General features: G+C 49.1%; 6 protein-coding genes across 6 annotated transcripts in view; 1 reads left to right on the top strand and 5 right to left on the bottom strand.

Moving 5' to 3' along the window:
* Positions 1-303, top strand: part of LOC144611610 (parvalbumin beta-like) — a 5,846-nt gene extending 5,543 nt beyond the window's left edge. Inside the window, exon 4 of the mRNA XM_078430817.1 lies at positions 278-303. Coding sequence (XP_078286943.1) covers positions 278-303 — 26 coding nt within the window. The remainder of the gene's footprint in view (positions 1-277) is intronic.
* Positions 304-4,122: 3,819 nt separating this feature from the next.
* LOC144611571 (E3 ubiquitin-protein ligase TRIM56-like) lies at positions 4,123-6,096 on the bottom strand. The gene has a single exon (XM_078430733.1). It carries the CDS (start codon positions 6,094-6,096, stop codon positions 4,123-4,125), a length of 1,974 nt encoding a protein of 657 aa, XP_078286859.1.
* A 13,257-nt stretch (positions 6,097-19,353) lies between these two features.
* LOC144611520 (E3 ubiquitin-protein ligase TRIM56-like) lies at positions 19,354-28,531 on the bottom strand. Its single transcript, XM_078430657.1, has 2 exons — positions 28,472-28,531; positions 19,354-23,538 (listed from the first exon to the last, which is right to left on the bottom strand). The coding sequence occupies exon 2, from the start codon at positions 23,522-23,524 to the stop codon at positions 21,545-21,547; it is 1,980 nt and encodes a 659-aa protein (XP_078286783.1). The 5' UTR covers positions 23,525-23,538; positions 28,472-28,531; the 3' UTR covers positions 19,354-21,544.
* A 4,753-nt stretch (positions 28,532-33,284) lies between these two features.
* LOC144611495 (E3 ubiquitin-protein ligase TRIM56-like) lies at positions 33,285-43,332 on the bottom strand. Its single transcript, XM_078430628.1, has 2 exons — positions 43,297-43,332; positions 33,285-37,863 (listed from the first exon to the last, which is right to left on the bottom strand). Exon 2 carries the CDS (start codon positions 37,847-37,849, stop codon positions 35,870-35,872), a length of 1,980 nt encoding a protein of 659 aa, XP_078286754.1. The 5' UTR covers positions 37,850-37,863; positions 43,297-43,332; the 3' UTR covers positions 33,285-35,869.
* A 4,777-nt stretch (positions 43,333-48,109) lies between these two features.
* Positions 48,110-57,931, bottom strand: LOC144611494 (E3 ubiquitin-protein ligase TRIM56-like). Its single transcript, XM_078430627.1, has 2 exons — positions 57,857-57,931; positions 48,110-52,232 (listed from the first exon to the last, which is right to left on the bottom strand). The coding sequence occupies exon 2, from the start codon at positions 52,216-52,218 to the stop codon at positions 50,239-50,241; it is 1,980 nt and encodes a 659-aa protein (XP_078286753.1). The 5' UTR covers positions 52,219-52,232; positions 57,857-57,931; the 3' UTR covers positions 48,110-50,238.
* Positions 57,932-65,256: 7,325 nt separating this feature from the next.
* Positions 65,257-66,315, bottom strand: LOC144611392 (urotensin-2 receptor-like). The gene has a single exon (XM_078430463.1). It carries the CDS (start codon positions 66,313-66,315, stop codon positions 65,257-65,259), a length of 1,059 nt encoding a protein of 352 aa, XP_078286589.1.
* Between the last annotated feature and the right edge of the window lie 4,704 nt (positions 66,316-71,019).

The following is a 71,019-nucleotide window of genomic DNA, read 5'->3' as shown; positions in this document are numbered from 1 at the left end:
TCTAAGTAGTCATAGTCATAGAATCTAGGAGTCTGTGTGGAAACAGGCCCTCATGTCGCATCTACACTAGTTCCACCTGTCTGCATTTGGCCCATATCCCTCTAAACCTGTACCTGTCTGTTTCTTAAACATTGCGATAGTACCTGCCTCAACTACATCCTCGGGCAGCTCATTCCATACACCCACCACCCTTTGCGTGAAAAGGTTACCAGCAGATTGTTTGTGCAGGATAGAAAGTAACCTCAAAATGCTGACCTCAGCTGTTCTGAACCTGCAGAATTCCTGAGTCTGATAAGTACGTAAGGATCAATTGGATGAAGATTCCCTTCAAGTTATCGCTCCCAAACCCACCTCTGGAAACAATGGAAAATACCTGGAATTCTTCAAATCGATCAGCGCTCGAGTTGAGTTATCACTGCATTCCAGATGCTGGATTCAGTCAAGAAACAGCAATAAAATCTCTTTGTGAACCACTGTCTGCTTTTGTTTCAGAACATAAAACAGTATTCCACTCCTTCCTTAAAGGAAGTTCTTTTAGGAAGGAAATGAGAACTTCACTTCCTGAATTGCACGTAGTACTCCTAATGTGGTCCTGACTTTGGTCCTTAAGAATAAGGGGTGGGATGTCTTTGGCTGCTTGCAATGATAGTCAGAGTGATAGTGTGGAAACAGGCCCTTTGGCCCAACTTGCCCACACCGGTCAACATGTCCCCGCTACACTGATCCCTCCTGCTTGCATTTGGTCCATATCCTTCCAAACATGTCCTATCCATATACCTGTTTCTTAAACTTTGAGATAGTCCCTGCCTCAACTACCTCCTCCGGTAGCTCGTTCCATATACCCACCACCCTTTGTGTGAAAAAGTTACCCCTCAGATTCCTATTAAATCATTTCCCCTTCACTTTAAATCTATGTCCCTTGGTCCTTGATTTCCCCCTACTCTGGGCAAGATACCCTGTGCATCTATTCCTCTCATGATTTTATACATCTCCATAAGATCCTCATCCTCCTGCGATTCAGGGAATAAAGTCCTCTTCCTGTAGCTCAGGCACCTTGAGTCCTGGCAACATCTTCGTAAATCTTCTCAGGACCCTTTCCAACTGAACGATTTTGCAGAGATGCTGCCTGACCTAGAGATCAGCTATTCAGAATGTCCTCCAGAAATGTTGTCTGAAGAGTAAAGATTCTGCCCATTGTTACTTGAAGATGCTTTTTGACCAAATGTCGCAGCCTGAAGCAGATGGACACAGCCAGTGTGGATATGTCACCACTCTATACAAACTCACAGGAGAAACTCAGGGCTGTTAAAGAACTACATCAAAGTTTATTAATTTTCTAATTACAGCAGTGAAAGAGCACATTGAGACAACCGAGAGATTGGACAGAATGGAATGATTAGTTATTTATTTAGCTTGTACGAAAATGACATTTTGATAAGCTCTTATTTTCACACTATAAACATAAATCACAAATATCACTAGATCAATTGGTGACTGTCATGCTTGAGAGAGCTAATCAAAGATCAAAGAGAGACACAAAAAGCTGGAGTAACTCAACAGGTCAGACAGTATCTCTGGAGAAAATTGGTGACTTTTCATTGATGACCCATACACTAATTCTATCCTACCCACACTTGGGACAATTTACAGAAGCCTGCAAACCCGCAGGTCTTTGGAGTGTGGGAGGAAACTGGAGCAGCTGGAGAAAACCCACGCAGGTCACGGGGAGAACGTACAAACTCCGTACAAACAGCTCCCGAGGTCAGGATTGAACCCTGGTCTCTGGCACTGTGGGGCAGTAACTCTACCGTTGCGCCACCATGCCGCCCCATTTGTCATGTGCTGCAATCACGATGAAGAAGGTGGTGGCCCGTCGTAGACGACTATAGCATGGTTGTGCAGTCTCATGGGATAGAGTGTGGCTTACAGGTGAAAAGATAGACACTAGAGTATGTACCCTACACATTTCCCTTGACTTCCAAGCCTGAGTCTCCCTTTGAGTTTTGAGATACAAGAAGCTTCTGATGGTGGAACCTTAAGAAAAACCTTTTAAAAAAAAGTGCTGGAGTAACTCAGTGGCAGGCAGCATCTGTGGAGGGATTGGAGATGACTTTCTGGGTCAGGGTCCTTCTGAATGATGATAGTACGTAATCGTGGGTAGACACAAAATGTTGGAGTAACTCAGTGGGACAGGCAGCAAGACTGAAGAGAAGGATTGGGTGACGTTTCGGGTCGAGACCCTTCTTCAAATTGATGTCAGGGGAGTGGGCGGGACAGAGAAAAAATGTAGCCACAGACAGTAAGACTGGTAGGAGAACTGGGAAGGGGGAGGAGATGGAGAGTGAGGGAAAGCGAGGGCTACTTGAAGTTGGAGAAGTCAACGTTCATACCGCTGGGGTGCAAGCTACACAAGCGAAATATGAGGTGCTGTTCCTCCAATTTGGGCTGGGCCTCAGACAATGTAGGAGGCCCAGGACAGAAAGGTCATGGGTCTTGCAAATATACAGGAGTCCACACCTGGAACAGCAGATACAGTAATGAGGTTGGAGAAGGTGCAAGGGAACCTCTGCCTCACCTGCAAAGACTGTCGGGGTTCTTGGACAGAGTCGAGGGGGAGGTATAGTACGTAATCCATCCACTTTGATGGAAGGGGAAGCACTTAATCCTGACATCCACTCTAAAGGTAGTCCCAATGTGAAACGTTGTCCATTCCCTCCACAGATGCTGCCTGACCCTCCAGCACCTTTGTTCCCTCTCAAAATTAACAGGTCACCCAAACCTCACAAGAAATTTCCACAAGCTAATTTTTTTTTAGGTCTTTCACCTGTTTAGTTTAGCGATACAGCGCGGAAATAGGCCCTTCAGCCCATCAAGTACACGCTGACCACCAATCACTCATCCACTAGAGTTCAATGTTATCCCAGTTTCGCATCCAACTGGATGCAATTCACAAAAGCCAATTAAGCAACAAACCTGCACGTCTTTGGAATGTGGGAGGAAACCGGAGCACCCGGAGAAAACCCATGCAGTCACAGAGAAAGTGCAAACTCCGCACAGGCGGCACCCGTCATTGGGATCGAACCCGGCTCTCTGGCGCTGCGAGGCAGCTGCTCTACCGCTGTGCCACCCTGCTGTTCTCTATAAGTAGCATCTCCTTGCAAAGCTTATTAAATGCTATTTGATTTCATAATCAAAAGTTTTCCCTATATCCTCAATGATCCTTACTGAAGTAAACTTGGATTGTATTAGTGCATTTGTTTACATCTTTTAACCATCTCATCATCATTGTTAGTAGTGTTGGTCCTCAGGAATCCTAAATGGATGAATAATATCTATGAATGATCTCTCCAGTAATCCCATGGTGAACAAACTACCTGCGGTGAACCCTCAGCTCTTTAATACAATGATGGGAGAGTGAAGAGTTAACAGACAGCCACCGCCATTAAAAACACAGGAGGAATGCAGTTTTAAGCTGATTTTAAACTAATGGCTAAATTACAAAAACTGGAACGCTGGAATGTTTAGAGTTTAGAGATTCAGCATGGAAACAGTTCCCTCATCCCACTGAGACCACGTCGACATCGAACGACCCGTTCTTTGGTCAGAGGGTGGTGAATCTGTGGAATTCATTGCCACAGAAGGCAGGGTTGATGGCCAAAATATATGATGCCAAAATATATTAATCTAATCAACCTGTACATGGTCCATATCCCTCAATTTCCTCCATATCCACATGCCTGTCCATGTCACTTAAAGCACTGAGTCCATGCTGACTATCGATTACTTATTCACACGTTATCCCAAATACTCATCCACTCCCTCCACACTAGGGGCAATTTACAGAGGGCCGATTAACCTACAAACCTGCACGTCTTTGGGATGTGGGAAGAAATCCTCGCGGTCGCATGGAGAACGTGCAAACTCCATACCCGCTGTACCATAGAAGGCTGTGGAGGCCACGTCAATGGGTTTTATCAAGGCAGAGATAGAAAGATTCCTGATTAGTCAGGGGTGATGGGGAGAAGGCAGAATAGGGTTGGAAGGAATAAGATCAGCCGTGATTGAATGGCGGAGTGGACTCAATGGGCCGAGTGGCCTAGTTCTGCTCCTGTTACCGATGCACTAAGAGAGGTCCAGCTGGTACACAGTGATGTAGCCGTTGCCTTGGGTGACGACGAGGTTGTTGCAATTGTCGATGGTGATGACGCGCGGTTTTTGAAGGCCTTCGGCGGTGGTCAGAAGCTCCTCCCGGAAGTCCCCGCCGGGCCAAAACAAGAGGATCCGGTTCCGCTCGGTGACCAGAATGTTGTCGTCTTGATCCGTGCAGACACTGTAGGGGCTGATCGCCCGGCTCACCCCGTTCACGGTGACCTGGTCGCAGGTGGTGAAGACGCAGCCATCCCTGTCGAAGATCAGGATGCACTTCTTGCCGCAGTCGGCCACGATGAAGCGCTCATCACTGGTGATAGCAAGGAAGAGGAAGCGCCCACCCTCGTAGCCGCACGGCTTCACCCTGCCGACCACCTGCCCATTGATGTCGTAGAGGGAGAGGGAGCACAGGGACCCCTCGCTCACCGCCACGTATTCATCCCGGTAGGCGGCGAGGGGGTAGACAGTCTCGGAGCCGCGGAGCAAGAGCTTCTTCAGCATGGTCCCGTCCATGTCCAGCAGGTACAGCTGGTACCCAGCTGAGCAGGCGATGGTGTCGTCAAAGATGGCAACGCTGTACGGATCGGCATCATTGTCCGGCAGTGAGATGGTGGTGGTGAGGTGCCCGCAGCTGATGTAGCATTTCAGGAGGGAATTAACCTGGTCCACCACCACGATGGTGCCGTCGCTGGAGACGCTGACGCCCGTCAGCTTCGGGTCGCACTCGTCGCCACCCAGCTCAGTCTCGAAGCAACGTAGATTCCACACCCTCTGCATGGGTTGGGGAGGGGGCACGAAGGCCGACGGGCTCTTCGCTGGGCTCTTGCACGGTTCGCTTTTCCCCGGAGTGGCCAGGGCCTTGGCGGCCAAGTCTTCGCCAAAGGTGACTCTGAAAAGTTTGGAGTGGGACAGCATGCTCTTGAGGGACTCGTTGACCGTCAGGCTGGGGCGGGTCTTCTTGTCATCCGGGACCCTCGGCACTTGGAGTCCATCGATCTGGTCTTCCACGACGGACCGCAGGCAGACTATTTCCCTCGTTTTACCGGAATCCAGGACCCCCTGGGAAAATTCCCTGGTGTCCTTCGCTTTCTTGATCTTGAGCTGCAGATCCTCCCGCGCGACACTGTACAACTCTTCCTGCTCTCTGATGTAATTGGAGATAGTGCCCTTGATGGTGTCGCCCTGTTTCACCAAGTTGTTTATGACCTCGGCCAGGGTGCACTCTACCACAGACATCAGAGAGCTTTCCGTCACCTTCATCCTGTCCATTGCCTGGACGATGTCATCTTCTTTTTGAACCAGCGACTGGGTGTCAGTCTTCAGTCTCTCCATGAGATTCATCAGCGTGGGTCTCACGGTGGGCCCTGCATTGGCCAGTGACACCTTCAAGTGCCTGGCGTGGGTGTGCGAGGAACAACTCCTGCAGATCATGCTGTTGCAGGTGTTGCAGACATAGTCCACCAGGGTTCCTGGGTGGTCCTGGCAGTAGATCGTCTTCTGCATCCTCGTCTCGGCCTCGCTAGGGCCATTGCCGTGACCGGGCAGATCCTCCAGTGCGTGGCGTGGATTGGCTGCCCCGTGGCTGAGCTTGCAAGGTGGGCAGAGGCAATCGAGGCAGGTTTTACACCGAGCCACGGCGGCAATCTCGCGGCGACCAGCTGCCGCGCACCGACTGCAGACCACCTTTTTCGTGCTCTTGAAAATATCCATCAGACTGTTGATGTGAAAGTTGGTCTTGAGTTTGCTGACGCCACCTCTCACGTCAAACTCTTCCCTGCACTCCGGGCACTGCACCTTGTGGTCCGACCTAACCATCCTCTCCAGGCACCCCTGGCAGTAGGTGTGGGCACAAGGCAGCATCTTGGGTTGCATGAAGCTACTGAGGCAAATCTTGCAGTTTAAAAGATCGTTTTGTATCTGATCCGTAATATCCCCCGACATGGCCATGATGTGGACACAACCTGCAACAGATCAGAGGACAGAATGAGGTAGTTGAGGCTGGGACTATCCCAACGTTTTAAGAAACAGTTGGACACGTACATGAATAGGACAGGTTTGGAGGGATATGGACCAAGCGCAGGCAGGTGGGACTAGTGTAGCTGGGACTTGTTGGCTGGTGTGGGCAAGTTGTCCCGAAGGGCCTATTTCCACACTGACTCTGTGAGACGTTTGGTCATGGAAAGTTTGGGTTTTAAAATACAGGTCCGAGAATCAAGAGTGTTTTAGTGTCATTTGTCCAAGATAGAACAACGAGGTTCTTACTTGCAGCAGCACAATAGAGTATGTGAACATAGGGGGGCGTGTCCAATTCTTGGCTGAGTAGACATAACTTTTCAGCACTCCCGAAAACAAAGCCCTAAACTGCTAAAAAAAGACGAGCTAAAGGAAATCAAGTACTTTAAATTAAATCAGAAAGTATACAGAAAGTATACAGAATGTACGGATGCCTTCCAAGAAAGAAAAAAGAGGAGTACAACGGCCACAGAAGCAAGGAAATCCAACAAAGGAATCAAGAAAAAAAATCGAAGGTAGGCCCACAGCTCTGATGGAGCAGGGGACTGGATTTGGTGACCCCTCGGCAGGCGGTGAGTCTGGGGAGGGCTCCGGTACGAAGCTGGAGTCGGCTACTCCCAGCAAGCGCTCTTTGACTCGGGGCAAAATACGAGGGGGTCACCGTGAGTTACCAAAAAGGCCCACTGTTTGCCGAGAGGCTGCTGAAGTCGAGTCTGGACTTTCGGACACGAGTGATGATGAGGTAACGGGAGACCCCACAAGCAGTGGAAGTGGAAATGAGGAAGAAGAAAATCAAGAAGATACAGAGGCTAATATGAAAACGATGTTTCAAGAAATTATTAACAGGCTTAAGAAAATTGAAGGAGATAACAAATTAATGAGGAGAGATAACAAGAAATTGCATAAGACTGAAAAAAATGGAGGAGAATTTTCAAACAGTGACAAATAAAGTGGATTATACAAATGGAAAATGAAATGTTAAAATCTAGAGTGGAAAAAAATGAAGACAGTATTACTGCTGCAGCAATTGAAAGCAAAAAGACGGCGGAGAAGTTGGATGCCTTGGAAAACTATAGCAGGAAAAATAATGTTAAAATTGTTGGTTTGCCAGAGGGAGTGGAGGGGGAAGGCCCAATTAACTTTTTTCAAGATTAGATAGTGACTACTCTGGGAATAGACAAACAAGGTCGGATGGAAATAGAAAGAGCACATAGGGCTCTAAGACCGAAACCCTCGGCTAATCAAAAGCCAAGATCTATGTTGATTAAATTTTTAAGATACCAAGATCGAGAATTGGTTTTCAAAACAGTCGGGAATAATATAAGAGAGTGAAAACCAATAGAACATGAAGGTACTAAAATAATCTTTTACCCAGACATCAGTAATGTCTTGTTGAGCAGAAGAAAAGAATTTAATAAGGCAAAAAATATTCTATGGAAGAAGGGCTATAGGTTTATTTTACTGCATCCGGCTACTTTGAAGATTATGATCAACACTGGAGAAAATAAATTTTTAAAAGATTTTGTCAAAGCAGAAGAGTATGCGGAAGAATTGCCACCGAGAAATGCTTAAGAAGACTCATGAATGATTATTAATAAGATCTGTATACTATAGAGGGGATTAATTGTATTAAGGATTGTTAATTTTTAGAAGTACTTGATACATCGGGGGGGGGGGGGGGTTGGAGAATGTGGATGCTCCACCATAATCATGGGCACAAGTGTGGTGCGGACCACACCTCGTATAATAGAGGGGGGTAATGTTGCTAATCTATTTATTAGCAACATTACAGGGAGGGTTTATTTCTCTATCTCTCTTTTTCCTTTTCTGTTTTTATGCCTGGACTATGGAGGGGAGCACACTGAAATACGGCACAATGTAAATACCGGAAGAGGTATCACGGTAAGGAAAAAGGGAAAAAAAAAAGGAATGAATGGATAACAAATTAAATTTTTTAAGCTATAATGTGAATGGGTTAAATGGACCGATAAAAAGGAAGAGAATTTTAACACAGATGAAAAAATTGGAAGTAGATATAGCTTTCTTGCAAGAAACACATCTAACGGAAAAAGAACATCAAAAGTTAAAGAGAGATTGGGTAGGAAGTATGGTCGCATCTTCTTTTAACTCAAAAGCAAGAGGGGTTGCTATCCTATTTAAGAAAACGTTACCAATTAAGATACAAAATATTGTAAGTGACCCAGTAGGTAGATTTGTAATGGTACATTGTCAAATTTTCTCAGAATTGTGGACCTTAATGAATATATATGCACCAAATATAGATGATGAGAAGTTTGTGCAGGGTACCTTTTTAAATCTGGCGGAAGCACATGAAAATATATTGATAGGGGGAGATTTCAATTTTTGTTTAGATCCAGTAATGGATAGATCAACAAGGACAACAACAAGGACAAGAGCAGCGAAGACAACGTTGAATTTAATGGATATTTTAAATGTAATAGATGTTTGGAGGAAAAGCCATCCCAGGGAAAGAGACTACTCCTTTTATTCCAATAGACATGATACATATTCAAGAATAGATCTATTTTTGATTTCAGCTCAATTAAGGGGTAGAATAATACAAATAGATTACAAGGCTAGATTGCTATCGGATCACTCACCATTACTAATGAAAATTACGATGCCAGATAAAGAACAGTCAGTGTATAGATGGAGACTCAACTCTTTACTTTTGAAAAGGCAAGACTTTTGTGATTTTATTCGAGGACAAATTGGATTATTTTTGGAAACAAATTTAAATTCAGTTGATGATAAATTTATTGTATGGGATGCAATGAAGGCTTATTTGAGAGGCCAAATTATAAGCTACTCATCTAAGATAAAGAAAGATTATAGGAAGGAATCTGAAAGATTAGAAAAAGAAATCACCGTATTAGAAAAAGACTTACAGAAAGCTTCTTCAGATACGAAAAAAATACAACTTGCAAATAAAAAATTTCAATACAATACTTTACATACTTACAGAACAGAAAAACTAATATTACGAACTAACCAAAGATATTATGAATTAGGAGAAAGAGCGCACAAGGTATTGGCATGGCAACTGAAAGAACAAATATTAAGAACAATAAATTCAATTAGAACAGATCAAAACATTATTACTTATAAACCTAGAGAAATCAATGAGGTATTTAAGCAATTCTACACTAATCTGTACCATTCTGAATCTGAAAAAGATGAAATTAAGGTAAATAATTTTTTATCCAAGATACAATTACCAACAATCTCTAATGAGGAGCAGATGGGACTAAATGCCTCCTTTACTTTGAGAGAAGTGGAGGAAGTATTATATTCTTTACCAAGTAATAAATCTCCAGGGGAAGATGGTTTCCCGCCCGAGTTCTATAAAAAATTTAAAGATTTGTTGTTACCAGTATTTATGGAAGTGATACATCAAGCGGAAAAAACTTCTACATTACCAGAATCCTTCTCAATGGCAATTATAACCGTAATTCAAAAAAAAGGGAAAGACCCTTCAAATGCATCTTCTTATAGACCAATATCATTGTTGAATGCAGATTATAAACTAGTTGCTAAGCTTTTGGCAAGGAGATTGGCAGAATATTTACCGAAGCTGGTTAAAGAGGACCAAACTGGATTTGTCAAAAAAAGGAAAATATCTGATAATGTAGCAAGATTTATGTATTTTACATTTAGCACAGAAAAGAAAGGAATTGAGCGTAGCAGTTGCTTTAGATGCTGAAAAGGAGTTTGACAGGTTAGAATGGGATTTTTTATTTAAAGTATTAGAGAAGTACGGATTGGGAAATGGTTTCATTAACTGGGTAAAAGCTCTTTATAAACAACCTAAAGCCAAAGTGGTGACAAATGGCCAATCTTCTCAATAATTTAATTTGGAAAGATCTAGTAGACAGGGATGTCCCTTGTCACCGGCTTTATTTGTATTGGCCATTGAACCTCTGGCAGAGCTAATAAGATCAGATTTAGACATTGAAGGATTTAAAGTTAATCAGGAAAATCACAAAATTACTTTATTTGCAGATGATGTTTTAATTTGTCTTACTAGACCATTGGAATCCTTAAGAAAATTATATTTCAGACTGGAAGAATATGGGAAAGTATCAGGATACAAAATTAATAAAGATAAAACTGAAATAATGCCTCTTTTTGAAGGTAATTATGATCAATGTAAAAGAGTCAGTTTAAATGGCAAAAAGAAGGCATGAAGTACCTAGGGGTTAAAGTAGATAATAAGTTAAATAATCTGTATAAACTAAATTATAAACCACTAATTAAAAAAATAGATGAGGACTTGAAGAAATGGATGAATCTTCCAATTACATTGCTAGGGAGAGTGAACTGTATTAAGATGAATATTTTTCCGAGGATACAGTATTTATTCCAAACACTGCCTATACCTTTACTGCCTATACCTTTACCTTCAGTGTGTGTTTTTTACACATGTTCGCAAATACACACATATATATATATAGATCATACTAGACGATCCGTGGATCCCTTGGGTGTAAACCTCTCCTGCATTGGTCTATCACCCTCCCCTGTCCCTCTCCAAAAGTGCACAGCAAGATCCCAAGGTTGTGGCGGCCGGGAGTCTCCCCCGGAGCCAGGCGAGGGGGGAGAGGAAACGGGAGAGGGAGCCAGTCACCCAGGCCCCGGGCAGCCATTATGGCAGCCAACAGTAGGAGAGCGGCCGCAAGGCACTGCCCCACGTTCGTCCTGCCAGCAGCCATCTTCTTTGACCTCTCTGCCGCTGTGCTGCACCACGCGAGGAAGGTCAGGCAGGCGCAGGGCACAACGAGATGGGCACCGCCGGGGTTGCCGGCGCCCCACCGACGGGCCTGGCAACCCTCCCCCGTTGTGACGCCGTATTAAATCAAAATGGCGATCTCAAATATGACCCGTTGGGTTCCCATTGTGACGCCGAAGTAGTAGATCAAAATGACATGTCCCATTCACGGTGTAAAGTTTATCAAAGTTTATAAAGTGAATTACTTTTAAAATATAATGAAACTTGACACTGCACACCGCAAGATGGAGAATTTTACTAATATATAGATATTACAAATGTAATTATAGAGCCCTTGCACGGCAGGTGAGGCCACAACCCCTGAACCGTACTGTTGCCACGCCACGCCTTCTGGGGGACAAGCAGTGTACTGCAGGCAAGCACTTACTATGGCTGCCAGGACAGCGGGGCCGTCTTCGGTCCCAGCAGCCATTGAATTGCCGCAGTTTTTTGCCAGAATTCTGCCAGAAACTCTGAAGCCAAAATCGCCAGTAAACTTGCAACACCTCAGTCCCAATCAAAAATCTTTATGAATGGCACCACATAATGACAGTGCTTAATCACATCATGCTGCTTAACTTCATCCCAATAAACTTAGTACAGCTGCAAACCACATGCTACATACCACAACATAAAAACGAAATAAAGGCCAAAACACTGTTTGACATACAGCATGTAAATTTTCTATGTTTTATGCATCAGCACTCTTGTAACTCTTTACAGTGATATTTAGCAGAATGTTAACATTCTTCTAAATAAATCTGTTTTTGTTTTAATTCTTCGTATCAAAGTAAATAATTCATTTCATAGCTGAAAATACACAGTATATATTCCTCGATATTTCTCTCCTTGTGAAACAGACCTTTTTTAATTCAATTTTTCTATTTTGTTTCCACCTTTCCGGAAATGACTTATGGAATATGGTTCTCTCTGCTCTGCCTCTGAGCTCTGGTATTTTCTCCATAACCCCCAGCAACTTCTTTCCTACATTCTCCCTACCCTTACTCATTGATTGGGTGGACCAATTTGTCCTTGTGTAATTTTGTGCCATTTGTCCTAGCGTTCTTTGGGACCTCATTCTATGATGAAGATGGTATTTAAGTTTAGGATGCTCTTTTGATGACAGATGATAAGCCAGATACCAGCTGCAGAACTTGCAAATCACTGTTCCTTGGGACTTGTAATAACAAGGAACTGCAGATGTTGGTTTATACCAGAGAAAGTCACGTATGCCAGAATAATTCAGCAGGTCAGGTAGCATCCCTGAAGAACGTGGATAGGCGACGTTTCGGGTTGGAACCCTTCTTCATCTGAAGAAGGATCCCGGCTCAAAACATCACCTGTCCATGTTCTCCTGGGTTGCTGCCTGACCTGCTGAGTTACTCCAGTTACTTTGTGTCTTTCCTTGGGGCTTAATGAAAAAGGGCTTACTTATATTTTACAGTTCCTTTTTCTTGCTTTGGTACATAGGAGACCAAGTTGCAATCTTAATCTAGTTGTTCTTGTACAATGACAATAAAGATATATTATTATTATTATTAATTGCAGTGACACTGATTTGATTTCAAAAGATATTCCTGCAAAGCCTTTAAGGTTATGGATATCAGTGGTCAGCTCACTTAAATGCTGGAATTGGAAGACAAAGGAAATGGGGAGTGTAGCCCAGGCTGGATGACGTTAAGGAGAAAAGGATGGCCAAGGGTTTGGCCTGACAAAATAATACAGTAGAATCACAGAGGGGCAGCAGTGAGAGAGGATGTTGCTGAACTCTCGTCGGAGAGAGGAGAACTTCTTCAAGGTAGACAGACATACATAGAGGAGATTTTGCAGTAAAACGGACAAAATGTGCAGGAACGAAGTGCAGATGCTGATTCAAATCGAAGGTAGACAAAATGCTGGAGTAGCTCAGCGGGACAGGCAGCACAAAAACCTACCATTTTGACGGTATTTTCCAGGTAAGAACATACATGTATGCCGGAGGCTTGCTTGTCCCTCAGAAGGCTTGAGCGACTCCGTGCATCACGCCATTTGGCCTTATGTGCAGGGGCTCTATTTCCAGACTCCCCCTCCCACAGAATCATTCAGACGCCCCCCCCCCCCCCACCCCTGCATTGCACAGCAAGATCCCAGCTTAAACTTAAATAACCCCTGCATTTCCCTCCGTCCCCTCATCTCCCTCCCTCCCTTCATCTCCCACCCTCACCTCCTCTCCCTCCCTCATTCCCTTGCATTTCCCTCCCTCCCCTCCCTCCCTCATTCCCTTGCATTTCCCTCCCTCACCTCATTCCCTTCATCTCCCTCCCTCATCCTTCATCTCCCTCCCTCACCTCCAGTCCCTCCCTCATTCCCTTCATCTCCCACCGTCACCTCCTCTCCCTCCCTCATTCCCTTCATCTCCCTCCCTCATCCTTCATCTCCCTCCCTCACCTCCAGTCCCTCCCTCATTCCCTTCATCTCCCACCGTCACCTCCTCTCCCTCCCTCATTCCCTTCATCTCCCACCGTCACCTCCTCTCCCTCCCTCATTCCCTTCATCTCCCTCCCTCATCCTTCATCTCCCTCCCTCACCTCCAGTCCCTCCCTCATTCCCTTCATCTCCCTCCGTCCCCTCATCTCCCTCCCTCCCTTCATCTCCCACCGTCACCTCCTCTCCCTCCCTCATTCCCTTGCATTTCCCTCCCTCATTCCCTTCATCTCCCTCCCTCATTCCTCATTTCCCTCCCTCTTCCTCCCCTCATTTCCCTCCCTCATTCCTCATTTCCCTCTCACTCCCTCCCCTCATGTCCCCTCATTCAGCGGCGGCGGCGGCGAGGAGGCAGAGGCTCACCTCATTCCACTCTCTCTCTCTCCTCATTCCCCTCCCATCCGCCCCTCATGTCCCCTCCCTCTTATTTCCCTCCAGCCCCTCATGTCCCCTCACCCTCTCTCACCTCTTTCGCTCACTCTCTCTCTCTCCCTTCATTCGGCGGCTGCAGCGGCTCGATAACGACTGTCCCCTCCCCTCATGCAGCAGCGGCGGAGACCATCTTCTCCCCTCATTCAATGGCGGCGACCGTCCTCTCCCCTCATTCAGCGGCGGCGAGGAGGATGCGGCGGCAACGACCGTTGCTTTGAGCGGGAAGAGCCGGCGACCAATCAGAGCGGCGGCGACGGCCTCCCCCCCCACCCCCACCCATGTGGGACCCGGAACAGCGACCAATCGATCGTTGAGCCCGAGGTCGGAGCCAATCAGAGCTCGTTGGACCCCACGTGGGGGGGAGAGACCCGCGGCCAATTAGAGCGGAGACGGTTGTCGATACCACGTGGGGGAGAGCGGCAGGAGCCAATCAGGACGCGCCGGACCCCACGTGAGGGGGAGGGAAGGGGTGGAGCCAATCAGAGCGCAGACGTCGCTCCCGCAGCGAGAGGTCGGAGGACAACCACCCTCCCTCACTATCCTCCCTCCCTCACTATCCTCTCCTCCCTCCCCCACTATCCTCTCCTCCCTCCCCCACTATCCTCTCCTCCCTCCCCCACTATCCTCTCCTCCCTCCCTCACTATCCTCTCCTCCCTCCCTCACTATCCTTTCCCCCCTCCTTCACTATCCTCCCCTCCCTCACTATCCTCTCCTCCCCCCCCTCATTATCCTCTCCTCCTTTCAACCACTCCACAACTCTCTGTTCGACGTGTGGGTGGTGTGTGTTGGGGGTTAAATCGGGCGTCGAGCCGGAGGACCAGCGGCCCGACGTGGACGGCGCTGAGACCCCACGACGGTGCCGGGGAGCTGAAGGGGAGAGAGGGTCGATCAATCAGAGAGCGGGCTGGTGGTCGTCGAGTGGCAGGGGCCAATCATCGTCGAGCCGGAGGTCGGAGCCAATCAGCGATTCGCTGACCCCACGTTGGCGGAGCCAATCAGCGCGGAGAGGCTGGTCCAAGCAGGAGAACCGCGACCAATCGGGCGTCGAGCTGAAGAAACCAACGGCCAATCAGGAAGCAGGTCAGGACGCCGGCGCAGACAACGACCAATCACAGCGCGGGCAGGAGATCCGACAACCAATCAGGAAGCGCTGGGAACCACGTGAGCCACTATTATATTAGTTTTATTGTATTGTATGAGTGCATTTATTAAAGTTTATAAACTGAATTACTTATAAAATATAACAACTTACAACCCAGTGGTATGTATGTTGATTACTTTGAATTCAAGTAACCCCAGCATTCCCTCTCTCTCTCCATCCCCCCCTCACCCAAACATCTTCTCGTTCTCGCCCAACAAACAGCAATAAAATCTCTTTGTGAACCATTGTCTGCTTTTGTTTCAGAACATAGAACCGCATTTCCACTCCTTCCTTAAAGGACGTTCTTTTAGGAAGGAGATGAGGAGAAATTTCTTCAGGAAATGGGCACTTCGCCCCCCCCCCCCCCCCCCAATGTTTGTGCTGAACATGTGCCAATGCTAAAAGCCTCCTGGACACCACTATGGGAACTGCCTCCATCACCACCCCTGGCAATGCATTCTAGGCCCCCACCACTCTGTGTAAAATAAAACTTGCCCAGCACATCTCCATTAAATTCCATCAATTCCCTCTCTCAGCCCTCTAGTGTTAGACATTTCCACCCTGGGGAAAAAAAGGTTCCGACTGTCTACCCTCTCTATGGCCCGTGGTCCTCGATTTCCCCATACTCTGTGTGTCGACCCGATCTATTCCTCTCATGATTTTATACACCTCCATAAGGTCACCCCTCATCCCCCTGCGCTCCAGGGAATAAAGTCCTAGCCTGCCCAACCTCTTCGTGTAACTCAGGCACCTCGAGTCCTGGCAACGTCCTCGTCAATCTTCTCAGCACCCTTTCCACCTGAACAATTTTGCAGAGATGCTGCCTGACCCAGAGATCAGCCATCCATGTCCTCCAGAAATGTTGTCTGAAGAGTAAAGATTCTGCCCAATGTTACTTTAAGATGCTTTTGAGGCAGATGGACACAGCCAGTATGTCACCACTCTATACATATGTCACCACTCTATACAAACTCACAGGAGAAACTCAGGGCTGTTAAAGAACTACATAAAAGTTTATTAATTTTCTAATTGCAGCAGTGAAAGAGGACATTGAGGCAACCGAAAGATTGGATAGAATGGAATGATTAGTTATTTTTTAGCTTGTACGAAAACGACATTTTGATAAGCTCTTATATTCACACTATAAACATAAATCACAAATATCACTAGATTAATCGGTGACTGCCATGCTTGAGAGAGCTAATCAAAGATCAAAGAGAGACAAAAAGCTGGAGTAACTCAGCAGGTCAGACAGTATCTCTGGAGAAAATTGGTGACTTTTCGGGTCGAGACATAATCAAAGTTCAATGTGGACTTTAACCAAGACTTGGTCAGTAATCACTAACATTGCGTTTAGTTTAGAGATACAGCATGGAAACAGGCCCTTCGGCCCAACGGGTCTGTGCTAACCATTGATGACCTGTACACTAGTTCTATCCCACACACACTTGGGACAATTTACAGAAGCCGATTAACCTGCAAACCCGCAGGTCTTTGGAGTGTGGGAGGAAACTGGAGCAACAGGAGCAAAACCCACGCAGGTCACGGGGAGAACGTACACACTCCGTACAGACAGCTCCCGAGGTCAGGATTGAACCATGGTCTCTGGCATTGTGGGGCAATAACTCTACCGCTGCGCCACCGTGCCACCCCATTTGTCATGTGCTGCAATCACGATCAAGAAGGTGGTGGCCCGTCGTAGACGACTATAGCATGGTTGTGCAGTCTCATGGGATAGAGTGTGGCTTACAGGTGGAAAGATAGACACTAGAGTATGTACCCTACACATTTCCCTTGACTTCCAAGTCTGACGGTCTCCCTTTGAGGTTTGAGATACAAGAAGCTTCTGATGCCTGAACCTTGACTAAAATGCAACATGCTGGAGTAACTCAGCGGCAGGCAGCATCTGTGGAGGGATTGGAGATGACTTTCTGGGTCAGGGTCCTTCTGACTGACGATAGTACGTAATCAAAGGTAGACACAAAATGTTGGAGTAACTCAGCGGGACAGGAGAGAAGGATTGGGTGACGTTTTGGGTCGAGATCCTTCTTCAGACTGATGTCAGGGGAGTGGGCGGTACAGAGATAAAATGTAATCGGAGACAGTAACACTGGTCGGAGAATTGGGAAGGGGAGGAGACGGAGAGTGAGGGAAAGCGAGGGCTACTTGAAGTTGGAGAAGTCAATTTTCGTACTGCTGAGGTGCAAGCTACCCAAGTGAAATATGAGGTGCTATTCCTCCAATTTGCGCTGGGCCTCAGACAATGGAGGAGGCCCAGGACAGATAGGTCAATGCGGGAATGGGAGGGGGAGTTAAAGTGTTGAGCAACCGGGAGATCAGGTCGGTTTAGGTGAACCAAGTGAAGCTGTTCAGCGAACCTGTGCTTGGTCTTGCCAATATACAGGAGTCCACACCTGGAACAGCAGATACAGTAATGAGGTTGGAGAAGGTGCAAGTGAACCTCTGCCTCACCTGAAAAGACTGTCGGGTCCTTGGACAGAGTTGAGGGGGTAGGTATAGTACGTAATCCGTCCACATTGATGGAGGAAGGGGAAGCACTTAGTCCTGACATCCACTCAAAGGTTGTCCCAACGTGAAATGTCCACAGATGCTTCCTGACCCGTTGAGTTCTTCCAGCACCTTTGTTGCCTCTCAAAATTAACAGGTCAACCAAATCTCTCAAGAACGTTCCACGAGCTCTTTTAAAAAAATCTTTCACCTGTTTACTTTAGAGATACAGCGCGGAAATAGGCCCTTCAGGCCATCAAGTCCATGCTGACCACCGATCACTCGTCCACTAGAGTTCAATGTTATCCCAGTTTCGCATCCAACACACGAGGCAATTCACAAAAGCCAATTAACCGACAAACCTGCACGTCTTTGGAATGTGGGAGGAAACCGGAGCACCCGGAGAAAACTCACGCAGTCACAGGGAGAAAGTGCAAACTCCGCACAGGCAGCACCCGTCATCGGGATTGAACCCAGGTGTCTGGCGCTGCGAGGCAGCTGCTCTACCGTTGCGCCACCCTGCTGTTCTCTATAAGTAGCATCTCCTTGCAAAACTTATTAAATGCTAACTATTTGATTTAATAATCAAAAGTTTTCCCTATATCCTCAATGATCCTTACTGAAGTAAACTTGGATTGTATTAGTGCATTTATTTACATCTTTTAACCATCTCATCATCATCGTTAGTAGTGTTGGTCCTCAGGAATCCTAAATGGATGAATAATATCTATGAATGATCTCTCCAGTAATCCCATGGTGAACAAACTACCTGCGGTGAACCCTCAGCTCTTTAATACAATGATGAGAGAGTGAAGAGTTAACAGACAGCCACCGCCATCAAAAACACAGGAGGAATGCAGTTTTAAGCTGATTTTAAACTAATGGCTAAATTACAAAAACTGGAACGCTGGAATGTTTAGTGTTTAGAGATTCAGCATGGAAACAGTTCCCTCATCCCACCGAGACCGTGTCGACATCGAACGACCCGTTCACTCTAGATCTATGTCCCACACTCGAGGGGCAATATACAGCAGCCAATTAACCTACAAACCCGTACGCCTTTGGGATGTGGGAGGAAACCGGGGCGCCTGGAGAAAACCCATGCAGTCACTGGGAGAAGGTGCAAACTCCGCTCAGGCGGCACCTGCAGTCGGGATGGAACCTGGGTCTCTGGCGCTGTGAGGCAGCAACTCTACAGTTGCACCACTCTGCCGCCCTTTCAAACAGATGCTGGAATATGAGACAATTAGCATCTAAATGTGGACACCAAAGAAACCCCAAGTCAGATGTACCACGGTAAAAAGGTGAAGCTTGCTCACCTCTAACCAAACCCAGAACCCAAAGAACATCTCCATGTGGTTGGACCTCACCATTTTAGACTTTAGAGATACAGCGCGGAAACAGGCCCTACGGCCATCCGTCCGTGCCGACCAGCGATCACCCCGTACTTCATACACTTCACTTCCAATTTCCATCCTACCCTTAAATACACTTGGACTATCTCTGACATCTCCCTCCCGTTTCTGGACCTCACCATCTCCATCACAGGACACAGACTAGTGACTGACATCTACTATAAACCCACTGACTCGCACAGCTATCTGGACTACACGTCTTCCCACCCTGTTTCCTGCAAAAAGTCTATCCCCCTACTCCCAATTCCTCCGTCTACGCCACATCTGCGCCCAGGATGAGGTGTTTCACACTAGGGCGTCAGAGATGTCCTCATTCATCAGGAAACGGGGCTTCCCCTCTTCCATTATAGATGAGGCTCTCACTAGGGTCTCTTCTACATCCCGCAGCTCCGCTCTTGCTCCCCCTCCCCCCACTCGCAACAAGGACAGAATCCCCCTCGTTCTCACCTTCCACCCCACCAGCCAGCGGATCCAACAAATCATCCGCCAACATTTCCGTTACCTACAACGGGACCCTACCACTGGCCACATCTTCCCATCCCCTCTCCTTTCTGCGTTCCGCAGAGACTGTTCCCTCCGTAACTCCCTGGTCCACTTGTCCCTTCCTACCCAAACCACCCCATCCCTGGGCACTTTCCCCAGCAACCACAGGAGATGCAACACCTGTCCCTTTACCTCCCCCCTCAACTCCATCCAAGGACCCAAACAGTCTTTCCAGGTGAGACAAAGGTTTACCTGCACCTCCTCCAACCTCATCTATTGCATCCGCTGCTCTAGATGTCAACTTCTTTACATCGGCGAAACCAAACGCAGGCTCAGCGATCGTTTCGCTCAACACCTTCGCTCAGTCCGCCTTAACCAACCTAATCTCCCAGTGGCTGAGCACTTCAACTCCCCCTCCCACTCCCAGTCTGACCTTTCTGTCATGGGCCTCCTCCAGTGCCATAGTGAGGCCCACCGGAAATTGGAGGAACAGCACCTCATATTTCGCTTGGGCAGCTTGTAGCCCAGCGGTATGAACATTGACTTCTCCAACTTTAGATAATTACTCTGTCCCTCTCTTCCCCTCCTCCTTCCCAGTTCTCCCTCTATCTTCCTGTCTCCACCTATATCCTTCCTTTGTCCCGCCCCCCTGACATCAGTCTGAAGAAGGGTCTCGACCCGAAACGTCACCCATTCCTTCTCTCCTGAGATGCTGCCTGACCTGCTGAGTTACTCCAGCATTTTGTGAATAAATACCTTTGATTTGTACCAGCATCTGCAGTTATTTTCTTACACCCCGTACACAAGGACTATCCTACACACTAGGGACAATTATTTTCTCCTTGTACGTTTTTGAGTGTGGGAGGAAACCGGAGCGCCTGGAGAAAACCCACGTAGTCACGGGGAGAACTTGTAAACTCCATAGAAAGGATCAAACCTGGGTCTCTGACCTTGTAAGGCAGCACCCCTATTGCTGCACCACTGTGCCGCCCAGCAGTTAATTCCATAACCCATAAGTACTATAATATTTAAAAGACATTTGGAAGGTACATTAGATAGGAACGGTTTATGTGCCAAGGTTGGGCAGGTGGGACTAGAGTAGATGGGGTATCTTGGTCATCACGGGCAAGTTGGGTTGACTGGCCAATTTCCATGCTGTAAGACTCCATGACCCACCACCCCATATCTACTCCATATCTACCAAGAATTACCAATTAAGAGTACCTTTGTCATATTATACCCCTGGCCTTACTACCTGATCTGGGCATTCTCAAACCTATTGCATGGAATGTAGAAATTACTGGATTATGTATATCCTGGCAGGTAATAATGGGGAGAGATGAAAGGAGAAGGGAGCCCAGATCAAGGTTTGTGGGCTCGGTGTGGGTTACAAAGACGCATTGATGAAATGTTGATATTTTGTTTGCAGACGCTCTCTTGGAATGTTCTCACCAAAGGAAGGTGTTGTGGTCTTTTAATAATGTTCATAAGGTATTGGAGCAGAATTAGGTCATTCTGCACATCGAATCTACTCCGCCATGGCTGATCTATCTTTCCCTCTCCGCCTCATTCTCTTGCCTTCTCCCCAAACCCCTGACACCCGTACTAATCGAGAATCTGTCGATCTTAAAATCTGCCGTAAAAGTATCCTGTGCACAGGTAGACCACCGAAGGCAGGGTTGATGGCCAAAATAAACTAATCTAATCGACCTGTACATGGTCCATATCACTCAATTTCCTCCATATCCACATGCCTGTCCATGTCACTTAAAGCACTGAGTCCATGCTGACTATCGATCACCTATTCACACGTTATCCCAAATACTCATCCACTCCCTCCACACTAGGGGCAATTTACAGAGGGCCGATTAACTTACAAACCCGCACGTCTTTGGGATGTGGGAGGAAATCCTCGCGGTCGCAGGGAGAACGTGCAAACTCCATACCCGCTGCTCCACAGAAGGCTATGGAGGCCACGTCAATGGGTTTTATCAAGGCAGAGACAGATAGATATCTGATTAGTCCCGGTGTAAGGGGTGATGGGGAGAAGGCAGGAGAATAGGGTTGGAAGGAATAAGATCAGCCGTGATTGAATGGCGGAGTGGACTCAATGGGCCGAGTGGCCTAGTTCTGCTCCTGTTACCGATGCACTAAGAGAGGTCCAGCTGGTACACAGTGATGAAGCCGTTCACTTGGGTGACGACCAGGTTGTTGCAATCGTCGATGGTGATGACGCGCGGTTTATGAAGGCCTTCGGCGGTGGTCAGCAGCACCTCCCGGAAGTCCCCGCCGGGCCAAAACAAGAGGATCCGGTTCCGCTCGGTGACCAGAATGTTGTTGTCTTGGTCCGTGCAGACGCTGTAGGGGTTAATCGCCCGGCTCACCCCGTTCACGGTGACCTGGTCGCAGGTGGTGAAGACGCAGCCATCCCTGTCGAAGATCAGGATGCACTTCTTGCCGCAGTCGGCCACGATGAAGCGCTCATCGCTGGTGATAGCAAGGAAGAGGAAGCGCACCCCCTCGTAGCCGCACGGCTTCACCCTGTCGACCACCTGCCCATTGATGTCGTAGAGGGAGAGGGAGCACAGGGACCCCTCGCTCACCGCCACATATTCATCCCGGTAGGCGGCGAGGGGATAGGCAGACTCGGAACCGCGGAGCAAGAGCTTCTTCAGCATGGTCCCGTCCATGTCCAGCAGGTACAGCTGGTACCCAGCTGAGCAGGCGATGGTGTCGTCAAAGATGGCAACGCTGCACGGATCATCGTCATCGTCCGGCAGTGAGATGACGGTGGTGAGTTGCCCCCAACTATTGTAGCATTTCAGGAAGGAATTGTCCTGGTCCACCACCACGATGGTGCCGTTGAAGGAGACGCTGACGCCCGTCAGCTTCGGGTCGCACTCCTCGCCGTCCAGCTCCGTGTCGAAGCAACGCAGATTACACGCTCTCTGCCTGGGTTGGGGAGGGGGCACGAAGGCCGGCGGGCTCTTCGCCGGGCTCTTGCGCGGCTCGTGTTTCGCTGGAGCGGCCAGGGCCTTGGGGGTCGAGTCTTCGCCGAAGGTGAAGCTGAAAAGGTTGGAGTGGGACAGCATGCTCTTGAGGGACTCGTTGACCGTCAGGCTGGGGCGGGTCTTCTTGTCGTCCGGGACCCTCGGCGCTTGGAGTCCATCGATCTGGTCTTCCACGACGGACGGCAGGCAGACTAATTCCCTCATTGTACCGGAATCGAGGACCCCCTGGGAAAAATCCCTGGTGTACTTCGCTTTCTTGATCTTGAGCTGCAGATTATCCCGCGCGACACTGTACAACTCTTCCTGCTCTCTGATGTAATTGGAGATAGTGCCCTTGATGGTGTCGCCCTGTTTCACCAAGTTGTTTATGATCTCGGCCAGGGTGCACTCTACCACAGACATCAGAGAGCTTTCCGTCACCTTCATCCTCTCCATTGCCTGGACGATGTCATCTTCTTTTTGAACCAGCGACTGGGTGTCAGTCTTCAGTCTCTCCATGAGATCCATCACCGTGCGTCTCACGGTGGGCCCTGCTTTGGCCAGGGTCAACTTCACGTGCCTGGCGTGGGTGTGCGAGGAACAACAACTGCAGATCATGCTGTTGCAGGTGTTGCAGACATAGTCCACCAGGGTTCCTGGGTGGACCTGGCAGTAGATCATCTTCTGCATCCTCGTCTCGGCCTCGCTAGGGCCATCGCCGTGACCGGGCAGATCCTCTATTGCGTGGCGTGGATTGGCCACCCTATGGCTGAGCTTGCAAGATGGGCAGATGCAATCGAGGCAGGTTTTACACCGAGCCACGGCGGCAATCTGGCCGCGACCAGCTGCCACGCACCAAATGCAGACCACCTTCTTGTTATCCGTGCTCTTGATGATATCCATCAGACTGTTGATGTGAAAGTTGGTCTTGAGTTTGCTGACGCCACCTCTCACGTCAAACTCTTCCCTGCACTCCGGGCACTGCACCTTGCGGTCCGACCTAACCATCCTCTCCAGGCACCCCTGGCAGTAGGTGTGGGCACAAGGCAGCATCTTGGGCTGCATGAACCTACTGAGGCAAATCTTGCAGTTTAAAAGATCGTTTTGTATCTGATCCGTAATATCCCCCGACATGGCCATGATGTGGACACAACCTGCAACAGATCAGAGGACAGAATGAGGTATCCCAACGTTTTAAGAAACAGTTGGACAGGTACATGAATAGGACAGTTTTTGAGGGATATGGACCAAGCGCAGGCAGGTGGGACTAGTGTACCTGGGACATGTTGGCCGGTGTGGGCAAGTTGTGCCTGTTTCCACACTATATCACTCTATGACAGCGTATCTCAACCGGGGTTCCCAGTAACACTAGGGGTCCGAGAGAGGTCGCTAGGGGTTCCGAGAGAAATAGCGATAAATAGGCTAATCATATGTAAATGCATTTTTGAGTCATTTTTGTGTTTAATTTCATATTTGTAATTTTATTATACACGTACGGCATATTCTTGGAAAATTCGTGGGTATTGTAATAAAGTCTTCAACCTGTTATATAACTTTAAAGTGTAATAATCATTTAGCGGGAATATATTTAGCGACGTCTATACGGTGCCAGTGTGAAACGGCCTTTAGTGGTCAGTGGACAGGAGCTGCACCTGACAGATTCGTGTATGAAGTGACTCAGAGTACAGACGCATATACGGTCTCCATCAGTCCTGTCTGTGCTTCCTGGCGTGCAGGTACAGTACCTTATTCACCCATGTTATTTGGTAATTGTTGCCCATCATATAGGGATGTTATATGAATTTAAAAAAATTAAGTATGATTATTTTTGTTAGTTTACGAAAAGTTTGTGTTTATGTATGTTTTTGTTAGTTTATGAAAAGTTTATGTGTGTTGTTCTCTCTCTCTCTTTCTCTCCCTCTCTCTCTCTCCAAGGTTAGTTCTTCTGTTTGCCTTTATTTGCCTTGTGAACTTTAAGTTTATGTAAGAGAAAGAAAGAGATTGATAAAGATGTATAATAATTTTTATGTCGGGCTTTCCTGAGACATGAGAATTATTTCAAGGGTTCCGCAAGGGTAAAAAGGTTGAGACACGCTGCTCTATATGTTTGGTCGCAGAAAGTTTGGGTTTTAAAATACAGGTCCGAGAATCAAGAGTGTTTTATTGTCATATATCCCAGATAGAACAATGATATTCTTACTTGCAGCAGCACAACAGAATATGTAAACGTAGTACGCTGTAAACAATATGATAAATGAGAGGAAAAAAGTTCAGTGTGTGTATATATACACATACTCACAAATACAAATATACCTAGATATATATATATATATGAGAGAGGGAGTGGTCATATATATATATATATATATAAAATAGGTGGTGTACATATGAGAGAGGGAGAGATCACACATATATATATATATATGTGTATGTGTGTGTGTGTGTGTGTGCGCACATGCACACATACATACACACAGAAAACAAACAATAGTCCACCACCTATTTTCCGGCAACTGGTGTTTCAACATCTCCTTTAATCCGGACAAAATGATCAGAGCGCACTTGAAACTTCCTCCCGGAAGTCCCCCCGAAATGAGGGGCCCTGGCTGGGTGAGGCGGCCAATCTCGACCTCATTGGGACTTCCACGGCCGATCGGCGGGTCGAACTTGAGCCCGGTTTTTTCTCGTTAAGAGATGCATTGCTGAAACGAGGCCCTTCGGCCCACCGTGCCGATCGGCGATCCCAGCTATCCTATCCTTTCACACACTAGGGACAATTTACAAATATACCAAGCCAATTAACCGACAAACATGTACGTCTTTGGAGTGTGGGAGGAAACCGGAGTACCCGGAGGAAACCCACGCCGGTCACGGAGAGAACGCACAAACTCCGTACAGACAGTACCCGTGGTCACGATCGAACCCGGGTCTCTGGCACTGTGAGGCAGCAACTCAACCGCTGCGCCACCGTGCTGCCACTTAGTCAGAGCCCAGTCAGAGCCGGCAGACCTGTTCCCATAGATGGCTTCCGAGGCCGACTTTGCTGCCCCCCGGCGGCCTAGGCGGACCGTTCCGGTACCGTTGGACTCCTATTGGAGGCAGAGACCTTTGTTAATCCGGCAAAACGGATAATCCGGCAAGGCTCTGGAACCAAAGGTGTCAGAAAATCGGTGGTGGACCAGTATATGTTTAGATCAGAACCCATTCATTCCACACAACTTTGCAACACGAGCGTAGGGTTGCCAACTGTCCCATATTAGCTGGGACATCCTGTATTTTGGGCTAAATTAGTTTGTCCCGTACTGGACCGCCCTTGTCCCGTATTAGTAAGGTTGCCAACTTCCTCACTCCCAGATAAGGGACAAAGGGTGACATCACCGCCCCGTGCCCCATGTGACCTCGCCCAGCCAGTGGCCACGTGCTCCCACTCCACCAATGGCAGACGCCCGGCCCGGGGGAGAAGAAGCGGAGGAGGAAAGGTCGGGGTTGAGTGAGCTGGGAGAGGAGCAGCGGGATGAACCTGAGCCGAGGTGCCTGGACGTCTGCAGGGGCAGAAGCAGCGAGCGCTGGAGGTCGGCGACCCGCCGGGGCCTAAGGACTATGGGTCCAGGGAGGAAGGACTCGACGGCCTTGGAAGAGGAGTCGGTGGAAGACGAGGAGCGCAGTGTTGAGCCTGAAGTGGAGGAGGAGGCCGTTGAGCAGCAGCGAGAAGCTGGGCCGGGAGCTGGGAGCAGAGGCGGACCAGGCCACGGCTCTGCTCGGCAGCCCCAGCCTCGAAGTGTTGTGCGCCGGCCAAGTGGAAGCGGACTCCGGCTGACGGCAAGGGTGAGTGGGGAGAAGGGCTGGAGGGACAGCAGGAGCGGCGAGGGGCCAAAGAACCGCAGGAAGCGAGGCACGGAGCAGGGGCGCCGAGCCTGGAGGAGCAAGGAGCACAGGAACGGGGAGAGGTGGCGGGACACTCGGAGCGCCGGGAGGGAGTCAGAGACGCGCTGATAATAGACAATAGGTGCAGGAGGAGGCTATTCGGCCCTTCGAGCCAGCACCACCATTGAATGTGATCATGGCTGATCATTCTCAATCAGTACCCCGTTCCTGCCTTCTCCCCATACCCCCTGACTCTGTCTATCCTTAAGAGCTCTATCTAGCTCTCTCTTGAATGCATTCAGAAAATTGGCCTCCACTGCCTTCTGAGGCAGAGAATTCCACAGATTCACAACTCTCTGACTGAAAATGTTTTTCCTCATCTCAGTTCTAAATGGCCTACCCCTTATTCTTAAACTGTGGCCCCTTGTTCTGGACTCCCCCAACATTGGGAACATGTTTCCTGCCTCTAATGTGCCCAACCCCTTAATAATCTTATACGTTTCGATAAGATCTCCTCTCATCCTTCTAAATTCCAGTGTATGCAAGGCTAATCGCTCCAGTCTTTCAACATATGGTAGTCCCGCCATTCCGGGAATTAACCTAGTAAACCTACGCTGCACGCCCTCAATAGCAAGAATATCCTTCCTCAAATTTGGAGACCAAAACTGCACACTGTACTCCAGGTGTGGTCTCACTACTGTACAACTGCAGAAGGACCTCTTTGCTCCTATACTCAACTCCTCTTGTTATGAAGGCCAACATTCCATTGGCTTTCTTCACTGTCTGCTGTACCTGCATGCTTCCTTTCAGTGACTGATGCACTAGGACACCCAGATCTCGTTGTACGTCCCCTTTTCCTAACTTGACACCATTCAGATAATGCTCTGCCTTCCTATTCTTACCACCAAAGTGGATAACCTCACACTTATCCACATTAAACTGCATCTGCCATGCATCCGCCCACTCACACAACCTGTCCAAGTCACCCTGCAACCTCGTAGCATCTTCCTCACAGTTCACACTACCACCCAGCTTTGTATCATCTGCAAATTTGCTAATGGTACTTTTAATGCCTTCATCCAAGTCATTAATGTATATTGTAAATAGCTGCGGTCAAGCAAAGTCCGATCAAGATAGTCCGAGGGTCACCAAAGAGGAAGATAGTAGTTCAGGACTGCTCTCGAGTTGTGGTAGGATGATTCAGTTGCCTGATTACTGCTGGGAAGAAACTGTCCCTGAATTTGGAGGTGTGCGTGAATGAGTGGTCGATCGTCAGCATGGACTCGGTGGGCAGTGTATGTATGTATATCCGTGCTGTATCCCAAAACCAAACTAAACTGCATGAGCTGTGATTCACCCCAGCTGGAAAACGAAACTTCAGAGTGAGAGAGATTCCAGAATCGAAAGTGAAAGTACTCTCAAGGGGAAACATTGTTGGTAAACGGCTCCCTTAAATATACAGTTGTTAAAAACGCTTCCACCAGCGAACAACCGCGGACCAGATGGGAATGGGTGTCATTGCCCGGGGAGGTCCCACTTGGTTCCCAAAGTAAGTAACGCAAAGACCCCGTTTCATTTATGAACCGTGTGTTTTAACTTACTCCCCTACCATCTCCGGTTCTCCCCTCTCTTCTCCCCTCGCCTCCCCTCCTCTCACTTCTTCTCCCCTCCCCTACTATCTCCTCCCCTCCCATCCCTGCTCTCTCCTCTCTTCCCCCTCCTCTCTCTTCTCCCCTCTCCTACCATCTCATCCCCTCCCCTCTCCTGCTCTCCCCTCGCCTCCCCTCCTCTCTTCTCCCCTCCCCTCTCCTGCTCTCCCCTAACATCTCTTGCTCTCCCCTCCCCTACCATGTCCTCCTCTCCCATCCCTTGTTCTCCCCTCGCCTCCCCTCCTCTCTCTTCTCTCCTACCATCTCCTCCCCTCCCTTCTTCTCCCCTCGCCTCCCATCCTCTCTCATCCTCTCTCTTCTCCCCTACCATCTCCTCCCGTCCTCTTCCATCTCCTGTTCTCCTCTCTCTTCTCCTCCCCTCCCATCCCGTCCCGTCCCAACCAGAGACGGGGCAACAACATAGCGCCGTCCGTCCAAGGATCTGAGACGTGCTGGTGAGAAGGTCCACCCGCCTTCCTCGCTCGACTTGTAGTGGAGCGGATGACCCGGCGCCAGGAGATTAAAAAACCCTCTCTCCCTCCCTCTGAGGCCGCCCCGGCAGCATCTCACTCACCTGAGCTAGGGTGGTGGTGAGTGTGGAGGTCCGCGTCTCTGCTGCGAGGTGAGACACTGAACAGGGGAACTGGAGAGACAAGAGGCTGGGCCGCCGGTAACTCCGCCCCGCTGCCCTTTGTATCTTACTTAGTGCATACGTGTACTCAGTGAGAATTCTGCTTGTTTACGCTGGGGAGGAAGGAACTGCAGGTTTCTTGTTTACGCCGAAGATAGACACAAAGTGCTGGAGAAACTCAGCGGGTCAGGCAGCATCTCTGGAGAGCAGTTTCGGGTCGATACCCTTCTTCAGACTGAGTGAGGGTCAGGGGAACATATGTTCATAAGTGATAGGAGCAGAATTAGGCCATTCTGCCCATCAAGTCCACTCCGCCATTCAACCATGGCTGATCTATCTCCCCCTCTTAACCCAATTCTCCTGCCTTCTCCCCATAACCCCTGACACCCGTACTAATCAAATATATATCTATCTGCCTTAAAAATATCCACTGACTTTGCCTCCATAGACCTCTAAGGTAGACACAAAATGCTGGAGTAACTCAGCGGGTCAGGCAGCATCTCTGGAGAGAAGGAATGGGTCGAGACTCTACTTCAGACCCTTCTCTCCAGAGATACTGCCTGACCCGCTGAGTTACTCCAGCATTTTGTGTCTATCTTCGATTTAAACCAGCATCTGCAGTTTTTTCCCCCATCCATAGACCTCTATCTCACTGAATTCCACAGATTCACCACCCTCTGACTAAATAAATTTCTTCTCATTTCCATTCTGAAGGTACGCCCTTTTATTCTGAGGCTGTTACCTCTGGTTCCAGACTCTCCCACCCGTGGAAACATCCTCTCCACATCAACTCTATTATCCAAGCCCTTCACTATTCAGTAAGTTTCAATGAGGTGTCCCCCCCCCCCCCTTCTCCAGTGAGTACAGGCCCAGTGCTGTCAAACGCATATGCATTCTTTACCATCCTATCGACCTGTGAAGGAAAATAATAGAGCACTCTAGGGGTTTGCCGAGAATTGATGGGGTTAGTTTATTTTTTTAAAGTTATCTGCTTGAAAACATGTCTGAATACAAAGGACAGCTTGTGCACTCAAGGTTACAACTGATAAGAACCTAGACAGAACTATAAACAATATCCCTTTCTCTGACACTCTGACTCTCTCTCTATGACCCTGACTCTTTAGTTTTTAGAGATACAGCGCGGAAACAGGCCCTTTCGGCCCACCGGGTCCGCGCCGACCAGCGATCCCCGCACACTAACACCATCCTACACCCACTAGGAATAATTTTTACATTTACCAAGCCAATTAACCTACAAACCTGCACGTCTTTGGAGTGTGGGAGGAAACCGAAGATCTCGGAGGAAACCCACGCAGGTCACGGGGAGAACGTACAAACTCTGTACAGGCAGCGCCCGTAGTCGGGATCGAACCCGGGTCTCTGGCGCTGCATTTGATGTAAGGCAGCAGCTCTACCGCTGCGCCACCGTGCCGCCCTATGTTTCACTATGTCTCTCTCCATGACTCTATCCATGACCCTCTATAACTATTTCTACATCTCTATGACCCTCTCTAGGACTCTCTCCACGACTCTCTCCATGACCATCTGTAACTCTGACTCTGACGTGTTCTATGATTCACGCTATGACTCTCTCCATGACCCTCACTGTGACGCTCTCTATGACCCTCACTGTGAAGCTCTCTATGACTCCATGACTCTCCATGACCCTCACTGTGATGCTCTCTATGACTCTCTGTGACCCTCACTGCGAAGCTCTCTATGACTCTCTATGACCCTCACAGTAACGCTCTCTATAACTCTCTATGACCCTCACTGTGAAGCTATCTATGACAAAATTGGCCAGCTTGCCCAATCAACCACAATGGTGTTAATGCTCCACTTTGGTCCCACGTTATTTTGCAACCTGGATTTTAAAAAAAAAGATGGTTCCATGCATTTGGTCTTTGTTTCAATGCTATTCAGACCACAGGAGGAGAATTAAACCATTCAGTCCATCATTCAATCATGGCTGATCTATTTTTCCATCTCAGTGGGTCAGGCAGCATCTCTGGAGAACACAGATAGGTGATGTTTCAGGTCGGGACCCTCCATCTTTAGGTTTTTATTTTTAGATTTTTTAGATTTTAGAGATACAGCGCGGAAACAGTCCCTTCGGCCCACCGAGTCCGCGCCGCCCAGCGATCCCTGCACATTAACACTATCCTACACACACTAGGGACAATTTATTTTATTTTTTTAATATTTACCCAGTCAATTAACCTACATACCTGTACGTCTTTGGAGTGTGGGAGGAAACCGAATATCTTGGAGAAAACCCACGCAGGTCACGGAGAGAACGTACAAAGTCCGTGCAGACAGCGCCCGTAGTCAGGATCGAACCTGAGTCTCCGGCACTGCACTCGCTGTAAGGCAGCAACTCTACTGCTGCGCCACTGTGCCGCCTCTTCTGACTCGAGTTGAAGAAGGGTCTTGATCCAAACTGTCACCTATTCCTTTTCTCTAGAGATGCTGCCTGACCCGCTGAGTTACTCTAGCTTTCTGTGTCTTGCCCTGCGATCATTGTTATTTTACTCGGCACTGTTATTTTACTTCCCTTTCCCTCTAATTGTGCATCTCCTTTTATAATGTGGGAACCAAAATTGTATGTAGCAACGCGATGCTGTAACCAAGTATTTATAAGCTCATAAGTCATAGGAGCAGAATTCGGCCATTCAGTCCATCGAGAGACTACTCCGCATTTCAATCATGGCTGATCTATCTTTCCCGTTCAGCCCAATTCTTCTGCCTTCCCTCCCATAACCATTGACACCCTTACTAATCAAGAATCTATCAATCTCCGCCTTGAAACTACCCAATGACTTGACCTCCTCAGCCTTTAGAGTTTAGAGATACAGCGCAGAAACAGGCCCTTCGGCCCAACTTGCCAAACACCGACCAACATGCCTCATCTACACTCGTCCCACCTGCCTGCGTTCGGCCCATATCCCTCTAAACCTGTCCTATCCATGTATCTGCCTAAATGTTTTTTAAAGTTTGTGAAAGTACCTACCTCAACTACCTCCTCCAGTAACTCATTCCATGTACCTACCACCCTTTGGTTTCCTATTAAACCTTGTGTAGAAAGGATGCTGCAACTGCAGATGCTGGTTTGTACTAAAGATATACACAAAGTGCTGGAGTAACTCAGCGGGGTCAGGCAGCATCTCTGCCAGTTAAAAAAAAAAATTCATCTCACCTTAAACCTATGTCCTTGGTTATTGATTCCAAGGATGCTGCCTGACCCACTGAGTTACTCCAGCACTTTGTGTCAGGGTTGAATTTGTGATCTATCTGATCCTGGAACTAGGACTGTGCAAGATTCACGTTAAAAACAGACGGATGCTCTTTTGTACAGGAAGGAACTGCAGATAGACACAAAAAGATGGGGTAACTCAGCGGAACAGGCAGCATCTCTGGAGAGAAGGAATGGGTGATTTTTTGGGTCGAGACCCTTCAAACTGAAAGGAAAGGAAAACGGGAGAAATAGACAACGATGTAGAGAGATACAGAACAATGAATGAAAGATATGCAAAAAAGTAATGATGATAAAGAAAACAAGCCATTGTTAGCTGTTTGTTGGGTGAGAACGAGAAACTGGTGCGACTTGGGTGGGGGAGGGATGGAGAGAGAGGGAATGCAGGGGTTACTTGAAGTTAGAGGAATTATTATTCATACCACTGGGTTGTAAGCTGCCCATGTGAAATATGAGATGCTGTTACATCGTCGTCTATATCTCCCATTTCCCTTTCCCGTGACTTTCAGTCTGAAGAAGGGTCTCCCACACAAGGAACTGCAGATGCTGGTTTACACTGAAGTTAGACACAAAAAGCTGGAGTAACTCAGCGGGTCAGGCAGCATCACTAGAAAAGGAATAGGTGATGTTTTGGGTCGGGACCCTCCTTCAGACTGAAAGTCAAGAACGAGGGAGACTAGAGGTATGAAAAGGTACAAAGAACAAATGAATGGAAGGCCAGAGGTGATAGGAGTAGAATTAGGCCATTCGGCCCATCAAGTCATTCAATCATGGCTGATCTATCTCTCCCTCCTAACCCCATTCTCATGCCTTCTCCCCATAACCTCTGACACCTGTACTAATCAAACATCTATCCATCTTAAAAATATCCACTGACTTGGCCTCAACAGCAGTCTGTGGCAAAGAATTCCACAGATTCAGCACCCTCTGACGAAATAAATTTCTCCTCATCTCCTTCCTAAAAGAACATCCTTTCATTTTGAGGCTATGGCCTCTAGTCCTAGACTCTCCCACATCCTCCCCACATCCACTCTATCCAAGCCTTTCACTATTCTGTATGTTTCAATGAGATCCCCCCCCCCCTCATTCTTCTAAACTCCAGCGAGTACAGGTCCAGTGCCGACAAACACTCTGCAAAAGGACAAATCGTAGTTTCTTTGTAAGCCGTGCCAAGTTCCTGTAATGAGGTTAATCATGGCTTAGGACGGAGATTCAGGGCACTGAAGTTACACCTTGCTCTAGCGTGACACAAAATGGCCTGACTGTTATCATTCAGGAGAGCTTGCAGTGATATCTCAGCATTGTGAATGATTGATGTTTGGCCACAGCCAGACATAAAAACTGCTTTTTTCACGAGCAGTGGCTCTGCTCAACAACCAAAAGTCTGCAAACTCCTTTTGCTCTGGTATTTTATTTCATTCTCCAATAAAGCATTATAATTCTTCAATAAAGCATTATAACAGTTCAACAGAGCTTTATTTGTCATTCGGTACCGAGGTACGGAACGAAACTACATAGCAGTCACACAAAAAAGAACACAAGACACATAACCCCAACACAAACGTTCATCACAATGCTTTATTCTTAATTGTTTTACTGTATGTCGTGGTGTTACTTGTGAGCGGAGCACCAAGGCACATTCCTTGTATATATACACACTTGGCTAATAAAATTTATTCAATTCAATTCAATTGATGCCATCTCCAGCACTACATGACCCAGGGAGGGTGAGGCTACATTGCAGGTATTCACTGCTACACTAGATGTCACTCTTTCCATTCGGCTGAGCTGCAAGGAAAACTAGTTGTGCACAGAGCAGTTGCAAACCAGCTCGGACTTTAACGAGTAGCTACAGTACTGGTTTAATTCTGTTTAGTTTAGAGATACAGTGCAGAAACTGGCCATTCAGCCCACCGTGTCCACACCGACCAGCAATCCACGCACACTAACCCTATCCTACACACACTAGGGACAATCTTACATTTATACAATTATACCAAGCCGATCAACCTACACACCTACACGTCTTTGGAGCGTGGGAGGAAACTGAAAATCTCAGAGAAAACCCAGGCAGGTCACGGGGAGAACGTACAAACTCCGTACAGACAGCACCCGTAGTCAGGATCAAACCCTGGTCTCTTGCGCTGTAAAGCAGCAACTCTACCACTATTTTCTCCGGAATTTTCCGGTTTCCTCCCACACTCCAAAGACGGACAGGTTTGTAGATTAATTGGTTTGGTACAGTTGTAAATTGTTCCTAGTGTGTGCGGAATAGTCAAGTCAAGTCAAGTCAATTTTATTTGTATAGCACATTTAAAAACAACCCACGTTGACCAAAGTGCTGCACATCTGATTAGGAAAAAAAAGAAACATACAGTGTGTAGGTGTGTGGGGTTCGCTGGTCGGCACGGACTCGGTGGGCCGAAAGGGCTGTTTCCGAACTGCATCTCTAAACTAAACTAATCCTTCAATAAACACCAAAACCTGGAGTAACTCAGCGGGTCAGGCAGCATCTCTGGAGAAAAGGAATAGGTGACGTTTCGGGTCGAGACCCTTCCTCAGACTGAGAGTGAGGGGAGAGGGAAACGAGAGATAGAGAGCAGCGAGAGAGTGTGTGGCAGAACTCATCGGAGAGAGCAGAACCTCTTCAAAGTAGGTATACCTTGAGGAGATTTCGCAGTGGAGCCATGATTTCCAGTGGAGCCCAAAACTGCTCACAATACTCCGAATATGGACTATTTGTCACGTCACGTATTTGTAGTGTAGCTCGCTTCACTAGCCGTTGGATCTTTGCCATGGGGCCAGGGTTTTGGCATGAGGGTGTAAATGGGAACATCATCTGCACGCTGCTAACCATCGACAGCGTGATAAGCTGCACAAGAAGCTGCCCATTGAGGAATCCCTCATCTTTTAGGACTTGTGTGAAAATTGCAATTAAACCAGCAAATCCAATAAATCTGATGGCTTCCCCCTGAAGTGCTTCCTCCCTCGACATTTCAAGGTACAAGGAGGAATCTCGAATTTACTTGGAAGATTCTCATTCTCTCCACACTTGGCTGCCAGCTCAGGGCATTGTCACTTCTGAACAACGCTGATGTCAGCTTTAGTTTAGAGCTACAGCGAGGAAACAGGCCCATCGGCCCACAAAGTTTTCCCTATATCCTCAATGATCCTTACTGAAGTAAACTTGGATTGTATTAGTGCATTTGTTTACATCTTATAACCACCTCATCATCATCGTTAGTAGTGTTGGTCCTCAGGAATCCTAAATGGATGAATAATATCTATGAATGATCTCTCCAGCAATCCCATGGTGAACAAACTACCTGCGGTGAACCCTCAGCTCTTTAATACAATGATGGGAGAGTGAAGAGTTAACAGACAGCCACTGCCATCAAAAACACAGGAGGAATGCAGTTTTAAGCTGATTTTAAACTAATGGCTAAATTACAAAAACTGGAACGCTGGAATGTTTAGAGTTTAGAGATTCAGCATGGAAACAGATCCCTCATCCCACCGAGACCGCGTCGTCATCGAACGACCCATTCTTTAGTCAGAGGGTGGTGAATCTGTGGAATTCATTGCCACAGAAGGCAGGGCTGATGGCCAAAATATATGATGCCAAAATATATTAATCTAATCGACCTGTACATGGTCCATATCCCTCAATTTCCTCCATATCCACATGCCTGTCCATGTCACTTAAAGCACTGAGTCCATTCTGACTATCGATCACATATTCACACGTTATCCCAAATACTCATCCACTCCCTCCACACAAGGGGGAATTTACAGAGGGCCGATTAACTTACAAACCCGCACATCTTTGGGATGTGGGAGGAAATCCTCGCGGTCGCATGGAGAACGTGCAAACTCCATACCCGCTGCTCCACAGAAGGCTGTGGAGGCCACGTCAATGGGTTTTATCAAGGCAGAAACAGATAGATTCCTGATTAGTACCGGTGTCAGGGGTGATGGGGAGAAGGCAGGAGAATGGGGTTAGGAAGGAATGAGAAATCAGCCGTGATTGAATGGCGGAGTGGACTCAATGGGCCGAGTGGCCTAGTTCTGCTCCTGTTACCGATGCACTAAGAGAGGTCCAGCTGGTACACAGTGATGTAGCCGTTGCCTTGGGTGACGACCAGGTTGTTGTAATTGTCGATGGTGATGACGCGCGGTTTTTGAAGGCCTTCGGCGGTGGTCAGTAGCTCCTCCCGGAAGTCCCCGCCGGGCCAAAACAAGAGGATTCGGTTCTGCTCGGTGACCAGAATGTTGTCGTCTTGATCCGTGCAGACGCTGTAGGGGCTGATCGCCCGGCTCACCCCGTTCACGGTGACCTGGTTGCAGGTGGTGAAGAAGCAGCCATCCCTGTCGAAGATCAGGATGCACTTCTTGCCAGAGTCAGCCACGATGAAGCGCTCATTGCTGGTGATAGCAAGGAAGAGAAAGCGCCCCCCCTCATAGCCGCACGGCTTCACCCTGCCGACCACCTGCCCGTTGATGTCGTAGAGGGAGAGGGAGCACAGGGACCCCTCGCTCACCGCCACGTATTCATCCCGGTAGGCGGCGAGGGGATAGACGGACTCGGAGCCGCGGAGCAAGAGCTTCTTCAGCATGGTCCCGTCCATGTCCAGCAGGTACAGCTGGTACCCAGCTGAGCAGGCGATGGTGTCGTCAAAGATGGCAACGCTGCACGGATCAACGTCATTGTCCGGCAGTGAGATGGTGGTGGTGAGGTGCCCGTAGCTGGTGTAGCATTTCAGGAGGGAATTGTCCTGGTCCACCACCACGATGGTGCCGTGGCTGGAGATGCTGACGCCCGTCAGCTTCGGGTCGCACTCGTCGTCGTCCAGCTCTGTGTCGAAGCAACGCAGATTACGCACCCTCTGGATGGGTTGGGGAGGGGGCACGAAGGCCGGCGGGCTCTTCGCCGGGCTCTTGCGCTTCTTGTGTTTCGCTGGAGTGGCCAGGGCCTTGAGGGCCGAGTCTTCGCCGGATGTGAAGCTGAAAAGGTTGGAGTGGGACAGCATGCTCTTGAGGGACTCGTTGACCGTTAGGCTGGGGCGGGTCTTCTTGTCGTCTGGTACCCTCGGCGCTTGGAGTCCACCGATCTGGTCTTCCACGAAGGACCGCAGGCAGACTAATTCCCTCATTTTACCGGAATCCAGGACCTCCTGGGAAAAATCCCTGGTGTCCTTCGCTTTCTTGATCTTGAGCTGCAGATCATCCCGCGCGACACTGTACAACGCTTCCTGCTCTCTGATGTAATTGGAGATAGTGCCCTTGATGGTGTCGCCCTGTTTCACCAAGTTGTTTATGATCTCGGCCAGGGTGTACTCTACCACAGACATCAGTGAGCTTTCCGTCACCTTCATCCTGTCCATTGCCTGGACGATGTCATCTTCTTTTTGAACCAGCGACTGGGTGTCAGTCTTCAGTCTCTCCATGAGATTCATCACCGTGGGTCTCACGGTGGGCCCTGCTTTGGCCAGGGTCAACTTCACGTGCCTGGCGTGGGTGTGCGAGGAACAACTCCTGCAGATCATGCTGTTGCAGGTGTTGCAGAGATAGTCCACCAGGGTTCCTGGGTGGTCCTGGCAGTAGATCATCTTCTGCATCCTCGTCTCGGCCTCGCTAGGGCCATCGCCGTGACCGGGCAGATCCTCTATTGCGTGGCGTGGATTGGCCACTCTATGGCTGAGCTTGCAAGGTGGGCAGAGGCAATCGAGGCAGGTTTTACACCGAGACACGGCGGCAATCACGCGGCGACCAGCTGCCGCGCACCGACTGCAGACCACCTTCTTGTTCTTCGTGCTCTTGAAAATATCCATCAGACTGTTGATGTGAAAGTTGGTCTTGAGTTTGCTGACGCCACCTCTCACATCAAACTTTTCCCTGCACTCCGGGCACTGCACCTTGCGGTCCGACCTAACCATCCTCTCCAGGCACCCCTGGCAGTAGGTGTGGGCACAAGGCAGCATCTTGGGCTGCATGAACCTACTGAGGCAGATCTTGCAGTTTAAAAGATCGTTTTGTATCTGATCCGTAATATCCCCCGACATGGCCATGATGTGGACACAACCTGCAACAGATCAGAGGACAGAATGAGGTATCCCAACGTTTTAAGAAACAGTTGGACAGGTACATGAATAGGACAGTTTTTGAGGGATATGGACCAAGCGCAGGCAGGTGGGACTAGGTGGGACTAGTGTACCTGGGACATGTTGGCCGGTGTGGGCAAGTTGTGCCTGTTTCCACACTATATCACTCTATGACAGCGTATCTCAACCGGGGTTCCCAGTAACACTAGGGGTCCGCGAGAGGTCGCTAGGGGTTCCGAGAGAAATAGCGATAAATAGGCTAATCATATGTAAATGCGTTTTTGAGGCATTTTTGTGTTTAATTTCATATTCGTAATTTTATTATACACATACGGCATATTCTTGGAAAATTCATGGGTATTGTAATAAAGTCTTCAACCTGTTATATCATTTTAAAATGTAATAATCATTTAGCGGGAATATATTTAGCGACGTCTATTCGGTGCCAGTGTGAAACGGCCTTTAGTGGTCAGTGGACAGGAGCTGCACCTGACAGATTCGTGTATGAAGTGACTCAGAGTACAGACGCATATACGGTCTCCATCAGTCCTGTCTGTGCTTCCTGGCGTGCAGGTACAGTACCTTATTCACCCATGTTATTTAGTCATTGTTGCCCATCATATAGGGATGTTATATGAATTTAAAAAAATTAAGTATGATTATTTTTGTTAGTTTATGAAAAGTTTGTGTTTATGTATGTTTTTGTTAGTTTATGAAAAGTTTATGTGTGTTGTTCTCTCTCTCTCTTTCTCTCCCTCTCTCTCTCTCTCCAAGGTTAGTTCTTCTGTTTGCCTTTATTTGCCTTGTGAACTTTAAGTTTATGTAAGAGAAAGAAAGAGATTGATAAAGATGTATAATAATTTTTATGTCGGGCTTTCCTGAGACATGAGAATTATTTCAAGGGTTCCGCAAGGGTAAAAAGGTTGAGACACCCTGCTCTATATGTTTGGTCGCAGAAAGTTTGGGTTTTAAAATACAGGTCCGAGAATCAAGAGTATTTTATTGTCATATATCCCAGATAGAACAATGATATTCTTACTTGCAGCAGCACAACAGAATATGTAAACGTAGTACGCTGTAAACAATATGATAAATGAGAGGAAAAAAGTTCAGTGTGTGTATATATACACATACTCACAAATACAAATATACCTAGATATATATATATATATGAGAGAGGGAGAGGTCATATATATATATATATATATATAAAATAGGTGGTGTATATATGAGAGAGGGAGAGATCACACATATATATATATATATATATATGTGTGTGTGTGCGCACATGCACACATACATACACACAGAAAACAAACAATAGTCCACCACCTATTTTCCGGCAACTGGTGTTTCAACATCTCCTTTAATCCGGACAAAATGATCAGAGCGCACTTGAAACCTCCTCCCGGAAGTCCCCCCGAAATGAGGGGCCCTGGCTGGGTGAGGCGGCTAATCTCAACCTCATTGGGACTTCCACGGCCGATCAAACTTGAGCCCGGTTTTTTCTCGTTAAGAGATGCATTGCTGAAACGAGGCCCTTCGGCCCACCGTGCCGACCGGCGATCCCAGCTATCCTATCCTTTCACACACTAGGGACAATTTACAAATATACCAAGCCAATTAACCGACAAACATGTACGTCTTTGGAGTGTGGGAGGAAACTGGAGCACCCGGAGGAAACCCACGCCGGTCACGGAGAGAACGTACAAACTCCGTACAGACAGTACCCGTGGTCACGATCGAACCCGGGTCTCTGGCACTGTGAGGCAGCAACTCAACCGCTGCGCCACCGTGCTGCCACTTAGTCAGAGCCCAGTCAGAGCCGGCAGACCCGTTCCCATAGATGGCTTCCGAGGCCGACTTTGCTGCCCCCCAGCGGCCTAGGCGGAACGTTCCGGTACCGTTGGACTCCTATTGGAGGCAGAGACCTCTGTTAATCCGGCAAAACGGATAATCCGGCAAGGCTCTGGAACCAAAGGTGTAATAAATTGGTGGTGGACCAGTATATGTTTAGATCAGAACCCATTCATTCCACACAACTTTGCAACACGGGCGTAGGGTTGCCAACTGTCCCATATTAGCTGGGACATCCTGTATTTTGGGCTAAATTAGTTTGTCCCGTACTGGACCGCCCTTGTCCCGTATTAGTAAGGTTGCCAACTTCCTCACTCCCAAATAAGGGACAAAGGGTGACATCACCGCCCCGCGCCCCATGTGACCTCGCCCAGCCAGTGGCCACGTGCTCCCACTCCACCAATGGCAGACGCCCGGCCCGGGGGAGAGGAAGCGGAGGAGGAAAGGTCGGGGTTGAGTGAGCTGGGAGAGGAGCAGCGGGAAGAACCTGAGCCGAGGTGCCTGGACGTCTGCAGGGGCAGAAGCAGTGAGCGCTGGAGGTCGGCGACCCGCCGGGGCCTAAGGGCTATGGGTCCAGGGAGGAAGGGCTCGACGGCCTTGGAAGAGGAGTCGGTGGAAGACGAGGAGCGCAGTGTTGAGCATGAAGCGGAGGAGGAGGCTGTTGAGCAGCAGCGAGAAGCTGGGCCGGGCGCTGGGAGCAGAGGCGGACCAGGCCACGGCTCTGCTCGGCGGCCCCAGCCTCGAAGTGTTGTGCGCCGGCCAAGTGGAAGCGGACTCCGGCTGACGGCAAGGGTGAGTGGGGAGAAGGGCTGGAGGGACAGCAGGAGCGGCGAGGGGCCGAAGAACCGCAGGAAGCGAGGCGCGGAGCAGGGGCGCCGAGCCTGGAGGAGCAAGGAGCACAGGAACGGGGAGAGGTGGCGGGACACTCGGAGCGCCGGGAGGGAGTCAGAGACGTGCTGATAATAGACAATAGGTGCAGGAGGAGGCTATTCGGCCCTTCGAGCCAGCACCGCCATTGAATGTGATCATGGCTGATCATTCTCAATCAGTACCCCGTTCCTGCCTTCTCCCCATACCCCCTGACTCGTCTATCCTTAAGAGCTCTATCTAGCTCTCTCTTGAATGCATTCAGAGAATTGGCCTCCACTGCCTTCTGAGGCAGAGAATTCCACAGATTCACAACTCTCTGACTGAAAAAGTTTTTCCTCATCTCAGTTCTAAATGGCCTACCCCTTATTCTTAAACTGTGGCCCCTTGTTCAGGACTCCCCCAACATTGGGAACATGTTTCCTGCCTCTAATGTGCCCAAACCCTTAATAATCTTATACGTTTCGATAAGATCTCTCACCCTTCTAAATTCCAGTGTATACAAGGCTAATCGCTCCAGTCTTTCAACATATGATAGTCCCGCCATTCCGGGAATTAACCTAGTAAACCTATGCTGCACGCCCTCAATAGCAAGAATATCCGTCCTCAAATTTGGAGACCAAAACTGCACACTGTACTCCAGGTGCGGTCTCACTAGGGCCCTGTACAACTGCAGAATGACCTCTTTGCTCCTATACTCAACTCCTCTTGTTATGAAGGCCAACATTCCATTGGCTTTCTTCACTGTCTGCTGTACCTGCATGCTTCCTTTCAGTGACTGATGCACTAGGACACCCAGATCTCGTTGTACGTCCCCTTTTCCTAACTTGGCACCATTCAGATAATGCTCTGCCTTCCTATTCTTACCACCAAAGTGGATAACCTCACACTTATCCACATTAAACTGCATCTGCCATGCATCCGCCCACTCACACAACCTGTCCAAGTCACCCTGCAACCTCGTAGCATCTTCCTCACAGTTCACACTACCACCCAGCTTTGTATCATCTGCAAATTTGCTAATGGTACTTTTAATGCCTTCATCCAAGTCATTAATGTATATTGTAAATAGCTGCAGTCCCAGCACCGAGCCTTGCGGTACCCCACTAGTCACTGCCTGCCATTCTGAAAGGGACCCATTTATCCCCACTCTTTGCTTTCTGTCTGTCAACCAATTTTCTATCCATGTCAGTACCCTACCTCCAATACCATGTGCTCTAATTTTGCCCACTAATCTCCTATGGGTGAAGACCAACTGGGCCCGCTGCACTGAAAGCCCTAGTGAGTGTTTGCCTGCCGTACACGGCGTGCCCTCCAGTAGGCATTGTGTGGCAACAGTACAGGTCAGGGGCCGTGCTATTCAGAGGAGTAATTTCTTCAGAGGTTTTCACGTACAAAGGGCGGCACACTGGTGCTGTGCTGTTCTGCCTCACTGCGGCAGGGACCCATGTTCAATCCTGACTATGGGTGCTGTGTATGTGGAGTTTGCACGTGCTTCCTGTGACCGCGTGGGTATCCTCCGGGTGCTCCGGTTTCCTTCCGTATCCCCAAAGATGTGCGGGTTTGTGGGTTAATCGGCCCTCTGTAAAATTGCCCCAGGTGTGTAGGGAGTGGATGAGAAAGTGGGATAACATAGAACTATTGTTCAGTTCAGTTTAGTGTCATGTACAGTAAAAAAGCTTTTATGTGCTAACCAGTCAGCGGAAAGACAATACATGATCACAATGGAGCCATTTACAGTGTATGGATATGTGATAAGGGAATAAATAACGTTTAGTGCAAGGTAAAGCCAGCAAAGTCCGATCAAGATAGTCCGAGGGTCACCAAAGAGGAAGATAGTAGTTCAGGACTGCTCTCGAGTTGTGGTAGGATGATTCAGTTGCTTGATTACTGCTGGGAAGAAATGTCCCTGAATTTGGAGGTGTGCGTGAATGAGTGATCGATCGTCAGCATGGACTCGGTGGGCAGTGTATGTATGTATGTATATCCGTGCTGTATCCCAAAACCAAACTAAACTGCATGAGCTGTGATTCACCCCAGCTGGAAAACGAAACTTCAGAGTGAGAGAGATTCCAGAATCGAAAGTGAAAGTACTCTCAAGGGGAAACATTGTTAGTAAACGGCTCCTGTAAATATACAGTGGTTAAAAACGCTTCCACCAGCGAACAACCGCGGACCAGATGGGAATGGGTGTCATCGCCCGGGGAGGTCACACTTGGTTCCCAAAGTAAGTAACGCAAAGACCCCGTTTCATTTATGAACCGTGTGTTTTAACTTACTCCCCTACCATCTCCGGTTCTCCCCTCTCTTCTCCTCCCCTCGCCTCCCCTCTCCTGCTCTCCCCTACCATCTCTTGCTCTCCCCTCGTCTCTCTTCTTCTCTCCTACCATCTCCTGCTCTCCCCTCGCCTCCCATCCTCTCTCTTCTCCCCTCCCCTACCATCTCCTCCCCTCCTCTTCCATCTCCTGTTCTCCCCTCTCTTCTCCTCCCCTCCCATACCATCCCGTCCCGTCCCAACCAGAGACGGGGCAACAACACAGCGCCGTCCGTCCAAGGATCTGAGACGTTCTGGTGAGAAGGTCCACCCGCCTTCCTCGCTCAACTTGTAGTGGAGCGGGTAACCCGGCGCCAGGAGATTAAAAAACCATCTCTCCCTCCCTCTGAGGCCGCCCCGGCAGCATCTCACTCACCTGAGCTAGGGTGGTGGTGAGTGTGGAGGTCCGCGTCTCTGCTGCGAGGTGAGACACTGAACAAGAGGAACTGGAGAGACAAGAGGCTGGGCCGCCGTTAAACCCGCCCCGCTGCCCTTTGTATCTTACTTAGTGCAAACGTGTACTCAGTGAGAACCTGCTTGTTTACGCTGGGGAGGAAGGAACTGCAGGTTTCTTGTTTACGCCGAAGATAGACACAAAGTGCTGGAGAAACTCAGCGGGTCAGGCAGCATCTCTGGAGAGCAGTTTCGGGTCGAGACCCTTCTTCAGACTGAGTGAGGGTCAAGGGAACATATGTTCATGTTCATAAGTGATAGGAGCAGAATTAGGCCATTCTGCCCATCAAGTCCACTCCGCCATTCAACCATGGCTGATCTATCTCCCCCTCTTAACCCAATTCTCCTGCCTTCTCCCCATAACCCCTGACACCCGTACTAATCAAATATATATCTATCTGCCTTAAAAATATCCACTGACTTTGCCTCCATAGACCTCTAAGGTAGACACAAAATGCTGGAGTAACTCAGCGGGTCAGGCAGCATCTCTGGAGAGAAGGAATGGGTGATGTTTCGGGTCGAGACTCTACTTCAGACCCTTCTCCAGAGATACTGCCTGACCCGCTGAGTTACTCCAGCATTTTGCGTCTATCTTCGATTTAAACCAGCATCTGCAGTTTTTTTCCCTATCCATTGACCTCTATCTCACTGAATTCCACAGATTCACCACCCTCTGACTAAATAAATTTCTTCTCATTTCCATTCTGAAGGTACGCCCTTTTATTCTGAGGCTGTTACCTCTGGTTCCAGACTCTCCCACCCGTGGAAACATCCTCTCCACATCAACTCTATTATCCAAGCCCTTCACTATTCAGTAAGTTTCAATGAGGTGTCCCCCCCCCCCCCTTCTCCAGTGAGTACAGGCCCAGTGCTGTCAAACGCATATGCATTCTTTACCATCCTATCGACCTGTGAAGGAAAATAATAGTGCACTCTAGGGATTTGCCGAGAATTGATGGGGTTAGTTTAGTTTTTAAAAGTTATATGCTTGAAAACATGTCTGAATACAAAGGACAGCTTGTGCACTCAAGGTTACAACTGATAAGAACCTAGACAGAACTATAAACAATATCCCTTTCTCTGACACTCTGACTCTCTCTCTACGACCCTGACTCTTTAGTTTTTAGAGATACAGCGCGGAAACAGGCCCTTTCGGCCCACCGGGTCCGCGCCGACCAGCGATCCCCGCACACTAACACTATCCTACACCCACTAGGAACAATTTTTACATTTACCAAGCCAATTAACCTACAAACCTGCACGTCTTTGGAGTGTGGGTGGAAACCGAAGATCTCGGAGGAAACCCACGCAGGTCACGGGGAGAACGTACAAACTCTGTACAGACAGCGCCCGTAGTCGGGATCGAACCCGGGTCTCTGGCGCTGCATTTGATGTAAGGCAGCAGCTCTACCGCTGCGCCACCGTGCCGCCCTATGTTTCTCTATGTCTCTCTCCATGACTCTATCCATGACCCTCTATAACTATTTCTACATCTCTATGACCCTCTCTAGGACTCTCTCCATGACTCTCTACGACTCTCTCCATGACCCTCTATAACTCTGACGTGTTCTATGATTCACGCTATGACTCTCTCCATGACCCTCACTGTGACGCTCTCTATGACTCTCTGTGACCCTCACTGTGAAGCTCTCTATGACTCCATGACTCTCCAAGTAACGCTCTCTATGACTTTCTGTGACCCTCACTGCGAAGCTCTCTATGACTCCATGACTCTCTATGACCCTCACAGTAACGCTCTCTATAACTCTCTATGACCCTCACTGTGAAGCTATCTATGACAAAATTGGCCAGCTTGCCCAATCAACCACAATGGTGTTAATGCTCCACTTTGGTCCCACGTTATTTTGCAACCTGGATTTTTTAAAAAAGATGGTTCCATGCATTTGGTCTTTGTTTCAATGCTATTCAGACCACAGGAGGAGAATTAAACCATTCAGTCCATCATTCAATCATGGCTGATCTATTTTTCCATCTCAGTGGGTCAGGCAGCATCTCTGGAGAACACGGATAGGTGATGTTTCAGGTCGGGACCCTCCATCTTTAGGTTTTTATTTTTAGATTTTTTAGATTTTAGAGATACAGCGCGGAAACAGTCCCTTCGGCCCACCGAGTCCGCGCCGCCCAGCGATCCCTGCACATTAACACTATCCTACACACACTAGGGACAATTTTTTTATTTTTTTTAACATTTACCCAGTCAATTAACCTACATACCTGTACGTCTTTGGAGTGTGGGAGAAACCGAATATCTTGGAGAAAACCCACGCAGGTCACGGAGAGAACGTACAAACTCCGTGCAGACAGCGCCCGTAGTCAGGATCGAACCTGAGTCTCCGGCGCTGCATTCGCTGTAAGGCAGCAACTCTACTGCTGCGCCACTGTGCCGCCTCTTCTGCCTCGAGTTGAAGAAGGGTCTTGATCCAAACTGTCACCTATTCCTGTTCTCTAGAGATGCTGCCTGACCCGCTGAGTTACTCTAGCTTTCTGTGTCTTGCCCTGCGATCATTGTTATTTTACTCGGCACTGTTATTTTACTTCCCTTCCCCTCTAATTGTGCATCTCCTTTTATAAGGTGGGAACCAAAATTGTATGTAGCAACGCGATGCTGTAACCAAGTATTCATAAGCTCATAAGTTATAGGAGCAGAATTCGGCCATTCAGTCCATCGAGACTACTCCGCATTTCAATCATGGCTGATCTATCTTTCCCGCTCAGCCCAATTCTCCTGCCTTCCCCCCCATAACCATTGACACCCTTACTAATCAAGAATCTATCAATCTCTGCCTTGAAACTACCCAATGACTTGACCTCCTCAGCCTTTAGAGTTTAGAGATACAGCGCAGAAACAGGCCCTTCGGCCCAACTTGCCAAACACCGACCAACATGCCTCATCTACACTCGTCCCACCTGCCTGCGTTCGGCCCATATCCCTCTAAACCTGTCCTATCCATGTATCTGCCTAAATGTTTTTTAAAGTTTGTGAAAGTACCTACCTCAACTACCTCCTCCAGTAACTCATTCCATGTACCTACCACCCTTTGGTTTCCTATTAAACCTTGTGTAGAAAGGATGCTGCAACTGCAGATGCTGGTTTGTACTAAAGATATACACAAAGTGCTGGAGTAACTCAGCGGGGTCAGGCAGCATCTCTGCCAGTTAAAAAAAAAAATTCATCTCACCTTAAACCTATGTCCTTGGTTATTGATTCCAAGGATGCTGCCTGACCCACTGAGTTACTCCAGCACTTTGTGTCAGGGTTGAATTTGTGATCTATCTGATCCTGGAACTAGGACTGTGCAAGATTCACGTTAAAAACAGACGGATGCTCTTTTGTACAGGAAGGAACTGCAGATAGACACAAAAAGATGGGGTAACTCAGCGGAACAGGCAGCATCTCTGGAGAGAAGGAATGGGTGATTTTTTGGGTCGAGACCCTTCAAACTGAAAGGAAAGGAAAACGGGAGAAATAGACAACGATGTAGAGAGATACAGAACAATGAATGAAAGATATGCAAAAAAGTAATGATGATAAAGAAAACAAGCCATTGTTAGCTGTTTGTTGGGTGAGAACGAGAAGCTGGTGCGACTTGGGTGGGGGAGGGATGGAGAGAGAGGGAATGCAGGGGTTACTTGAAGTTAGAGGAATTATTATTCATACCACTGGGTTGTAAGCTGCCCATGTGAAATATGAGATGCTGTTACATCGTCGTCTATATCTCCCATTTCCCTTTCCCGTGACTTTCAGTCTGAAGAAGGGTCTCCCACACAAGGAACTGCAGATGCTGGTTTACACTGAAGTTAGACACAAAAAGCTGGAGTAACTCAGCGGGTCAGGCAGCATCACTAGAAAAGGAATAGGTGATGTTTTGGGTCAGGACCCTCCTTCAGACTGAAAGTCAAAAACGAGGGAGACTAGAGGTATGAAAAGGTACAAAGAACAAATGAATGGAAGGCCAGAAGTGATAGGAGTAGAATTAGGCCATTCGGCCCATCAAGTCATTCAATCATGGCTGATCTATCTCTCCCTCCTAACCCCATTCTCATGCCTTCTCCCCATAACCTCTGACACCTGTACTAATCAAACATCTATCCATCTTAAAAATATCCACTGACTTGGCCTCAACAGCAGTCTGTGGCAAAGAATTCCACAGATTCAGCACCCTCTGACGAAATAAATTTCTCCTCATCTCCTTCCTAAAAGAACATCCTTTCATTTTGAGGCTATGGCCTCTAGTCCTAGACTCTCCCACATCCTCCCCACATCCACTCTATCCAAGCCTTTCACTATTCTGTATGTTTCAATGAGATCCCCCCCCCCCTCATTCTTCTAAACTCCAGCGAGTACAGGTCCAGTGCCGACAAACACTCTGCAAAAGGACAAATCGTAGTTTCTTTGTAAGCCGTGCCAAGTTCCTGTAATGAGGTTAATCATGGCTTAGGACGGAGATTCAGGGCACTGAAGTTACACCTTGCTCCAGCGTGACACAAACTGGCCTGACTGTTATCATTCAGGAGAGCTTGCAGTGATATCTCAGCATTGTGAATGGTTGATGTTTGGCCACAGCCAGACATAAAAACTGCTTTTTTCACGAGCAGTGGCTCTGCTCAACAACCAAAAGTCTGCAACCTCCTTTTGCTCTGGTATTTTATTTCATTCTCCAATAAAGCATTATAATTCTTCAATAAAGCATTATAACAGTTCAACAGAGCTTTATTTGTCATTCGGTACCGAGGTACCGAACGAAACTACATAGCAGTCACACAAAAAAGAACACAAGACACATAACCCCAACACAAACGTCCATCACAATGCTTTATTCTTAATTGTTTTACTGTATGTCGTGGTGTTACTTGTGAGCGGAGCACCAAGGCACATTCCTTGTATATATACATACTTGGCTAATAAAATTTATTCAATTCAATTCAATTGATGCCATCTCCAGCACTACATGACCCAGGGACGGACGGACAGGTTTGTAGATTAATTGGTTTGGTACAGTTGTAAATTGTTCCTAGTGTGTGCGGAATAGTCAAGTCAAGTCAAGTCAATTTTATTTGTATAGCACATTTAAAAACAACCCACGTTGACCAAAGTGCTGCACATCTGATTAGGAAAAAAAAGAAACATACAGTGTGTAGGTGTGTGGGGTTCGCTGGTCGGCACGGACTCGGTGGGCCGAAAGGGCTGTTTCCGAACTGCATCTCTAAACTAAACTAATCCTTCAATAAACACCAAAACCTGGAGTAACTCAGCGGGTCAGGCAGCATCTCTGGAGAAAAGGAATAGGTGACGTTTCGGGTCGATAGGTGACGTTCCTCAGACTGAGAGAGGGGAGAGGGAAACGAGAGATAGAGAGCAGCGAGAGAGTGTGTGGCAGAACTCATCGGAGAGAGGAGAACCTCTTCAAAGTAGGTATACCTTGAGGAGATTTCGCAGTGGAGCCATGATTTCCAGTGGAGCCCAAAACTGCTCACAATACTCCGAATATGGACTATTTGTCACGTCACGTATTTGTAGTGTAGCTTGCTTCACTAGCCGTTGGATCTTTGCCATGGGGCCAGGGTTTTGGCATGAGGGTGTAAATGGGAACATCATCTGCACGCTGCTAACCATCGACAGCGTGATAAGCTGCACAAGAAGCTGCCCATTGAGGAACCCCTCATCTTTTAGGACTTGTGTGAAAATTGCAATTAAACCAGCAAATCCAATAAATCTGATGGCTTCCCCCTGAAGTGCTTCCTCCCTCGACATTTCAAGGTACAAGGAGGAATCTCGAATTTACTTGGAAGATTCTCATTCTCTCCACACTTGGCTGCCAGCTCAGGGCATTGTCACTTCTGAACAACACTGATGTCAGCTTTAGTTTAGAGCTACAGCGAGGAAACAGGCCCATCGGCCCACAAAGTTTTCCCTATATCCTCAATTATCCTTACTGAAGTAAACTTGGATTGTATTAGTGCATTTGTTTACATCTTATAACCACCTCATCATCATCGTTAGTAGTGTTGGTCCTCAGGAATCCTAAATGGATGAATAATATCTATGAATGATCTCTCCAGCAATCCCATGGTGAACAAACTACCTGCGGTGAACCCTCAGCTCTTTAATACAATGATGGGAGAGTGAAGAGTTAGCAGACAGCCACCGCCATCAAAAACACAGGAGGAATGCAGTTTTAAGCTGATTTTAAACTAATGGCTAAATTACAAATCTGGAACGCTGGAATGTTTAGAGTTTAGAGATTCAGCATGGAAACAGATCCCTCATCCCACCGAGACCACGTCGTCATCGAACGACCCATTCTTTAGTCAGAGGGTGGCGAATCTGTGGAATTCATTGCCACAGAAGGCAGGGTTGATGGCCAAAATATATGATGCCAAAATATATTAATCTAATCGACCTGTACATGGTCCATATCCCTCCATTTCCTCCATATCCACATGCCTGTCCATGTCACTTAAAGCACTGAGTCCATGCTGACTATCGATCACATATTCACACGTTATCCCAAATACTAATCCACTCCCTCCACACAAGGGGGAATTTACAGAGGGCCGATTAACTTACAAACCCGCACGTCTTTGGGATGTGGGAGGAAATCCTCGCGGTCGCATGGAGAACGTGCAAACTCCATACCCGCTGCTCCACAGAAGGCTGTGGAGGCCACGTCAATGGGTTTTATCAAGGCAGAAACAGATAGATTCCTGATTAGTACCGGTGTCAGGGGTGATGGGGAGAAGGCAGGAGAATGGGGTTAGGAAGGAATGAGAAATCAGCCGTGATTGAATGGCGGAGTGGACTCAATGGGCAGAGTGGCCTAGTTCTGCTCCTGTTACCGATGCACTAAGAGAGGTCCAGCTGGTACACAGTGATGTAGCCGTTGCCTTGGGTGACGACCAGGTTGTTGCAATTGTCGATGGTGATGACGCGTGGTTTTTGAAGGCCTTCGGCGGTGGTCAGTAGCTCCTCCCGGAAGTCCCCGCTGGGCCAAAACAAGAGGATCCGGTTCCGCTCGGTGACCAGAATGTTGTCGTCTTGGTCCGTGCAGACACTGTAGGGGCTGATCGCCCGGCTCACCCCGTTCACGGTGACCTGGTCGCAGGTGGTGAAGACGCAGCCATCCCTGTCGAAGATCAGGATGCACTTCTTGCCAGAATCAGCCACGATGAAGCGCTCATTGCTGGTGATAGCAAGGAAGAGAAAGTGCCCCCCCTCATAGCCGCACGGCTTCACCCTGCCGACCCCCTGCCCGTTGATGTCGTAGAGGGAGAGGGAGCACAGGGACCCCTCGCTCACCGCCACGTATTTATTCCGGTAGGCGGCGAGAGGATAGACAGACTCGGAGCCGCGGAGCAAGAGCTTCCTCAGCATGGTCCCGTCCATGTCCAGCAGGTACAGCTGGTACCCAGCTGAGCAGGCGATGGTGTCATCAAAGATAGCAACGCTGTACGGATTGGCATCATTGTCCGGCAGTGAGATGGTGGTGGTGAGGTGCCCGTAGCTGGTGTAGCATTTCAGGAGGGAATTGTCCTGGTCCACTGCCACGATGGTGCCGTCGCTGGAGACGCTGACGCCCGTCAGCTTCGGGTCGCACTCGTCGTCGTCCAGCTCTGTGTCGAAGCAACGCAGATTACACACCCTCTGGATGGGTTGGGGAGGGGGCACGAAGGCCGGCGGTCTCTTCGCCGGGCTCTTGCGCTTCTTGTGTTTCGCTGGAGTGGCCGGCACCTTGGGGGCCGAGTCTTCGCCGAAGGTGAAGCTGAAAAGGTTGGAGTGGGACAGCATGCTCTTGAGGGACTCGTTGACCGTTAGGCTGGGGCGGGTCTTCTTGTCGTCTGGTACCCTCGGCGCTTGGAGTCCACCGATCTGGTCTTCCACGACGGACCGCAGGCAGACTAATTCCCTCATTTTACCGGAATCCAGGACCCGCTGGGAAAAATCCCTGGTGTCCTTCGCTTTCTTGATCTTGAGCTGCAGATCATCCCGCGCGACACTGTACAACTCTTCCTGCTCTCTGATGTAATTGGAGATAGTGCCCTTGATGGTGTCGCCCTGTTTCGCCAAGTTGTTTATGATCTCAGCCAGGGTGCACTCTACCACAGACATCAGAGAGCTTTCCGTCACCTTCATCCTGTTCATTGCCTGGACGATGGCATCTTCTTTTTGAATCAGCGACTGGGTGTCAGTCTTCAGTCTCTCCATGAGATTCATCACCATGGGTCTCACGGTGGCCCCTGCTTTGGCCAGGGTCAACTTCCCGTGCGTGACGTGGGTGTGCGAGGAACAACTCCTGCAGATCATGCTGTTGCAGGTGTTGCAGAGATAGTCCACCAGGGTTCCTGGGTGGTCCTGGCAGTAGATCATCTTCTGCATCCTCGTCTCGGCCTCGCTAGGGCCATCGCCGTGACCGGGCAGATCCTCCAGGGCGTGGCGTGGATTGGCTGCCCCGTGGCTGAGCTTGCAAGGTGGGCAGAGGCAATCAAGGCAGGTTTTACACCGAGCCACGGCGGCAATCCCGCGACAGCCAGCTGCCGCGCACCGACTGCAGACCACCTTCTTGTTCTCCGTGCTCTTGAAGATATCTATCAGACTGTTGATGTAAAAGTTGGTCTTGAGTTTGCTGACGCCACCTCTCACGTCAAACACTTCCCTGCACTCCGGGCACTGCACCTTGCGGTCCGACCTAACCATCCTCTCCAGGCACCCCTGGCAGTAGGTGTGGGCACAAGGCAGCATCTTGGGCTGCATGAACCTACTGAGGCAGATCTTGCAGTTTAAAAGATCGTTTTGTATCTGATCCGTAATATCCCCCGACATGGCCATGATGTGGACACAACCTGCAACAGATCAGAGGACAGAATGAGGTATCCCAATGTTTTAAGAAACAGTTGGACAGGTACATGAATAGGACAGTTTTTGAGGGATATGGACCAAGCGCAGGCAGGTGGGACTAGTGTACCTGGGACATGTTGGCCGGTGTGGGCAAGTTGTGCCTGTTTCCACACTATATCACTCTATGACAGCGTATCTCAACCGGGGTTCCCAGTAACACTAGGGGTCCGAGAGAGGTCGCTAGGGGTTCCGAGAGAAATAGCGATAAATAGGCTAATCATATGTAAATGCATTTTTGAGTCATTTTTGTGTTTAATTTCATATTTGTAATTTTATTATACACGTACGGCATATTCTTGGAAAATTCGTGGGTATTGTAATAAAGTCTTCAACCTGTTATATCATTTTAAAATGTAATAATCATTTAGCGGGAATATATTTAGCGACGTCTATACGGTGCCAGTGTGAAACGGCCTTTAGTGGTCAGTGGACAGGAGCTGCACCTGACAGATTCGTGTATGAAGTGACTCAAAGTACAGACGCATATACGGTCTCCATCAGTCTTGTCTGTGCTTCCTGGCGTGCAGGTACAGTACCTTATTCACCCATGTTATTTAGTCATTGTTGCCCATCATATAGGGATGTTATATGAATAAAAAAAAATTAAGTATGTTTATTTTTGTTAGTTTATGAAAAGTTTGTGTTTATGTATGTTTTTGTTAGTTTATGAAAAGTTTATGTGTGTTGTTCTCTCTCTCTCTTTCTCTCCCTCTCTCTCTCTCTCCAAGGTTAGTTCTTCTGTTTGCCTTTATTTGCCTTGTGAACTTTAAGTTTATGTAAGAGGAAGAAAGAGATTGATAAAGATGTATAATAATTTTTATGTCGGGCTTTCCTGAGACATGAGAATTATTTCAAGGGTTCCGCAAGGGTAAAAAGGTTGAGATACGCTGCTCTATATGTTTGGTCGCAGAAAGTTTGGGTTTTAAAATACAGGTCCGAGAATCAAGAGTGTTTTATTGTCATATATCCCAGATAGAACAATGATATTCTTACTTGCAGCAGCACAACAGAATATGTAAACGTAGTACGCTGTAAACAATATGATAAATGAGAGGAAAAAAGTTCAGTGTGTGTATATATACACATACTCACAAATACAAATATACCTAGATATATATATATATATATATATATGAGAGAGGGAGAGGTCATATATATATATATAAAATAGGTGGTGGACTATTGTTTGTTTTCTGTGTGTATGTATGTGTGTATTTGCGCACACACACACACAAATATATATATATATATGAGAGAGGGAGAGATCACACATATATATATATGTATATGTGTATGTGTGTGTGTGTGTGTGTGTGCGCACATGCACACATACATACACACAGAAAACAAACAATAGTCCACCACCTATTTTCCGGCAACTGGTGTTTCAATATCTCCTTTAATCCGGACAAAATGATCAGAGCTCACTTGAAACCTCCTCCCGGAAGTCCCCCCGAAATGAGGGGCCCTGGCTGGGTGAGGCGGCTAATCTCAACCTCATTGGGACTTCCACGGCCGATCGGCGGGTCGAACTTGAGCACGGGTTTTTTCTCGTTAAGAGATGCATTGCTGAAACGAGGCCCTTCGGCCCACCGTGCCGACTGGCGATCCTATCCCTTCACACACTAGGGACAATTTACAAATATACCAAGCCAATTAACCGACAAACATGTACGTCTTTGGAGTGTGGGAGGAAACCGAAGCACCCGGAGGAAACCCACGCCGGTCACGGAGAGAACGTACAAACTCCGTACAGACAGTACCCGTGGTCACGATCGAACCTGGGTCTCTGGCACTGTGAGGCAGCAACTCAACCGCTGCGCCACTCTGACTTAGTCAGAGCCCAGTCAGAGCCGGCAGACCCGTTCCCATAGATGGCTTCCGAGGCCGACTTTGCAGCCCCCCGGCGGCCTAGGCGGAACGTTCCGGTACCGTTGGACTCCTATTGGAGGCAGAGACCTCTGTTAATCCGGCAAAACGGATAATCCGGCAAGGCTCTGGAACCAAAGGTGTCGGAAAATCGGTGGTGGACCAGTATATGTTTAGATCAGAACCCATTCATTCCACACAACTTTGCAACACGGGCGTAGGGTTGCCAACTGTCCCGTATTAGCTGGGACATCCTGTATTTTGGGCTAAATTAGTTTGTACCGTACAGGCCCGCCCTTGTCCCGTATTAGTATGGTTGCCAACTTCCTCATTCCCAAATAAGGGACAAAGGGTGACATCACCGCCCCGCGCCCCATGTGACCTCGCCCAGCCAGTGGCCACGTGCTCCCACTCCACCAATGGCAGCCGCCCGGCCCGGGCCGAGGGAGAAGAAGCGGAGGAGGAAAGGTCGGGTTTGAGTGAGCTGGGAGAGGAGCAGCGGGAAGAACCTGAGCCGAGATGCCTGGACGTATGCAGGGGCAGAAGCAGCGAGCGCTGGAGGTCGGCGACCCGCCGGGGCCTAAGGGCTATGGGTCCAGTGAGGAAGGGCTCGACGGCCTTGGAAGAGGAGTCGGTGGCAGACGAGGAGCGCAGTGTTGAGCCTGAAGAGGAGGAGTCCGCTGAGCAGCAGCGAGAACTGGGCCGGGAGCTGGGAGCAGAGGCGGACCAGGCCACAGCTCTGCTCAGCGGCCCCAGCCTCGAGGTGTTGTGCGGCGGCCAAGTGGAAGCGGGCTCCGGCTGACAGCAAGGGGGAGTGGGGAAAAGGGCTGGAGGGACAGCAGGAGCGGCGAGGGGCCGAAGAACCGCAGGAAGCGAGGCGCGGAGCAGGGACGCCGAGCCTGGAGGAGCAAGGAGCGCAGAAACAGGGAGAGGTGGCGGGACACTCGGAGCGCCGGGAGGGATTCAGAGATGCGCTGATAATAGACAATAGGTGCAGGAGGAGGCCATTCGGCCCTTCGAGCCAGCACCGCCATTGAATGTGATCATGGCTGATCATTCTCAATCAGTACCCCGTTCCTGCCTTCTCCCCATACCCCCTGACTCGTCTATCCTTAAGAGCTCTATCTAGCTCTCTCTTGAATGCATTCAGAGAATTGGCCTCCACTGCCTTCTGAGGCAGAGAATTCCACAGATTCACAACTCTCTGACTGAAAAAGTTTTTCCTCATCTCAGTTCTAAATGGCCTACCCCTTATTCATAAACTGTGGCCCCTTGTTCTGGACTCCCCCAACATTGGGAACATGTTTCCTGCCTCTAATGTGTCCAACCCCTTAATAATCTTATACGTTTCGATAAGATCTCCTCTCATCCTTCTAAATTCCAGTGTATACAAGGCTAGTCGCTCCAGTCTTTCAACATATGATAGTCCCGCCATTCTGGGAATTAACCTAGTAAACCTACGCTGCACGCCCTCAATAGCAAGAATATCCTTCCTCAAATTTGGAGACCAAAACTGCACACAGTACTCCAGGTGTGGTCTCACCAGGGCCCTGTACAACTGCAGAAGGACCTCTTTGCTCCTATACTCAACTCCTCTTGTTATGAAGGCCAACATTCCATTGGCTTTCTTCACTGCCTGCTGTACCTGCATGCTTCCTTTCAGTGACTGATGCACTAGGACACCCAGATCTCGTTGTACGTCCCCTTTTCCTAACTTGACACCATTCAGATAATGCTCTGCCCTCCTATTCTTACCACCAAAGTGGATAACCTCACACTTATCCACATTAAACTGCATCTGCCATGCATCCGCCCACTCACACAACCTGTCCAAGTCACCCTGCAACCTCACAGCATCTTCCTCACAGTTCACACTACCACCCAGCTTTGTATCATCTGCAAATTTGCTAATGGTACTTTTAATCACTTCATCCAAGTCATTAATGTATATTGTAAATAGCTGCGGTCCCAGCACCGAGCCTTGCGGTACCCCACTCGTCACTGCCTGCCATTCTGAAAGGGACCCATTTATCCCCACTCTTTGCTTTCTGTCTGTCAACCAATTTTCTATCCATGTCAGTACCCTACCTCCAATACCATGTGCTCTAATTTTGCCCACTAATCTCCTATGGGTGAAGACCAACTGGGCCCGCTGCACTGAAAGCCCTAGTGAGTGTTTGCCTGCCGTACACGGCGTGCCCTCCAGTAGGCATTGTGTGGCAACAGTACAGGTCAGGGGCCGTGCTATTCAGAGGAGTAATTTCTTCAGAGGTTTTCACGTACAAAGGGCGGCACACTGGTGCTGTGCTGTTCTGCCTCACTGCGGCAGGGACCCATGTTCAATCCTGACTATGGGTGCTGTGTAGGTGGAGTTTGCACGTGCTTCCTGTGACCGCGTGGGTATCCTCCGGGTGCTCCGGTTTCCTTCCGTATCCCCAAAGATGTGCGGGTTTGTGGGTTAATCGGCCCTCTGTAAAATTGCCCCAGGTGTGTAGGGAGTGGATGAGAAAGTGGGATAACATAGAACTATTGTTCAGTTCAGTTTAGTGTCATGTACAGTAAAAAAGCTTTTATGTGCTAACCAGTCAGCGGAAAGACAATACATGATCACAATGGAGCCATTTACAGTGTATGGATATGTGATAAGGGAATAAATAACGTTTAGTGCAAGGTAAAGCCAGCAAAGTCCGATCAAGATAGTCCGAGGGTCACCAAAGAGGAAGATAGTAGTTCAGGACTGCTCTCGAGTTGTGGTAGGATGATTCAGTTGACTGATTACTGCTGGGAAGAAATGTCCCTGAATTTGGAGGTGTGCGTGAATGAGTGATCGATCGTCAGCATGGACTCGGTGGGCAGTGTATGTATGTATGTATATCCGTGCTGTATCCCAAAACCAAACTAAACTGGATGAGCTGTGATTCACCCCAGCTGGAAAACGAATCTTCAGAGTGAGAGAGATTCCAGAATCGAAAGTGAAAGTACTCTCAAGGGGAAACATTGTTGGTAAACGGCTCCCTTAAATATACAGTTGTTAAAAACGCTTCCACCAGCGAACAACCGCGGACCAGATGGGAATGGGTGGCCGGGGGAGGTCACACTTGGTTCCCAAAGTAAGTAACGCAAAGACCCCGTTTCATTTATGAACCGTGTGTTTTAACTTACTCCCCTACCATCTCCGGTTCTCCCCTCTCTTCTCCTCCCCTCGCATCCCCTCCTCTCACTTCTTCTCCCCTCCCCTACTATCTCCTCCCCTCCCATCCCTGCTCTCTCCTCTCTTCTCCCCTCTCCTACCATCTCCTCCCCTCCCCTCTCCTGCTCTCGCCCCTCCTCTCTCTTCTCCCCTCCCCTCTCCTGCTCTCGCCCCTCCCCTCTCCTGCTCTCCCCTACCATCTCCTCCCCTCCCATCTCTTGTTCTCCCCTCGCCTCCCCTCGTCTCTCTTCTCCCCTCCCCTACCATCTCCTCCCCTCCTCTTCCATCTCCTGTTCTCCCCTCTCTTCTCCTCCCCTCCCATACCATCCCGTCCCAACCAGAGACGGGGCAACAACACAGCGCCGTCCGTCCAAGGATCTGAGACGTTCTGGTGAGAAGGTCCACCCGCCTTCCTCGCTCAACTTGTAGTGGAGCGGGTGACCCGGCGCCAGGAGATTAAAAACCCATCTCTCCCTCCCTCTGAGGCCGCCCCGGCAGCATCTCACTCACCTGAGCTAGGGTGGTGGTGAGTGTGGAGGTCCGCGTCTCTGCTGCGAGGTGAGAAACTGAACGAGGAACTGGAGAGCAAGAGGCTGGGCCGCCGGTAACCCCGCCCCGCTGCTCTTTGTATCTTACTTAGTGCATACGTGTACTCAGTGAGAACCTGCTTGTTTACGCTGGGGAGGAAGGAACTGCAGGTTTCTTGTTTACGCCGAAGATAGACACAAAGTGCTGGAGGAACTCAGCGGGTCAGGCAGCATCTCTGGTGAGCAGTTTCAGGTCGAGACCCTTCAGACTGAGTGAGGGTCAGGGGAACATATGTTCATGTTCATAAGTGATAGGAGCAGAATTAGGCCATTCTGCCCATCAAGTCCACTCCGCCATTCAACCATGGCTGATTTATCTCCCCCTCTTAACCCAATTCTCCTGCCTTCTCCCCATAACCCCTGACACCCGTACTAATCAAATATATATCTATCTGCCTTAAAAATATCCACTGACTTTGCCTCCATAGACCTCTAAGGTAGACACAAAATGCTGGAGTAACTCAGCAGGTCAGGCAGCATCTCTGGAGAGAAGGAATGGGTGATGTTTCGGGTCGAGACTCTACTTCAGACCCTTCTCCAGAGATACTGCCTGACCCGCTGAGTTACTCCAGCATTTTGTGTCTATCTTCGATTTAAACCAGCATCTGCAGTTTTTTTCCCTATCCATAGACCTCTATCTCACTGAATTCCACATATTCACCACCCTTTGACTAAATAAATTTCTTCTCATCTCCATTCTGAAGGTACGCCCTTTTATTCTGAGGCTGTTACCTCTGGTTCCAGACTCTCCCACCCGTGGAAACATCCTCTCCACATCAACTCTATTATCCAAGCCCTTCACTATTCAGTAAGTTTCAATGAGGTGTCCCCCCCCCCCCCTTCTCCAGTGAGTACAGGCCCAGTGCTGTCAAACGCATATGCATTCTTTACCATCGTATCGACCTGTGAAGGAAAATAATAGAGCACTCTAGGGGTTTGCCGAGAATTGATGGGGTTAGTTTATTTTTTTTAAGTTATCTGCTTGAAAACATGTCTGAATACAAAGGACAGCTTATGCACTCAAGGTTACAACTGATAAGAACCTAGACAGAACTATAAACAATATCCCTTTCTCTGACACTCTGACTCTCTCTCTATGACCCTGACTCTTTAGTTTTTAGAGATACAGCGCGGAAACAGGCCCTTTCGGCCCACCGGGTCCGCGCCGACCAGCGATCCCCGCACACTAACACCATCCTACACCCACTAGGAACAATTTTTACATTTACCAAGCCAATTAACCTACAAACCTGCACGTCTTTGGAGTGTGGGAGGAAACTGAAGATCTCGGAGGAAACCCACGCAGGTCACGGGAAGAATGTACAAACTCTGTACAGGCAGCGCCCGTAGTCGGGATCGAACCCGGGTCTCTGGCGCTGCATTTGATGTAAGGCAGCAGCTCTACCGCTGTGCCGCCGTGCCGCCCTATGTTTCTCTATGTCTCTCTCCATGACTCTATCCATGACCCTCTATAACTATTTCTACATCTCTATGACCCTCTCTAGGACTCTCTCCATGACTCTCTCTACGACTCTCTCCATGACCCTCTATAACTCTGACGTGTTCTATGATTCACGCTATGACTCTCTCTATGACCCTCACTGTGAAGCTATCTATGACAAAATTGGCCAGCTTGCCCAATCAACCACAATGGTGTTAATGCTCCACATTGGTCCCACGTTATTTTGCAACCTGGATTTTAAAAAAAAGATGGTTCCATGCATTTGGTCTTTGTTTCAATGCTATTCAGACCACAGGAGGAGAATTAAACCATTAAAAATATCCACTGACTTGGCCTCAACAGCAGTCTGTGGCAAAGAATTCCACAGATTCAGCACCCTCTGACGAAATAAATTTCTCCTCATCTTCCTAAAAGAACGTCCTTTCATTTTGAGGCTATGGCCTCTAGTTCTAGACTCTCCCACATCCACTCTATCCAAGCCTTTCACTATTCTGTATGTTTCAATTAGATCCCCCCCCCCCCCCTTATTCTTCTAAACTCCAGCGAGTACAGGTCCAGTGCCGACAAACGCTCTGCAAAAGGACAAATCGTAGTTTCTTTGTAAGCCGTGCCAAGTTCCTGTAATGAGGTTAATCGTGGTTTAGGACGGAGATTCAGGGCACTGAAGTTACACCTTGCTCCAGCGTGACACAAACTGGCCTGACTATTATCATTCAGGAGAGCTTGCAGTGATATCTCAGCATTGTGAATGGTTGATGTTTGGCCACAGCCAGACATAAAAACTGCTTTTTTCACGAGCAGTGGCTCTGCTCAGCAACCAAAAGTCTGCAGCCTCCTTTTGCTCTGGTATTTTATTTCATTCTCCAATAAAGCATTATAATTCTTCAATAAAGCATTATAATGCTTTATTCTTAATTGTTTTACTTGCGAGCGGAGCAACAAGGCACATTCCTTGTATGTATACATACTTGGCTAATAAAATTTATTCAATTCAATTCAATTGATGCCATCTCCAGCACAACATGAACCAGGGAGGGTGAGGCTACATTGCAGGTATTCACTGCTACACTAGATGTCACTCTTTCCATTCGGCTGAGCTGCAAGGAAAACTAGTTGTGCACAGAGCAGTTGCAAACCAGCTCGGGCGTTAACGAGTAGCCACAATACTGGTTTAATTCTGTTTAGTTTAGAGATACAGTGCGGAAACAGGCCATTCGGCCCACCGTGTCCACACCGACCAGCGATCCACGCACACTAACTCTATCCTACACACACTAGGGACAATCTTACATTTATACAATTATACCAAGCCGATCAACATACAAACCTGCACGTCTTTGGAGCGTGGGAGGAAACCGAAGATCTCAGAGAAAACCCAGGCAGGTCACGGGGAGAACGTACAAACTCCGTACAGACAGCACCCGTAGTCAGGATCAAACCCTGGTCTCTTGCGCTGTATGGCAGCAACCCTACCACTATTTTCTCCGGAATTTTCCAGTTTCCTCCCACACTCCAAAGACGGACAGGTTTGTAGATTAATTGGTTTGGTACAGTTGTAAATTGTTCCTAGTGTGTGCGGAATAGTGTAGGTGTGTGGGGTTCGCTGGTCGGCACGGACTCGGTGGGCCGAAAGGGCTGTTTCCGAACTGCATCTCTAAACTAAACTAATCCTTCAATAAACACCAAAACCTGGAGTAACTCAGCGGGTCAGGCAGCATCTCTGGAGAAAAGGAATAGGTGACGTTTCGGGTCGAGACCCTTCCTCAGACTGAGAGTGAGGGGAGAGGGAAACGAGAGATAGAGAGCAGTGGAGAACCTCTTCAAAGTAGGTATACCTTGAGGAGATTTCGCAGTGGAGCCATGATTTCCAGTGGAGCCCAAAACTGCTCACAATACTCCGAATATGAACTATTTGTCACGTCACGTATTTGTAGTGTAGCTCGCTTCACTAGCCGTTGGATCTTTGCCATGGGGCCAGGGTTTTGGCATGAGGGTGTAAATGGGAACATCATCTGCACGCTGCTAACCATCGACAGAGTGATAAGCTGCACAAGAAGCTGCCCATTGAGGAACCCCTCATCTTTTAGGACTTGTGTGAAAATTGCAATTAAACCAGCAAATCCAATAAATCTGATGGCTTCCCCCTGAAGTGCTTCCTCCCTCGACATTTCAAGGTACAAGGAGGAATCTCGAATTTACTTGGAAGATTCTCATTCTCTCCACACTTGGCTGCCAGCTCAGGGCATTGTACTTCTGAACAACGCTGATGTCAGCTTTAGTTTAGAGCTACAGCGAGGAAACAGGCCCGTCGGCCCACAGAGTCCGTGGTCCCCGCACGCTCGCACTATCCTACACTCGAGGGACAATTTATAATTGTTTTTTACTGAAGCCAGTTAACCTACAAACCCATATGTCTTTGGAGCGTGGGAGGAAACCGGAGCACCCGGAGAAAACGCACACAGGTCACGGGGAGAACGTACAAACCCCGTACAGACAAGCACCCGTAGTCAGGATCAAATCCGGGTCTCTGGCGCTGTGAGGCAGCAACTCCCACGCTGCGCCACCGTGCCGCACAGCAGCTCTATTGGATTTTCGCTTCAAAGTTTGACGAAGCTAAAACAGCTGTTAAATCTTTCAACGGGGTACACTCTGCCATGGATCACACCCACCTTTGGGGACGGTGGGGCAGGGGTAGAGTCGCTGCCTCACAGCGCCAGAGACCCCGGTTCGATCGTGACTACAGGTGCTGTCCGTGTCTGGAGAGTGTACGTTCTCACTGTGACCGGATGGGTTTCTACCGGGTGCTCCGGTTTCCTCCCACATCCCAAAGACACGCAGGTTTGCAGGTTAATTGGCTTCTGTAAATCGCCCCCAGTGTGGATACGAAAGTGTGAGGATTAGTTTAGGTTCGATATACAGTGTGGAAACAGGCCCTTCGGCCCACCGAGTCCGCACCAACCAGCGACCTCCGCACATTAAAACTATCCTACACACACACACATGGGACAATTTACAGACACCAAACAAATTAATCTACTAATTAATCTACTAATCTACTAATTAATCTACTAATCTACTATCATGTACGTCTTTAGAATGTGGGAGGAAACCGAAGATCTCGGAGTAAACCCACACGGGTCATGGGGAGATCGTACACCATTGGCGCCACCGTGCCGCCAGGATCACATCGAACTAGTGTGAACAGGTGATCGATGGTCCTAGAGTCATACAGCATGGAAACAGGCCCTTCGGCCCAACTTGCCCATGCTTACCAACATCCCATCCACTCTACTCCCACCTGCCTGCGTTTGGCCCACATCGCTCTAAACCTGTCCTATCCATGTACCTGTCTAAATGCTTTTTAAAAGCTGTCCGGCGTGGACTCAGTGGGCTGAAGGGGTGCATGGCCTCGACGGGGGAGTGGGCCGCTGGAGGCCCTGCTGCAGCCTGGGGCTTGGGTGGACCGAGCGCCGCTCCAAGGGGCCGAGCATGTGGACCGGACATGGCCTACAGCGGTGGAGCAGTGGCGGTGGACACCACGGCTACGCTTGGCCAGGCCGACCCTGCAACGTCGCCATGGTAATGGGCCTTCACGGTCAGGTCAAGAACCCTGCCCTTACAACAACTGGGACTTGAAAATGGTGCCAAACTGGTGACTCTATACTGTCTCGGTGTACTACTGCTACTGTACACTTGTACTGTATCTGAGATGCTTATCTAATATCTAAGTGCTCATGTTTAGTGATGCTTGTACTGAACTGTATACAAAAATGAATTTCGCTGTACATGTGGCAGATAAAGTACCATACCATACCTCGTAACTTTTGGCGCCCTTGCTAATCACGAATGTATCAATCTCCGCTTTAAAAATACCCACTGACTTGGTCTCCACCATCATTTGCGCCAATGAATTTCAGAGTCATCAACCTCCGGCTAAAGAAATTCATCCTCATCTCCATTCTAAAGCTACGTCCTTATATTCTGAGGCTGCGCCCTCTGGTCCTAGACTCTCCCAGTCTACTGTTGATGTAATCCTATTACTGGAGCTCAATAGCAGAGCAAGAACGTTGGAATTCTCTGCCATATTTGGAGCTCCCCAGATAACCAGAACCATAGGCCCAAGTTAGTTTAGCTTAGTTTATAGTGAAAAGCTTTTGCTTGTGTGCTAACCAGTCAAAGACTACACATGATTAAAATCAAGCCGTCCACACTGCACAGATAAATGATAAAGGGTACAGCATTTAGTACAAGATAAAGTCCGATTAAAAAATACTTCAAAGATCCTCAATGAGGTAGATGGGATGTAGGGGTGCCAACTATCTCACTCCCACATACGAGACAAGGTGACGTCACCGCATGACCTCGCCCAGCCAGCGGCCACGTGCTCCCGCTCCACCAATGGCGGCCGCCCGGGCTGGGAGGCGGGTTGCTACGCAACCTCTGTTAGGTGTACGTTTTCACACTTGTGGTGTACGTTTTCTCCTCTTGCCTGATGGGAGAGGGGAGAAGAGGGAGCGACCGGGGTGAGACTGGTCCTTGATTATGCTGCTGGTCTTGCCGAGGCAGCGTGAGGTGTGGATGGGAGAAACTATTATCAGCAGAGGGTGTAAGATAAGCTGCCACAGGGACTGGTGCAGGGGTGGGCTTAAGGGAAAGGTGAGGGGGGTGGGGGGTGGGGGGTGGGGGGAAGGGAGTAAAAGGAAAGGGGTAATGGTAGAAAATGAGGGGGAACAATGCAGGATAAACCATTTGGTGGAGTGACTTTCCATGCTGTGTAATCCTGTCCAAGTTTAGTTTAGTTTGGAGATACAACATGGAAATAGGCCCTCGGTCCACCGGGTGTACAGGGTTGCCAACTTCCTCACTCCCAAATACGGGACAAAGGGTGACGTCACCGCCCCGCGCCCCACGTGACCTCACCCAGCCAGCGGCCACGTGCTCCCGCTCCACCAATGGCGGCCGCCATTGGTGGAGCGGGAGCATGTGGCCGCTGGCTGGGTGAGGTCACCTGGGGCGCGGGGCGGAGACGTCACCCTTTGTCCCTTATTTGGGGAGTGAGATAGTTGGCAACCACTACTAATACGGGACAAACCAACTCAGTCCAAAATTACGGGATGTCCCGGCTAATACGGGACAGTTGGCAACCCTACTGTCGGGGTGTGGCGTACGGGTTAAACAGACAATTTCAGCCAAAATACAAACTGGAGTTATCAGCGAAATTAGCAGCAACACCATTCCGTAGCCTTCGAAAACAAGATTCGAACATACTGTTTCCCACACAGACGAGTGGGAGGTGTTTTCTGCGCCATTTCGTGGGAAAGCCCGGCGTTGGTGAACAAAACACAACAGAAATAGTTGGGTAGACCACCTGCACCCCCTGCTGCTAGTAACACAGAAACGCTGCAGACATGGGTGGGTGGGGGGGGGGGGGGGGGGTGTGGTCTAGCACCCTCACACCCCCACTCCCCAAGGCTGGTTGCTTATGATTTTCTTCTGGGACTGGTCTGCTCTGATTAAGAAATGAAGAAGGGCCCAGATTTGAAATGTTACCTATCCGTGTTCTCCAGAGGTGCTGCCTGACCCGCTGAGTTACTCTAGCTTTCTGTGTCTTGCCCTGCTCTCACTGTTGGCATCCATCCCCCTCCCTCTCTAATTGTGCATCTCCTTTTTCAACGTGTGAACCAAAGTTGTGTGTAGCGACTGCGGTGCTGTAACGAAGTTTTAAGTCATTGGAGCACCACTCGGCCCATCGAGTCTGCTCTGCCATTCAATCGTTCATGGCTGGACTATCTTTTTCAACCCCATTCTCCCCGCCTTCTCCCAGTCCAACGCTGAAGGGGCATCCAGGTTGGTGATGGACCTCATCGAGGACCCCCCTCCTCTCTTGCTTTGAGGGCGGCTGAGCTCACGGTCCCCGGACTCCCCCGGCCCCCCCTGGAGAAGGTGACCCTCCCCGCCGAGCCCCTCCTGCGCCTCGCTGCCGACTCCTTGTAGTTCTTGGAGAGCAGGGTGTAGAGGAAGGGGTTGATGCAGCTGTTGCTGTAGGTCAGGCAGGTGACGAAGAAGTTGACGTAGGTGTGGGCTGCCGGCGACAAGCCCAGTGGGCCGCGGTGGTACAGCTTAGCCAGTTGCCACGACCAGAAGGGCACGAAGCAGGCCCAGTAAGCCACGATGATGCTGAAGATCATGTACAAGACCTTCTGCTTCAAGTTGGCGTTCCTCCTCTGGAGATTCAATCTCCCAGAGAACCAGTAGACACGTCCCAGGCGGGCGTACAGGTAACCGATGATCAGGCCCGGGGCCAAGATGCTGGTGTTGAATAGAATGGTGAGGTAGACCTTGTAGGAGCCGCGCTTCCACGACACGTGGCAGATCCTCCGTGGGACCCCGGCCTTGTCCGGGCTCTCCCGTAGATGTATCATGACCATCATGGGCAGGCTGAGGAGGCAGGACAGTAGCCACACCACGCCGGCCACCGACCTCCTGCATCTTGTTGAGCGGCCTGGGTCCAGGGGCGACGCCACTGCCCGGTACCTCTCCACGCTCATGACGGTGAGGATGAAAATGCTGGCGTGCATGGTCAGGAGGTCCAAGCTGAAGAGTAGCCGGCAGCCCAACTCCTCGAAGTACCAGTCCCGGGCAAAGTAGGTGCAGACCACGAAGGGAATGGTGCACAGGTAGAGCAGGTCGGCCAGGGCCAGGTTGGAGATGTAGACGCACATGGAGCTGGTGGACCTCATCGACCGGGCGGTGACCACCAGGGTGTAGATGTTGCCCACGATGCCAAAGATGCACATGGTGCCCAGCGTGGCCCCCAGCAGTGACGTGACCAGCACCTGGTTTAGGTTCTCCTGGTTTTGGAGGGACGTGTTGGTGGTCGAGTTGCCCTTCGAGACTTGGCCAATGTCAGTGTCGGCCATCTTGCTTTTGGTTTGTCATCTGGATTCCCAAGCTGATTTCACTGCCCATTGCATCTGGAACAAAAAAATTCAAAAAAATTATTGGTTATTTTCCTCAACAAGAAAGCGGTAGAGTTGCTGCCTCGCAGCGCCAGAGACCCGGGTTCGATCCTAACTGCGGGTGCTGTCTGTACGGAGTTTGTACGTTCTCCCCGTGACCCGCGTGGGTTTTCTCCGGCGCTCCGGTTTCCTCCCACACTCCAATGACGGGCAGGTGTGTAGGTTAAATGGCTTTGGTACAATTGTAAATTGCCCCAGAACCAACCTGAGCTCCCAGTTGCCAAACTGTTTAATTCCCCCTCCCATTCCCACACTGACTTTTCTATCCTCAGCCGCCTCCATTGTCAGAATCAGGCTAATCGCATATTGGAGGAACAGCATCTCACATTTCACTTGGGCAGCTTGCAACCCAGCGGTATGAACATTGACTTCTCTAACTTCAAGTAACCCCTACACTCCATCTCTCTCCATCCCTCCCCCACCCAAGTCGCACCAGGTTCCCGTTCACACCTAGCAAACAGAGTTGTGAATCTGTGGAATTCTCTGCCTCAGAAGGCAGTGGAGGCCAATTCTCTGAATGCATTCAAGAGAGAGCTGGATAGAGCTCTTAAGGATAGCGGAGTCAGGGTGTATGGGGAGAAGGCAGGAATGGGATACTGATTGAGAATGATCAGCCATGATCACATTGAATGGCGGTGCGTACAGGCTCGAAGGGCCGAATGGCCTCCTCCTGCACCTATTGTCTAACAACGGCCTGTTTCCTTTACCATCGTTCCTTTCTTACATATCGTCCGTTCATTTGTTCTACGTCTCTCTACATCGCCGTCCACACCTCTTGTTCCCATTCCCCCCTGACTAGTCTGAAGAAGAGTCTCGACCTGAAACGTCAACCATTCCTTCTCTCCAGCTGAGTTCTCTCAGTCCTCTCTCTGTCTGCCCCGCTGAGTTACTCCAGCATTTTGTGTCTATCTTCGGTTTAAACCAGCATTCTTTCCTAAGCACTATCCATGTACCTGCCTGAATGCTTCTTAATCGTCGTGATAGTCCCTGCCTTGACTACCTCCTCTGGCAGCTCGTTCCATACACCCTCCACCCTCTGTGCAAAACAGTTACCCCTCAGATTCCTAAAAAATCTCTCCCCCCCATCACCTTAAACCTATGCCCTCTGGTTCTCGATTCCCCTACTCTGGGCAAGAGACTCTGTGCGTCCACCCGATCTATTCCTCTCATCATCATCATATAATCATCATATATACACAGCCGGAAACAGGCCTTTTCGGCCCTCCAAGTCCGTGCCGCCCAGCGATCCCCGTACATTAACACTATCTATCCCACACCCACTAGGGACAATTTTTACATTTACCCAGCCAATTAACCTACACACCTGTACGTCATGATCGTATACACTCTATAAGATCACCCCTTATCCTCCTGTGCTCCGGGAAATAGGGTCCCATTAGCCTCGAGATAGTCATGGCATTGCCTTGTCCAGTCAAATAGTCCAGTTAGGGTTAAACATGAGAAATGGTCACGGTGACTGAGGGAGGTGAGAGCTGTGGGTCACAAGGGTGTGGGAAGGAGCCCTGAACTACCATCTACCTTACTTTTTTTAGTTTAGTTTAGAGATACAGCGCGGAAACAGGCCCTTCGGCCCACCGGGTCCGTGCCGACCAGCGATCCCCGCGCACTAACACTATCCTACACCCACTAGGGACAATTTTTAACATTTGCCCAGCCAATTAACCTACAAACCTGCACGTCTTTGGAGTGCGGGAGGAAACCGAAGATCTCAGAGAGAAAGCCCAGCGGGGAGAACGTACAAACTCCGTACAGACAGCGCCCGTAGTCGGGATGGAACCCGGTTCTCCGGCGCTGCATTCGCTGTAGGGCAGCAACTCTACCGCTGCGCCACCGTGACCACTTTATCGCTGACCCTCGGACTGCCCTTGATCGGACTTTGCTGGCATTACCTTGCGCTAAACGTTATTTATTCCCTTATCAAGACAGAGAGAAAAGCTGGTGAAACTCAGCGGCTCGGACAGCATCTCTGGAGGCAATAAACAGGCAACGCTTCCCCCCCTGACTCTTAGTCTGATGAAAGGGTCTCGACTGGTGTCAGGGGAGAAGGCAGGAGAGTGGGGTGAGGAGGGAGGGATAGACCAGCCACGATTGAATGGCGTGTGTAGACTTGATGGGCCGAGTGGCCTAATTCCGCTCTTATCAGGACACTTGTAACCTTATGTCCCGGAAAGGCATTCTTGCCATAGAGGGAGTACAGAGAAGGTTCACCAGATTGATTCCTGGGATGGCAGGACTTTCATATGAAGAAAGATTGGATAGACTAGGCTTGTACTCGCTGGAATTTAGAAGATTGAGAGGGGATCTTATAGAAACTTACAAAATTCTTAAGGGGTTGGACAGGCTAGATGCAGGAAGATGGTTCCCGATGTTGGGGAAGTCCAGCACAAGGGGTCACAGTTTAAGGATAAGGGAGAAGTCTTTTAGGACCGAGATGAGAAAGTTTTTTCTTCACACAGAGAGTGGTGAATCTGTGGAATTCTCTGCCACAGAAGGTAGTTGAGGCCAGTTCATTGGCTATATTTAAGAGGGAGTTAGATGTGGCCCTTGTGGCTAAAGGGATCAGGGGGTATGGAGAGAATAAGAAGATAACTGCAGATGCTGGTACAGATCGAAGGTATTTATTCACAAAATGCTGGAGTAACTCAGCAGGTCAGGCAGCATCTCAGGATTCCTTCTCTCCCGAGATGCTGCCTGACCTGCTGAGTTACTCCAGCATTCTGTGAATAAATACCTTCGGTATGGAGAGAAGGCAGGTACGAAATATTGAGTTGGATGATCAGCCATGATCGTATTGAATGGCGGTGCAGGCTCGAAGGGCCGAATGGCCTACTCCTGCACCTATTTTCTATGTTTCTACCTCGGCACACGGGACAATAACCTGAACTGACACGGAATATCGTCAAAGGGCGAATCAAAGAGTAATAATGCTTGCAAGCACGCACATTGAGGTCACGTAGAAAATATTGATCACACCTGACACTGCTGCGGTGAGGCAACGTCTCCTGCCCCCTTCATCTCACCAGTCCATCCAAGCTCCAGGTCAATCCCAACACTCGTCTTCGTTTGATCCCAGATAAAACAGCGCTGAAACAGACACCTGTGGGACTTGTGTTGGACAACTTTACCACCGTTCTGTGGGATTATTATTTTAACTTTTGTTTGTTCCCGCTACAGCTCGGTCCAGCATCTGGCTCGCTGTCGCAGAGTGGGGAGATTCGCTGGCTGGGGAGGGATGTGCTTCTGTCCTGGGATCTATCCCCCTCTCTCTCGCCTGTCCATCTTTCTGCCTCCCCTCCCCTCCCCTCCCCTCCCCTCCCCTCCCCTCCCCTCCCCTCCCCTCCCCTCCCCTCCCCTCCCCTCCCCTCCCCTCCGTTCCCCTCCCCTCTCTCCACTTTCCCACCCACTCTTACTTTCTCTCCCCCTCTCTCTCTTTTTCTCTCTCGCTGCTGTTCAAATGCTCCCTCCCCCTCTCCCTCCCTCCCCCTCCCTTCCCTCTCTCTCCCTCCTCCTCCCTCCCCCCTCTCTCTCCTTCCATCTCTCTCCCTCCACCTCCCCCTCTCTCCCTCCCCATCCCTCTCCTCTCTCTCCCTCCCCCCTCTCTCTCCTTCACTTTCCCACCACTCTTACATCCTCTCTCTCTCTCTCTCTCTCTCTCTCTCTCTCTCTCTCTCTCTCTCTCTCTCTCTCTCTCTCTCTCTCTCTCTCTCTCTCTTTCTCTCTCCCCCACTCTCCCCATCCATTCCCCCACTCTCCTCCTCATTCTCCCTCCCCAATCTCTCTCCACATTCCCCCCTCCATTGACTTTCTCTTGCACCCTCCCTCCCTCCCTCCCCAATCACTCTCCCTCTCCCCATTCTCCCGCCCCATCCCTTCTCTCCTTCCCTCCCTCCCATTCCTTCTTCGTATCTCCCTCCCTCCCCATTCTCTCTCTCTCACTCTGCTCTCTCCCTTACTCTCCCCTCCTCCCTCGATTTCCCCCTTCTCTCCCACTCTGTTCCCTCCCTCCCTCCCTCCCTCCCTCTCTCCCTCCCTCCCCCCTCCCTCCCTCCCTCCCTCCCTCTCTCCCTCTCTCCCTCCCTCCCTCCCTCCCTCCCTCCCTTCCTCCCTCCCTCCCTCCCTCCCTCCCTCCCTCCCTCCCTCCCTCCCTCTCTCCCTCCCTCCCCCCTCCCTCCTTCATTCGCCTTCTCCTCCTCACACATCTCCAGTCTCTGTCAGTCGGTGCCGGCCCTAGCTAGACATGACTCCCCACACCTACATGTGATATTCCTGATCCGCTTGCTCGTGGCTGTGGCGACATTCCTGCCCTGGTCACCTCATGCCCTCTTCTCGTTTACTTCACGGCTCCATGTTTCTCTCGCTCCCAAACCCGCCTAATCTTTCTCCTTTATTTCCCCCAACTATCTCCCTCTCTCTCTCCTTCTCACCTTCTCCCCATCAGAGGGGGTAGAGCTGCTGCCTCGCAGCTCCAGAGACCCGGGTCCCATCCTGACCTCGGACGCCGTCTGTGCAGAGTTTGTGCGTGTTCCCCCCCGTGACCGCGCGGGTTTCCTCCGGGCGCTCCGGTTTCAACCCCGCATCGCAAAG

This window comes from Rhinoraja longicauda, chromosome 40, assembly GCF_053455715.1.
Source record: "Rhinoraja longicauda isolate Sanriku21f chromosome 40, sRhiLon1.1, whole genome shotgun sequence".
NCBI classification, from domain to species: domain Eukaryota; kingdom Metazoa; phylum Chordata; class Chondrichthyes; order Rajiformes; family Arhynchobatidae; genus Rhinoraja; species Rhinoraja longicauda.
The sequence above is the reverse complement of the archived record's forward strand: the minus strand, read 5'-3'. Positions and strand labels throughout refer to the sequence as shown.

Excerpts from the sequence above, each read along its gene's own strand:
- LOC144611495 (XM_078430628.1), bottom strand. The coding sequence starts at position 37,849 with ATGGCCATGTCGGGGGATATTACGGATCAGATACAAAACGATCTTTTA.
- LOC144611571 (XM_078430733.1), bottom strand. The coding sequence starts at position 6,096 with ATGGCCATGTCGGGGGATATTACGGATCAGATACAAAACGATCTTTTA.
- LOC144611520 (XM_078430657.1), bottom strand. The coding sequence starts at position 23,524 with ATGGCCATGTCGGGGGATATTACGGATCAGATACAAAACGATCTTTTA.
- LOC144611494 (XM_078430627.1), bottom strand. The coding sequence starts at position 52,218 with ATGGCCATGTCGGGGGATATTACGGATCAGATACAAAACGATCTTTTA.
- LOC144611392 (XM_078430463.1), bottom strand. The coding sequence starts at position 66,315 with ATGGCCGACACTGACATTGGCCAAGTCTCGAAGGGCAACTCGACCACC.